Raw genomic sequence first — 72,089 nt, forward strand, 5'->3', positions numbered from 1 at the left:
GCAAAATATTATATGTATATATAATATATATATATATACATTGTTTAAAAGTTATACATTTACATAAAACACACACATATATATATACATAGAACAATTCTTAATGGGTATTACCCATGAATGGTTACTAAACAAATTTAACTATAAATATTAATTTTAAAAATATCAAACCATAAAATTTTGATTTAATAACGAATAATTAAATTACAAATGAATATTTATGCTTAATTTAACTACTTAATTAAAAAAAGTATCAAAAAATATCTCTTTTTACACTATATCAAAAATATGTTCATGCAAAAATATTTAACTCAAACTCAACTTTTTCTTTTCATATTCTTCTTGCTAAAAAACGATTTTTAAAAGTTTTTTTTACCGATGGAACTGCAATCTCAGCCTATATGATATAAAAATGAGATATTTTTTAATTAGATAGAAAAATTAAGTATAAAAATTTAAATTTTCTAATTTTACCCATTCATTAGTAATACCCATTAAGAGTGCACACATACATATAATATATACACATAAATAAAATTATATATTTATACAGTACCAATCACATATATTTACACATACATACATATATATATATATAACATACCAATTACTAAACATTCAAAGATGGAAAAATAAATCTAATAATAAAAAAAAAACCTGTTAATTTCTGGCCAAGCTTTTTACTCTTCCCTCGTTTTCACTTTCCATTAGTGTTCCGAGCAGAGTATCTCCCCCAATACTTCAAGCATGGACAAAAAATAACCATACAAAAAAAAAAAAAAACAAAAATGAAAGGGAGAAATGAAAAAAAAAAAATAGTGAAAAAAACATTACCTGTCAAAGAAAATGGCGGTGGAATGGCGGTTGACGGTGGAGAAATGGGCAGAGGAGGAGGAGGGTCGGGGTGAATTTTGTGGGGGAAAAATGAAAAATGTATTCTGAGTTAGGGGTTGGTATTATAGTGTTTTATTACCGGTGAGACCCGCCGGTGTTAATAGGGGTTCCACCGAAAAGAATTTTTGACTAATACCGGTGAAACCCACCTCTAATAATCCGCTAGTATTAGCTATTTCAAATTTTGGGCGGTCAAAATCCCGCCCAAAGTATTAGAGGCGGATTTAATTTACGCCAGTAATACTCTATATCCACTGGTATTAATATTATTAATTAAATATTTATTTTCTTAATTATTAAAAAAATATTACCGGCGAAATACCTTTTTTGCCGGTAATAACTCCATTTATACCCGCGGTCTGACTCCGCCGGTATTGAACCAAATTCTTGTAGTGTTAAGACTTCTAGCTATTTTTCCAATTTTTTTTAATCTTGATTGAATGATGACTTTACTTTTTTTTTTGGGCTGAAGAATCATGACATGTAATCGAAATATTTGATATTTACGCAAGTAAATACATTAATTTATCTTGCAAGTGTAAATTGTAATGAATGGAGTAAAGCTGTATATATAATTGCCTAATTGGCTCTTCAAATGGGAAAACCAAACAATATCAAATAAACAAATCAATATTAAAAGTACAGTAGTTAATTAGTTAAGAGAATCAATCTCTTGCTTGAACCTGGGCATGGCTAGCCTCGGAAGAGAGACCAATATCCCAACTCCACCTTTTAAGGAAGGATCAGATTTTGGAGCAGGCAAAAAGGTGCACAAATCTACTGACCCAAAACAGTCCCACGGCAACGATGTCACGTTTTCAACATTCCATCCTGATCCGAACTCATCCGAAACTAACCCCAAATTCCTCCAATCAGTCAATGCCATGAGTGCTCCCGTAGCCTTAATTTTTGGATTATCACGGTTGGCTAGTTTGGTCTCACAAATATCAATAGATTTTCTGATGTAGTTGTTGTCCAAAACATCCTTCTTCTTCTCCTTTATCATATTTACAATTTCAGATAAAGATTTATCTTCTAGTTCTCTGCCAGTGAGTTCCACTGCAGAGGTCAAAAATGCATTCCCGTAATACCCTTCAGGCAAAGGAGGGTCTATGAGCTTTCTCAAACCTGTAGCGAAATACAAACATGTTTTTCCATCATGATTGAGCTCTAAGGCTCTCAGTCTGGCTTTCCAAACAAAGGCTGCAAGTATTTCAAAGGTAGTAACATTACTGGGAGAACCACCACTAATTATCTCATCTTTGAGTCTCTTCATGGTATCACTCTTTAAGTAAAAGATCTCATCTACAATGTCAGAAGAGGGCATGTATGGTGACGTAGCAGGATGACACATGCTGAGCTTGAGAAACTCTTTGATGGGTGTTCCCACAAGTCTCTCTCTTTCCCATACCGGCTTCACTGAGAGCTCTTTGCCTTTGGAAAGCTCAGCCAAGGCCTTGAAGATCTGAGCAGCCCCAAAACCATCGGAGACCATGTGAGATATTCCAAACCCAATGGTAAAACCTCCACAAGAGAATCGAGTGACTTGTAGGACGAAAGGGCAATCGCTTGTAGGAGAAGGGAAGACCAAGTTCTTGGCCATCTCGAAATCAATATCGTCCAAGTAATTAAGCGAGGAAAGACGACAGTTGGCCGTGGCGACCAAATAGGGAACACCAGTAGCGTCGCAAGTGAGTTGAAGCCTTCCATCGTGGTCTAGCCGTTTGAGTCTCCCGGCTAGAGGGTAGTAATAGACGAGAGCATCAGAGACAGCTTGCTTGATCATCTCAGCTGGATCGACGCCATTAGTGTGATCATGTTGGGCCTTGTATACGTAGATGGCTTTGGAGAAGCATTCAAGGTTGGCCTCATTGTCAAGAGTGGACAAAGAGAGAACTTCCGAAGGTGTGGCTTTGGATGGCTTCACAAGCTCAACTTCCTCCTTTACAACCAAAAATTCAGTAGTGTTGAGTTGAGGAGACATGGCAATAATAATATTGAAATGTTTAGATGAAATTAGAAATAAGCTTAAGAAGTATAATATCCAATATGGGCTATATATTGTGGTAGTGAATTATGATCAATGGTAGAGAGTAGTGATTAAGTAGAAGTGATGATTTCGAATATGGGGAATTATCTCTCTTATTTATACTATATATATAATATATCATCAGCTGCTTTCCCTACTAGTGCAAATGTGCGTGTCTTCTAACTTTGCATGGTTGGTGGGTGGGTCTGCTTAGTTTGGCGTGCTATATATCTTCATTTTTGACTTGACCAATATACTCATATGTTTATATTATTTATCCAATTGGAGTGTAAAGTTTTTAAAAATTATATTTTGCTGGTCAAGAATGGTTGGACCATGGAACATTATAACATATATGGTTAATTATACATAGGGCTATATTGGCCTATTAGATGCTGTAATTTCTGGGAAAGTGCATGGCTTCTAACTTGAATCTTGAATAAAAAAAAAATTGAATCCACGTCATTATTATAATTCCACACTAACCATCTCCGTACTTAACGTTCTGACAAAACAAGGTAACGACATACAAATATCTAACAGCTCTTTGCCGGCGCTATGTTCACAGAGTTGTTATTAAATCCTTCCAATCCATTACACTATTTTAAGTTCTAACGGTCTTTACGCTTGCAAAAATGCTTAAAGGTAGCTGTGGTCTAAGTATGGGATTTTATATAATTTAACATAATAATGTTAAGAGATTATTGTTAGCCCATCGCAAAGCAACATAAAACATGAGATCATGTAGGGTACATGATCCCACCCAACTTTTAAATTTTTTTTTCTTTTTTATGTATCATAGATATATATATATATTTTTTACCCCCATAATTAATTTTTCATTTTAGTTTTGTTATTACATAATATAATTTTGCCCATATAAATTTATATACATATATATTTTTTTTTATTTTTATCTATATATATTTTCATATTTATTCTCATATATTTACTCTTGTCTTTATAAAATTTATATTTTTTTATAATAAAAATAATATTTTTTATAAGTGTAATTTTTATCAAAAAAAAAAAATTATCCCCCTTAATATTTGTGGCTCACACTGTCTAAAGGGTTAGGTACCATTGGTAGAAATACTTTGTGTTTTATTTTATTTTTTTGTTGGCTGTTCGGTAACTATTAATTAATAATTAATTACTTTTCTGTTAATTTAACCAAAAATTAAAAAAAATTCATCGATTGAATCAGAAAAACTAAAAATTAAAATTTTTATCGATATATATACACACGTAAAATACATTCTAATATCATAAAATACATCGGTGGGGTTCGCTTGCACTTTTACACGCTGACACATTAATATCGGCGGACCACATTTAGTATTTTGCCGGTATTTTTTATATAAAAAAATTATAACTTTTAATATTTATATAATAAAAATAATTATAATTATATATAATAATTATTTTATAAATATATTATTAATTAGAATTTAAATTTAAGAAATCAAACATTAACATTAATTTGTCCATAACAATATAAACTGTTATCTTAAATAAAATTAGGAAATTGTCTTCAAATAAACTTTAAAACATAAAATTTACAAAATTAAAAAACTTAATTATCATTGTTCAAATCAGTAAATTCCATAAATTCATCTGCATTCGAGATAAGTGTTGAACCATCGGGATTATCACGAGATTGAGGAGTCGGCGGCGTAGGGTAATAAGGTTGTCTAGTCTGCGGTGTAGGTAAGATCTCCACAAATTGTCGAGTCTGCGGGCGAACCAAAGTAGGTTGTTGTTGTTGTTGTTGTTGCTTCTGTTGTTGCTGACTCTACGCACTTAAAATCTGACCATACATAGGCTGTTGTGGAGATCCTCCCATTTGACCATACACAGGTTGTTGGTGCAACAATGACCCAAATTGACCGTACATAGGTTATTGTTGGGATGATCCAAATTGACCATACATAGGGCATTGTTGTTGGGATGAGCCTCCAAAATGGCCAACCATAGGTTGTTGTGTCTGAGATCCCCTTGCGCCATCCGAAAAAAATATAGGAGGAGACTGTGAAGGATGCCCGAACATGTAATGTAAATGAGCCGATTGTGAGGAGCCAACAGACATGTTGGGTGAATTTTGTTGTTGTTGTTGAAAGAACTGAGGCATCTGAGGCGATCGTGGTTGTTGTTGTTGTTGTTGTTGTTGTGGCACTGACATTGGAGGGGGGGCTTAACTGGACGCACTACCTTGCGGTTGTGATGGTAAAATTTTTTGTAAATTATTGTCAAACCGTGGGTCATGCAGAGAAGCATCACTGGAGGTGCCAGACTGATCAATCTTATCACGCATTTTTAACATAAACTCGGCGAAGGCTCCTATATCTTCCGGACTAATGGATGGAGTAAGGCCTTGTGATTGAGCTCGACTTTGAGTACTAGAACTTATTTCTGAGCTGTCTTTCAATTTATAACCCACTCTTCTTTGATAGTCTAATCGACTCCCAAGAACTTTATTCATAGCTTGAAATTGCTTGTATTTACTAGAAGATCCATCGCTTGAATCATTTTCTGTTCCAGTCATGCTAGAGACCTCTTCAAGCCTTTGATCCTGATCAAATAAAATATTAGAAACACAATAATACAACCATGCATTCATCTTAAAAATATTATATAAAAAATTGAAACTTACATGTAGTTCTCTGCATGTCTCGCTAATCCAAGTGTCTTTCGTTCCTTTTCTAAGGTGGCCTTTTTTCCAAGTATGATTTGCATAGTCTTCAGGGATGTCCTGTTCAAAAATAGGGTTAGTTTGTGTTATTAGTAAAAGAAATTGCTAATAGAAAGTTAACAATTTTACTTACAAATTCATTACGAGACGCTGCCATCGACTTTGTGCCTTGCGTGGACAAATACTTCATTTCTCCTCTATTTTTCTTGTTTTGATTTAATCGCACAATAAACTTTGGGCTCAAAAATATGTCAATGATTTGCTTCCAGCTCTCTGTAATGCAGTGATCAGGTACAGCTTCAATGACACTTGCCAAATCATTTGGATCCCCAGGATAATGTTCCTGAAACAACGTGTGCCTAATATTCTTTCTCTCAGAATATCTTCTCTTTATCTCATGATAAAGAGTTTGCATCACTCTTTCAGGCTCAAGATGGCCATCAATACCGTACAAATACTACAAACAAATAGTATTTGTTAAAGAATTATGTATTAATTGAAATGAAATATTTACAACATTAAAGTTGTTAATATGTTTTACCTTCATTTTTTGTACAATTTGGTCTTTAAAGTGTTGAGGTATATCATTAAAATTCAAGTAGTGTCCTGGCAACATAACTGTAACCTCAAGACTCATTTGACGTACAAAAGCTTGGTTCTCTGTACCAATCACTTTGCCTGTCACGACATCAAGTTTTAATGGTAATGTTTTTCCTCCATCCTGCCTTCTTTGTTCAACATTAAGGTTGGTAGCAAGGCTACGTCCCTTTCTTCTTGGCGGTGGAGCCGACTCAGATGTCGACGGTACCCTACTAGGGTCTGGTGGATCGGTACCACCCCCGTCTCCACCATGATAAGTTGATACATCAGCTGACATTACTTTTTTTTAAAAAAAAAATATTCTATATATTAGTAATAGTAACAATAATTTAAAATTAATAAAGTTAATTTGAAATAAAAAATATTAACTTGAAATTAATAATAGTATGTATTACAAAATAAAGTGTCTGAAAATTAATCATCCATATCACTATCATTATTAATTAAATTATCGTTCACATCATGTTCACAAAGGTCAACTTCGTCAGATTCTTCAGTAGCATCTTCTTTGTCCATGTTGCGGTCCTCTTCGTTGACATGCAAACTTGGTTCAGTGCCAATGTCCATCGGAGGTTGATTAGGTAGCGAAATTAACTCCCCAAGATTAACAGTTAACACAAAATTGGATGAGTTGGTGTCGTGTACCAAATAAAATTCGACATTAGCATCATCATCCACGATGTCCCAAATTTGTCGATGATTTACATTCTCAACTATTTTCCAATGTTTCCCTCTCAATAAATCATCGAGATAAAACACTTGCTTTGCTCTACTAGCAAGTATGTATGGGTCATCTTTATACCATTCACCACTAACATTAATACTAGTGATAAGGTTCTCGACGATTGTTTTCTTCCGTCTTGGATCTATATTGTACCACTTCCACTTAAATAATGTGACAGAGTAAACACCAGTGGTTAACTTTAGTACTTCAGTAAGTGTGCCGTAATAATTAAAACATTTTGTTCCTGCCACAAACACTCCACTATTTTGCTTGCTCCTCTTCTCATCTTGTTTGGTAACCATAAATCGAACTCCATTCACAATACAACCTTCATATAGTAAGTACCTAAGTGATCAGACCCGAATGCTAAAGCTAGCAACTATTCGTCATTCTCTAATGATCTAAACTTGTGCAAGTCATATATCTATAAAAATAAATATCTCATTAGAGAATGACAAACACCACTTAAGATAATAAATATTTACTACACATCTATATTCACCTTCTTGTGAAACCACGGACGAAAATGTTTTTTTGTGTAAAACATTATGATCTCCATTCGAGTAATTTTGTCAAATCACTTCCAAGTGTTCACTGTAAAATCAAAAGATTTGAATTGATTGATTGAAATTTTAGGTGAAAAAAAAAAAGAAAAAATTATTAAAAAAAGAAATTCACTCTAAGTAAACTTGAATTTTAGGTGAATTGTTGAATATATACCACTCTACTTATTCACGAGATGGGCGATCAAGAGGCCGGAGATTGGCTTTTGTAATGGGTCGACATTGAGATTGAAACACAAAAAGCTTTCATGGGACAACCTTGCGATCAAGACGGTTAAACCTTGTTTCAACCCCCTTGAAATACATTGAACAAAATGTCAAAGCCTCATCAACAACGTAACTTTCTGTTATCGACCTTTCAGGACGTGCTTTTTTTCTTACGTAGTTCTTCAATTTTTTCATGTACATTTCAAATGGATACATCCACCTCATAAAAATAGGTCCACCCAAAATTGCTTCTTCAGGCAAATGAAGTACCAAATGAATCATTTATGTCAAAATATACTGGAAGAAATATGGACTCCATTTTACACAAGATTAAAATAAGGTCTTGTTGAGCAACCTCCGTGTCTTTAACATTTATAGTCCTTGAACAAATTTGCATGAAAAAGTTGAACAGTTCAGAAATGGTGGTCAATATAGCGTTCGGGAGAAACTTGCGAACACCAATAGAAAGTAATCGTTGCATTATTACATGGCAGTCGTGTGACTTCAATCCGATGACATTTGTTAAATTTTTGTTTACTTTCTTTTTCAAATTCGAACAAAAGCCATCAGGAAATTTCACATCTTTAATAAATTTACAAAATTGGAGCCTATCATCAAGTTTAAGAACGTAAGGTGCATGAGGTTTCAACAGCTTCCCCCTCTCATCTTCATAAATCCATAACCATTCTCTGACTCCTAACTTTTTCAAATTGTGTATTGCATTGGTAGTGTCCTTGGATTTATCATTGTCCAAGATTGTTCCTAATAAACTATCACAAACATTCTTCTCAACTTGCATGACATCAATATTGTGTTTAAGAATGTTTGAACAACAATAGTCAAGCTTGTAGAAGATGCTTTTTTTTCCTCCAATTTTGATTTTCCGCAACTCGCCTACGCTTCACACCACCAAATAGCTCACGATTTCCCGGGAGATGGGGTGGGAGTTTATTTACTTGTTCTAATACTTCCTCACAAGTAAAACGCCTTGGAGGAGGTCTTCTCTCAATTTGTCCGTCGAATTGAGTATCCCTTCTCATTCGATGGTTATTTGGCAAAAATCTTCTATGACCTACGTAAGATGTCTTACCAATTACTCGAATGGAACGGTATCTTCATTACAAGTGGGACAAGCTTTGTATCCCTGACCACTCCAACCAGACAAATAACTACGAGCTGGAAAATCATTAAATGTCCACAGAAGAGCTGCACGTAGCTTGAACACAGTGTTGGTTCAACTATCTCTCATATCTACTCCGTTAACCCACAACTCCTTCAATTCATCCACCAAGGGTCTTAAAAATACATCTATGTCCATTCTCGGTGATTTTTCTCCAGGAATAAGAATGGTCAACATAAAATTATTATCTTTCATACATAACCAAGGTTGAAGATTATAGTTCGCCAAAACTACAAGCCACATACTGTAAGCTTGGCTCATGTTGCCAAATAGATTAAAGCCATCGGTAGCTAAACCTAGAAGAACATTTCAAGGTTCACTAGCAAAATCAAGATGTTTGGCATCAAAATCCTTCCACGCTGCACCAACCAAAGGGTGTCGCATCACAGCGTCATCTTTTGATTTACCAGTGTGGTGCCATGTATTTTGCTGTATGCCTAGAAGTATACAGTCTCTTTAGTCGCAGAGTTAACGGAAAGTAATGCATCACCTTATGAGGCACCTTGTTTGCTCCTTAATTTTCTGAAGTTATCAATCTATTGGTGCCACAAACTTGGCATGAATCTTTATTTGCATGTTCATTGTAAAATAAACAGCAATTATGCTTGCACACATGAATTGACTCATACCCCAGCCCTAATTTCTTCAATCTTTTCTTGGCATCATAGTAGTTTGATAGAATTTTATTTTCCTTTCGAAAAGCTAATTTTAATAACTTCAATAATTCATCAAATATGTTGTTAGGAATCTTTCTCCTAACTTTCAAATGTAATAACTTTGCCAAAAAATTATAAATTATAATCCTATAAAATGCATTTATTACTACATACACTTAAAATCTAAATTTTTACAAATTTATACATTTAAAATTTTTAAGCAAAATATTATATGTATATATAATATATATATACATTGTTTAAAAATTATACATTTACATAAAACACATATATATATACATATATATACATATAAGGAACACTTCTTAATGGGTATTACGCGTGAATGGTTACTAAACAAATTTAACTATAAATATTAATTTTAAAAATATCAAACCATAGAATTTTGATTTAATAACGAATAATTAAATTACAAATGAATATTTATGCTTCATTTAACTACTTAATTAAAAAAAGTATCAAAAAATATCTCTTTTTACACTATATCAAAAATATGTTCATGCAAAAATATTTAACTCAAACTCAACTTTTTCTTTTCATATTCTTCTTGCTAAAAAACGATTTTTAAAAGTTTTTTTTTACCGATGGAACTGCAATCTCAACCTATATGATATAAAAATGAGATATTTTTTAATTAAATAGAAAAATTAAGTATAAAAATTCAAATTTTCTAATTTTACCCATTCATTAGTAATACCCATTAAGAGTACACACATACATATAATATATACACATAAATAAAATTATATATTTATACAGTACCAATCACATATATTTAAACATACATATATATATATATGCAACATACCAATTACTAAACATTCAAAGATGGAAAAATAAATCTAATAAAAAAAAAAACTTGTTAATTTCTGGCCAAGCTTTTTACTCTTCCCTCGTTTTCACTTTCCATTAGTGTTCCGAGCAGAGTATCTCCCCCAATACTTCAAGCATGGACAAAAAATAAATAACCATACAAAAAAAAAAACAAAAATGAAAGGGAGAAATGAAAAAAAAAAAATAGTGAAAAAGATATTACCTGTCAAAGAAAATGGCGGTGGAATGGCGGTTGACGGTGGAGAAATGGTCAGAGGAAGAGGAGGGTCGGGGTGAATTTTGTGGGAGAAAAATGAAAAATGTATTATGAGTTAGGGGTTGGTATTATATAGTGTTTTATTACCGGTGAGACCCGCCGGTGTTAATAGGGGTTCCACCGAAAAGAATTTTTGACTAATACCGGTGAAACCCACCTCTAATAATCCGCTGGTATTAGTTATTTCAAATTTTGGGCGGTCAAAATCCCGCCCAAAGTATTAGAGGCGGATTTAATTTACGTCATTAATACTCTATATCCATTGGTATTAATATTATTAATTAAATATTTATTTTCTTAATTATTAAAAAATATTTCCAGCGAAATACTGTTTTTGCCGGTAATAACTCCATTTATGGCTCTGCCGGTATTGAACCAAATTCTTGTAGTGTTAAGACTTCTAGCTATTTTTCCAATTTTTTTTAATCTTGATTGAATGATGACTTCACTTTTTTTTTTTTGGGCTGAAGAATCATGACATGTAATCGAAATATTTGATATTGACCAAAGTAGTTACATTAATTTATCTTGCAAATGTAAATTGTAATGAAGGAGTAAAGCTGTATATAATTGCCTAATTGGCTCTTCAAATGGGAAAACCAAACAATATCAAATAAATAAATCAATATTAAAAGTAGAGTAGTTAATTAGTTGAGAGAATCAATCTCTTGCTTGAACTTGGGCATGGCTAGCCTCGGAAGAGAGACCAATATCCCAACTCCACCTTTTAATGAAGGATCAGATTTTGGAGCAGGCAAAAAGGTGCACAAATCTACTGACCCAAAACAGTCCCACGGCAACGATGTCACGTTTTCAACATTCCATCCTGATCCGAACTCATCTGAAACTAACCCCAAATTCCTCCAATCAGTCAATGCCATGAGTGCTCCCGTAGCCTTAATTTTTGGATTATCACGGTTGGCTAGTTTGGTCTCACAAATATCAATAGATTTTCTGATGTAGTTGTTGTCCAAAACATCCTTCTTCTTCTCCTTTATCATATTTACAATTTCAGATAAAGATTTATCTTCTAGTTCTCTGCCAGTGAGTTCCACTGCAGAGGTCAAAAATGCATTCCCGTAATACCCTTCAGGCAAAGGAGGGTCTATGAGCTTTCTCAAACCTGTAGCGAAATACAAACATGTTTTTCCATCATGATTGAGCTCTAAGGCTCTCAGTCTGGCTTTCCAAACAAAGGCTGCAAGTATTTCAAAGGTAGTAACATTACTGGGAGAACCACCACTAATTATCTCATCTTTGAGTCTCTTCATGGTATCACTCTTTAAGTAAAAGATCTCATCTACAATGTCAGAAGAGGGCATGTATGGTGACGTAGCAGGATGACTCATGCTGAGCTTGAGAGACTCTTTGATGGGTGTTCCCACAAGTCTCTCTCTTTCCCATACCGGCTTCACTGAGAGCTCTTTGCCTTTGGAAAGCTCAGCCAAGGCCTTGAAGATCTGAGCAGCCCCAAAACCATCGGAGACCATGTGAGATATTCCAAACCCAATGGTAAAACCTCCACAAGAGAATCGAGTGACTTGTAGGACGAAAGGGCAATCGCTTGTAGGAGAAGGGAAGACCAAGTTCTTGGCCATCTCGAAATCAATATCGTCCAAGTAATTAAGCGAGGAAAGACGACAGTTGGCGGTGGCCACCAAATAGGGAACACCAGTAGCGTCGCAAGTGAGTTGAAGCCTTCCATCGTGGTCTAGCCGTTTGAGTCTCCCGGCTAGAGGGTAGTAATAGACGAGAGCATCAGAGACAGCTTGCTTGATCATCTCAGCTGGATCGACGCCATTAGTGTGATCATGTTGGGCCTTGTATACGTAGATGGCTTTGGAGAAGCATTCGAGGTTGGCCTCATTGTCAAGAGTGGACAAAGAGAGAACTTCCGAAGGTGTGGCTTTGGATGGCTTCACAAGCTCAACTTCCTCCTTTACAACCAAAAATTCAGTAGTGTTGAGTTGAGGAGACATGGCAATAATAATATTGAAATGTTTAGATGAAATTAGAAATAAGCTTAAGAAGTATAATATCCAATATGGGCTATATATTGTGGTAGTGAATTATGATCAATGGTAGAGAGTAGTGATTAAGTAGAAGTGATGATTTCGAATATGGGGAATTATCTCTCTTATTTATACTATATATATAATATATCATCAGCTGCTTTCCCTACTAGTGCAAATGTGCGTGTCTTCTAACTTTGCATGGTTGGTGGGTGGGTCTGCTTAGTTTGGCGTGCTATATATCTTCATTTTTGACTTGACCAATATACTCATATGTGTATATTATTTATCCAATTGGAGTGTAAAGTTTTTAAAAATTATATTTTGGTCAAGAATGGTTGGACCATGGAACATTATAACATATGGTTAATTATACATAGGGCTATATTGGCCTATTAGATGCTGTAATTTCTGGGAAAGTGCATGGCTTCTAACTTGATTCTTAATTGAATCCAAGTCATTATTAATTAATTATTAATTCTACACTAACCATCTTCGTACGTAGCATTTTCACAAAACAAGGTAACGACATACAAATATCAACAGCTCTTTGCCGGCGCTATATTCACAGAGTTGTTATCAATTCCTTCCATTACAATATTCTATATGCTCTAACGAGAACTTTATGCTTGCACAAATGTTGAAAGGTACCAGTGGTGTAATTAGTATCGGATTTTATATAGTTTAACATAATAATGTTTAGAGATTATTGCTAGTCAATGCAAAAGGACAGAAGACATGGGATCATGTGGGGACGCATTACCCTACTCAACTTTTTCAAATTTATTTTTTGTATGTATTATATATATATTTTTTCCCCCATAATATTAATTTTTCATTTTAGTTTTGCTATCACATATTATAATTTTGTCTATATAAATTTACATTTTTTTATTTTTATTTTTACATATTTTCATATTTATTCTCATATATCTACTTTTTTCTCTATAAAATTTATATTTTTTTTATAATAAAAACAATATTTTTTATAAGTAATTTTTATCAAAAAAAATAAAAAAATTACCCCCTTATTATTTGTGGCTGGCTCCACTGTCTAAAGGGTTAAGCACCATTGGTAGCAATACTCTTTTGATTGTGTTTTATCTTTTATTTTTTTTTGGCTGTTCGGTAACTATGAATTAATAATTAACTACTTTTCTATTTATTTAACCAAAAATTAAAAAAAAAAATTCATTGGTTGAATCAGAAAAACAAAAAATTAAAATTTTTATCGATATATATACATACGTAAAATACATTCTAGTAACATAAAATACATCGGTTGGAGCTTTTTTTTAGAGCTCACTCTCTTTTTTAACTAAAAAATGTTTAGAAAGCATGGTTGGAGATACTGGAATTGCTCTTATAGCCTAAGCTATAAAGTGCCTAATAGAGATAGTTTTTACACTACAAGAATTTCCCATAGTATCGGCGGAGACATCCGCCGGTAATAAATATCCAAACCGTCGGTATTAATTATTGCCGGCGGAATTCGCCGGTAATTATTCATCGGTATTAATTGGTCGTTATTAATGACTATTAGCAGCCAAAATGAACTTCTGCCGGTAATAATATTAATACCGGTGGATTAATAGCAGTAGGGTTTGCCGGTACTAGTGTCTGCACTTTTACACGCTGACACATTGATATCGGTTGACCACATGCCAATATTTTCTTATATAAAAAAATTTATTATTTTTAATATTTATATAATAAAATTAATTATAATTATATATAATGATTATTTTATAAATATATTATTAATTAGAATTTAAATTTAAGAAATCAAACATTAACATTAATTTGTCCATAACAATATAAACTATTATCTTAAATAAAATTAGGAAATGTCTTCAAATAAACTTTAAAAAATAAAAATTTACAAAATTAAAAAACTTAAAAAACTTAATTCTCATTGTTCAAATCAATAATTTCCATAAATTCATCTGCATTCGAGCTAAGTCTTGAACTGTCGGGATTATCACGAGATTGAGGAGTCAGCGAGGTAGGGTAATAAGGTTGTCCAATCTGCGGTGTAGGTAAGATCTCCACAAATTGTCGAGTGTGCGGGCGAACCAAAGTAGGTTGCTATTGTTGTTGTTGTTGATGTTGTTGCTGACTCTGCGCACTGAAAATCTAACCATACATAGGCCGTTGGGGAGATCCTCCCATTTGACCGTACACAGGTTGTTGCTGCAACAATGACCCAAATTGACCGTACACAGGTTATTGTTGGGATGATCCAAATTGACCATATATAGGGTATTGTTGTTGGGATGAGTCTCCAAAATGGCCAACTATAGGTTGTTGTGTCTGAGATCCTCTTGCGGCATACAGAAAAAAATATAGGAGGAGACTGTGAAGCATGCCTGAACACAGGGTCGGCCCTGAAAATATATGGGCCCAAGACGAAGTAAATTTTGGGGCCCTCAAAAATATATAAAAAAATAATCAAAAGAAGAGTGTTATGGGATTAAACCCATGACCTTAGACATTATGCCATCCACCTCAACCAACTAAGCTATGAATATTTGTTGCTTATAATACAGTTAAATTTTACTTAAATAAAAGCCTAAATAATTTTTTTTATTTTTTTTATTTTGGGCCCCCGGAAAGTGTGGGCCCTAGGCGCGGGCCTAGCCCGCCTATGCCTAGGGCCGGCCCTGCCTGAAATGTAATGTAAATGAGGCGATTGTGAGGAGCCAGCAGACATGTTGGGAGAATTTTGTTGTTGTTGTTGAAAGAACTGAGGCATCTGACGCGATCGTGGTTGTTGTTGTTGTTGTTGTTGTTGTGGCACTGACATTGGAGGGGGGGCTGAACTGGATGCACTACCTTGCAGTTGTGATGGTAAATTTTTTTGTAAATTATTGTCAAACCGTGGGTCATGCAGAGAAGCATCACTGGAGGTGCCAGACCGATCAATCTTATCACGCATTTTTAACATAAACTCAGCGAAGACTTCTATATCTTCCGGACTAATGGATGGAGTAAGGCCTTGTGATTGAGCTCGACTTTGAGGACTAGAACTTATTTCTGAGCTGTCTTTCAATTTATAATCCACTTCTCTTTGATAGTCCGATCGACTCCCAAGAACTTTATTCATAGTTTGAAATTGCTTGTATTTGCTAGAAGATCCATCGCTTGAATCATTTTCTGTTCACGTCATGTTAGCAACCTCTTCAAGCATTTGTTCCTGATCAAATAAAATATTAGAAACACAATAATACCACCATGCATTAATTTTAAAAATATTATTAAAAAAATTGAAACTTACATGTATTTCTCTGCATGTCTCGCTAATCCAAGTGTCTTCCATTCTTTTTCTAAGGTGGTCTTTTTTCCAAGTATGAATTGCATAGTCTTCAGGGACGTCCTATTCAAAAATAGGGTTAGTTTGTGTTATTAGTAAAAGAAATTGCTAATAGAAAGTTAACAATTTTACTTACAAATTCATTACGAGACGCTGCCATCAACTTTGTGCCTTGCGTTGACAAATACTTCATATCCCCTCTATTTTTCTTGTTTTTATTTAATCGCGCAATAAACTTTGGGCTCAAAAATAAGTCAATGATTTGCTTTCAGCTCTCTGTAGTGTAGTGATCAGGTACAGCTTCAATGACACTTGCCAAATCATTTGATCTTTCAGGCTCAAGATGGCCATGAATATCGTAAAAATACTACAAAACAAATAGTATTTGTTAAAGAATTATGTATTAATTGAAATTAAATATTTGCAACATTAAACTTGTTAATATGTTTTACCTTCATTTTTTGTACAATTTGGTCTTTAAAGTGTTGAGGTATATCATTAAAATTCAAGTAGTGTCCTGTCAACGTAATTGTGACCTCAACACCCATTTGACGTACAAAAGCTTGGTTCTCTGTACCAATCACTTTGCCTGTCACGGCATCAAGTTTTAATGGTAATGGTTTTCCTGCATCCTGCCTTTTTTGTTAAACGTTAAGGTTGGTAGCAAGGCTACGTCCCTTTCTTCTTGGTGGTGGAGTCGACTCACATGTCGACGGTACCCTCCTAGGGTCTAGTGGATTGGTACCACCCCCATCTCCACCATGATAAATTGATACATCAGCTGACATTACTTTTTTTAAAAAAAAAAAACAAAATATTCTATATATTAGTAATTGTAACAATAATTTAAAATTAATAAAGTCAACTTGAAATTAATAATTGTATGTATTACAAAATAAAGTGTCTGAAAATTAATCATCCATATCACTATCATTATTAATTAAATTATCGTTCACATCATCTTCAAAAAGGTCAACTAAAATTTCATCGTCAGATTCTTCAGTAGCATCTTCTTTGTCCATGTTGCATCATCTTCGTTGACATGCAAACTTGGTTCAGTGCCAATGTCCATCGGAGGTTGATTACGTAGCAAAATTTACTCCCCAAGATTAACAGTTAACACAAAATTGGATGAGTTGGTGCCGTGTACCAAATCAAATTCGACATTAGCATCATCATCCACGATGTACCGAATTTGTCGATGATTTACATTCTCAACTATTTTCCAATGTTTCCCTCTCAATAAATCATCGAGATAAAACACTTGCTTTGCTTGACTAGCAAGTATGTATGGGTCATCTTTATACCATTCACCACTAACATTAATACTAGTGATAAGGTTCTCGACGATTGTTTTCTTCCGTCTTGGATCTGTATTGTACCACTTGCACTTAAATAATGTGACAGAGTAAACACCAGTGAAGGTTAACTTTAGTACTTCAGTAAGGGTGTCGTAATAATTAAAACCTTTTGTTCCCACCACAAACACTCCACTATTTTGTGTGCTCCTCTTCTCATCTCGTTTGGTAGCCATAAATAGAACTTCATTCGCAATACAACCTTCATATAGTAAGTACCTAAGTGATCAGACCCAGATGCTAAAGCTAGCAACTCTTCGTCATTCTCTAATGATCCAAACTTGTGCAAGTCATATATCTATAAAAATAAATACCTCATTAGAGAATGACAAATATCACTTAAGATAATAAATATTTACTACACATCTATATTCACCTTCTTGTGAAACCACGGACGAAAATGTTTTTTTGTGTAAAACATTATGATCTCCATTCAGGTAGTTTTGTCAGATCACTTCCAAGTGTTCACTGTAAAATCAAATAGATTTAAATTGATTGATTGAAATTTCAGGCGAAAAAAAATTAATAAAAAAAGAAACTCACTCTAAGTAAGCTTGAATTTTAGGTGAATTGTTGAATATATACCACTCTACTTATTCACGAGATGCGCGATCAAGAGGCCAGAGATTGGCTTTTGTAATGGGTCGACATTGAGATTGAAACACAGAAAGCTTTCGTGGGACAACCTTGCGATCAAGACGGTTAAACCTTGTTTCAACCCCCTTGAAATACATTGAACAAAATGTCAAAGCCTCATCAACAACGTAACTTTCCGTTATCGACCCTTCAGAACGTGCTTTATTTCCTACGTAGTTCTTCAATTTTTTCATGTACCTTTCAAATGGATACATCCACCTAATAAAAACAGGTCCACCCAAAATTGCTTCTTCAGGCAAATGAAGGACCAAATGAATCATTATGTCAAAATATACTGGAGGAAATATGGACTCCATTTTACACAAGATTAAAATAAGGTCTTGTTGAGCAACCTTCATGTCTTTAACATTTATAGTCCTTGAACAAATTTGCATGAAAACGTTGAACAGTTCAGAAATGGTGGTCAATATAGCATTCGGGAGAAACTTGCGAACACCAATAGAAAGTAATCACTGCATTATTACATGGCAGTCGTGTGACTTCAATCCGATGACATTTGTTAAATTTTTTTTTACTTTCTTTTTCAAATTCGAACAAAAGCCATCAGAAAATTTCACATCTTTAATAAATTTAAAAATTGGAGCCTATCATCTGGTTTAAGAACGTAAGGTGCATGAGGTTTCAACAGCTCCCCCATCTCATCTTCATAAATCCACAACCATTCTCTGACTCCTAACTTCTTCAAATCGTGTCTTGCATTGGTAGTGTCCTTGGATTTATCATTATCCAAGATTGTTACCAATAAACTATCACAAATATTCTTCTTAACATGCATGACATCAATATTGTGTTTAAGAATGTTTGAACACCAATAGTCAAGCTCGTAGAAGATGCTTTTTTCCTCCCATTTTGATTTTTTGCAACTCGCTTATGCCTCACACCACCAAATAGCTCATGATTTCCCGGGAGATGGGGTGGGAGTTTATTTACTTGTTCTAATACTTCCTCACAAGTAAAACGCCTTGGAGGAGGTCTTCTCTCAATTTTTCTGTTGAATTGAGTATCCCTTCTCATTCGATGGTTATTTGGCAAAAATCTTTTATGACCTACGTAAGATGTCTTACCAATTACTCGAATGGAAGAGGTATCTTCATTACAAGTGGGACAAGCTTTGTATCCCTGACCACTCCAACCACACAAATAACTACGAGTTGAAAAATTATTAACTGTCCACAGAAGAGCTGCGCGCAGCTTGAACACAGTGTTGGTTCGACTATCTCTCGTATCTACTCCGTTAACCCACAACTCTTCAACTCATCCACCAAGGGTCTTAAAAATACATCTATGTCCATTCTCAGTAATTTTTCTCCAGGAATAAGAATGTTCAACATAAAATTATTATCTTTCATACATAACCAAGGTGGAAGATTATAGTTCGCCAAAACTACAGGCCACATACTGTAAGCTTGGCTCATGTTGCCAAATGGATTAAAGCCATAGGTAGCTAAACCTAGAAGAAAATTTCGAGGTTCACTAGCAAAATCATGATGTTTGGCATCAAAATCCTTCCATGCTGCACCATCCAAAGGGTGTCGCATCACAGCGTCATCTTTTGATTTACCAGTGTGGTGTCATACCATGTATTTTGCCGTATGCCTTGAAGTATACAGTCTCTTCAGTTGCGGAGTTAACAGAAAGTAATGCATCACCTTATGAGGCACCTTTTTTGCTCCTGAATTTTCTGAAGTTATCCATCTACTAGTGCCACAAACTGGACATGAATCTTTATTTGCATGCTCATTGTAAAATAAACAGCAATTATGCTTGCACACATGAATTGACTCCAGGGCCGGTCTTAAGGTATATTGGGCCTAAGGCGAAATTAAATTTTGGGGCCCCTATATATAGTTTAACTATTATAAAAATGATAGTTCTAGTGCTTAGTGTAATGGTAAAATTTTAAAAAACTCTTAACAGGTCAAAGGTTCAATCCCTCATAACTACACATTAAATATTTTTTTAAAAAAATTAAAAAGTAGAGGTTGGGAATTGATCCCATAACCTCTTACTTTAAAGTAAGACATTTTACCACTACACCAAACAAATTTTTGTTATATTTTTTTTTTCTTATTTAACAGTTTATCTATGTATTAATTTTTTTTTTTTTTACAATTTCGGGGCCCTGACCGTTCGGGGGCTCGAGGCGCACGCCTAGCCCGCCTACCCTCAGGGCCGGCCCTGATTGACTCATACCCCACGCCTGTTCTCATCCTCATCTCGTCGAAGGCGTCGCCCAACCCCGAGCATCTCAGTCGGCATCGCCCAACCCCGTTTTGTTCCCTCTCCGACCATGACGATGACCACAAAGAATCTCCGCCCATGAAGCATCTCCGGCTACGAAGAGGTTAGATCTGATCCAAACTTATCTAATAATAATTTTCATCAAAAAATCTAGAAAATGATATATATATATATATATATATATATATGTATAGAATTCATTTGATTTTTCTGGGTTTGAGATTTTCTTATATTTTTTTACAATAATTGTTGTAATTTTGACTCAATTTAGCAATAGTATAAAATAGGCCAGCTGAAGAAAAATAGTGAAATATTTTGTTTGTTACTGATTGTTTTGTAGTATTGCAAATCACAACAAATAGTGAAAAAACTTGAGCATATATGGCCTTTAGTGCTTCTGCAAAGAATGTGAGACAATTAATTTGTCATTTGTTAATTAATTAAAACATATAATTAATATGCCAGCAGGTATTTATAAAATCCTAAATTATATATATACAAAATATTTGCAATATATATACTTTTAAACCCAAACGATATTTCAGCTTCCACGAAAAATGGAGCCTTTCTGTATCTAGGAAGGAAGAGATTAGGAGTTTGGTCCTTTTGGCCTCCGAAGAGGTGGCTAGGCTGAGCTCGAGGTGAATACGGAATCAAGTTACAGCGTCGTTTCCATGGTTACTCTGAATCAATGTGTCGTTGTTTATTTCCCCACCACTACTCGCTGTGATCAATGTAAAGTGGTTTGTCACTGGTATTTATTTTGACTTGCCATTATTAGATTTTGATAATTAAAAAATTGTGTGTTATAATTAAATGATTTGCTCAGTTTAGTTTTTATTCAATTAGAATTAGATTTTTGCGAGGGACGTTTTATAGTGTCGAGTGGGGACTTTGATACAGTTAAGCTTAATCCTCATCATTCAAGCACTATAACAATACTCATTGACTAATCTCATAGTGTCATGTAGTTTCCAGAGGCTGCTTCCATCATAATACACATATACTAAGTATTTTCTTATTATTAACATAAATATATATGTGGAATTGGATTGTGTTCAGTGTTCTTCAAGGAAGCGTAAGTGAGTTTTGCTTCCACAATTGCAAACCAGCTCCAGTCATAATTGTTCCAGGCAAAGGTATACATTATAAGCTATATTCAATTTCTGATCTAAAACCCTCTCCTCATTGTATCTGAATCATCCTTCGTCTCTCGAGACCCAAAGCCAACTCTCTTCTCGCCCTCACTCTCACTCTATTTTTTTTTGCTTCGCAGGTGCCTAAGTGGGATTCAATAGTGGGTGTTTTGAAAGCATCTGCTAGTGTACATACCTTGTTTGGGAAAATGCCTGAAACAATGACATAATCAGATTTGTATGGTATGTTTCCTGTTAGTTTCTTATTAGTGTTAATACGAATGGAAATGTACGTCTTCTATGTTTTTTATGGTGATGTTTGAAGTGGTATTATTCTAAACCTTAATAATGTGATTGATTTTTTAATGAAATATATGTACATCCAAGATATAAATGCATTAAAGTTAATTTGTATTAAGTGTTATATAAATTAACAATTAACCCAAGATCTATTTGTATATAACATAGAACACAATAATAAGATATAATAATTAGGTATGTGTACCTGATTGATCCATAGCAATTATCTCTGTTTGATCCACAGCAGTTACTCCAATTCGATAGTGGAATACTATCAACTAAGTCTTCATCCCTAGATCTCTAAATCAGAAGCAGTTTGTTTTATCTGATTATCAAAAGGTATACAATTGTGATGAAACAATACTGTAATATCCAGATTTAAAATAGTATTTAATTTTTTTTTCTCTCCTTGGGATATTAATTGTGTGAGGATAATTATCTTATATATTTGTGTTGTTAGTGAGTTGAGATTGTTGCTTAGATTATTGTACCAATTTTCTAGAGAGAGTTAAAGTTATATTAACTACGAAAGTAAAATATTATGGTATTTTTATAAGGTAGGTAATCATTTAATTAAAGCCCAATATGAAAATTTATTAGGGTTTTATAAATTATTTAGTGGATTTTAATTAATGGTATAAGTGATATTAAATAACATTATTATAGAATTAATGTTAAAAATTCGTAGGTTTGGATAAATTCGCAGGATTAAAAACTGTTTTACTAAAACGATCATATCTGGAGTTCTAGAACTCCGATTGAGGTGATTCCAGTGGCGTTGGAAAGATAATTTAAAGATCTATAAATTTTGTAGAAATAACTATATCAGAATTCGTAATTTTTCTAGGTCAAAACTAAGCCCTAAAGTTACGAGATTGAGAGCTTACAATTTAAATTTAAAAGTTAGATATTTGTTTATTTAATAATTTATCATATTATTATTGTTATTATGTTAATATTATTATTATTCATAAAACTAAACCTAATAAGAGTCCGTATAGGTTTCATTAACCCTAAAATTATATCGTTCTATTCTTCCCACCCATCTGAGCAAGACTAACCCTAAAAATTTTCAAGTCATCTTTCCATTACATCCTTAGCCAAATCTATACCACTCTTCACTCTCATCTTTGATCACCATCATCTTATCATCTTATGTCTATCGATCCAAGTAGCTTGATGTATTTGAGGTAAGAAACTCTACATTTACTTATTTATTGATCACAATAGGAGAATTTTCGTAGGTCTCCTTTTCTTATTTTTCAGAATGAAACATGTCTCAGTAAAACTGTCATATCTCTTTAAATACTCATCTGATTCTCGCAATCTTGGTGTCTATAGAAAGCTTATTAAATTTCCTATAATTCTTATGAAGAAAGGTTTTACTGAATCGAAATTTATCTATGTCAAAAATTAGTATTTTTACGCTGTTTGTTGTAAATCGTTTTTCATATTTTCTATATAAGTTGTTTCAGTAAAATCCGAATATCTCTCTGAATAATGATCCGATTCTAGCGATCTTGGTACTGTTGAAGAGATAATTCAATTTTCTAAATGTTTTATGAAGAAACCATTCACTAATTATTGATTATTCTAAGTCAAAATTATTGTTTTATTGCTGTAGTTCGAAATCCATTTGTTTCAGGATTTCTAGAAAACTGTTTCGGTATAATATCTATATCTCTTACGTTATAACTCCGATTTGAAAGATTTTAGTGTCATTAGAAAGGGAATTTGATTTTCTAAAACTTTTATGAAGATAGTATTCTCTGATTTAGAATATTTCAGTATCAAAACTTTGTATTTCCGATGTCTCCTGTAATTCGTTACTCCATATTCCTTCTCAGAAATAGCTTCAGTAAAACTATCATAACTCCCTCAGTTTTAATCCATTTTTAATGATCTATATATCGTTGGAAAGATAATTGAATTTCCTATAATTTTTATGAAGGAAACGTTTACTGAATTCGTGTAGTTATTGGTCAAAAATAGTATTCTTTCTGCTGTACTGTAAGAGTGTGAATTTTAATGTTAGGGCCTTGACCCATGTGTTATTATAGGTAGTAGTGACGAGATAACAAGTTTAAGCAGCGGGATTTGAGGTAAGGAAATTAGATAGTTTTGTATGTGTTTATCTGCATAAATTTAAACTCTTTATGTATTGAAATATGATTTATGATTTGTTATTATGAATATGTATATGGTACTGAGAATGTGTGGTATGGACACAATATGAGTTTGTGAATTGATACATAGATTATGGTTGTATGACTTGTATATGTTGTATGTTGTATTTGTATGTTTCAGGTTGTATGTTGTATGATATTTGTATGTTGCATGTTGTATGTTGTATGTTGTATGCTAACGTCTCAGGTAAAGTGGGGGACCATGGTGGGGTATGATACGGGATAAGGTCGTTGAATGTAGAGATACCCTACCCTGCATTTTACTGAGTCGTGTATGAGATTGTTATGGTGGGTATGATACAGTGATGTTACTGTTGAATATAGAGATACCCTATCCTATAACAATGGTAGGGCTGCATAGGCCCATGTTATTATATGGGCAGATTAGGCCCAGGATATTGTAGGGTCAGGCTAGGCCCGGGTTATGTAAGTAATGGCTATGATATGCCAATATTGTGATAATGTTATTATTATTTATAGTATTGATATGATTATGTTATGAGTATGATATTGGAGTTATGATCTCTGTATATGTGTACGGTGTGAACAAATAATATAGACTTGTATGATAAAGGTTTCCATATGTACAGTTATTTGGTTATAGTTATAAAAGAGCATGTATGATATTGCTAAAATTTAATAAATACATTAATGGTATGTGTGATATTATATGGTATTGTTTGATAAGCATTTCCTTACTGAGCTTTTAGCTCACCCCCCTTACTTTCCCCCTACAGGTATTAGACAGGGAAGTATGTATAGTGAGCAGGGTCAGTTCTGGTACGTATATCTTGTGAGCAGCTACGGGCGGACAAACGATCTAGAACGCCGTGGTGCCTTAGTTTTATTTTAAGCGAGTTGATAAATCTAACACAGTGGAAATGCATTATTTAAAATTATTTACTTACTGTATCTTGTTTTACAAATGAAGGATCCTTCTCTGTTGCATTTTGATTTTTTTTAAAATCCACTGTTGTATTTAAATTATTTTTTTTATCTTTTCAAATTATGCATGAAAATAGTATTTTTGTAAAATAAGGCAAAATACTGGGGCGTTACAGTTGGTATCAGAGCCGATCGTCCGTTAGCCCGAAGGATACTCACGGTATACATACGTAAGACCGAAAAGATCCCTCTCACTATTATGTAAGTGTCAGTTTTAATTTTCTTGGTATTGCCATTAATAGTCTTATATGTGATACATATAATTAGAGCCTCATCTTAGGTGGTGCTTAGATACATCAATAGTACCCTCTATCTCTTATGATTGATTACACTTTTTAGGAAGAAGATGTATAGGTTTATATTTCTTTATTGTCTTGAATTGAACTAGGAAGGACCGTGTTCCTTTCTTGAAAATTTAGAATAAATTATATTAGGAGTTCATAAGACTTTATTTGATAAATAGAATATTACTAGTTAAGCTTGACAACATTAAGTTTAGATATGTACATAGAATCTTCTCTTCCAATAATTGAACTCTTTTGTTTCTTTTAAATCAACCTTTCTTGTAAGAGCTCACACATGAAACTAGAAGATCAGTTAGAATCAATGTGAAAGGAACGACCAATAGAGGTGGGGGCTAAGGATGTGTGTTCCGCTGACCCACAGATGGTTGATGTTCCAGAGAACCCAATAATAGTTAAGGCTAACGATCTAATAGAGGTATTGGAAGGACTACGAGCATGACTAAGACAATTTGTTGAAGAGTTTTCACAGGCTCAGCAAAATATCACCAACACTAGTAGTGGAACTTGAAGCACATAATGAAATGTACCAATAGCCAACTAAGTACCGACGCATATATTTTCACCTATCTATGAATGGTTGAAGAAGCGGTCTCTACACCTAGCCATGAATGGAAGCCCAACATATAGGAAGTAGGGATGACTTAGAATAGTAGACGTTATACCGGACTGGGACAATATAATTTACGAAACCTACTTATTAAGAAGGATGAAATAATAGACCTTTAAGGAGAAGGTACTATCTTGTTGGATATTCTATAAGTTACACACTCCTAAGTTAGATGGTAAGAAGTATGAGTACTGTATGCAAAGACATTGGAGATAAGTATGTAATAGAAATGAGTCAGGAGAGGACGATGCCATCATATAGAAAGGAGTGTAGTGTGCTGTATAGAATCCAAAATAAGAAGTTAGAAAGAGACATGATAAAATTACTAGAGGTAATAACTTATGAAGGTATCTTAAACACTAAGAGATAAGCAGAGCATCAACAAATATTAGATTACCAAGGAAAGTTGTAAAATTTAAACTCAAGGTCATCTACTTGGTGGAGGAGACAATAGAGAAAAATGTGTATGGTTTCGACAGAGACATTTTCAAAGGAGAAAGACAAAAAAAAAAAGTCCAGGCACGGCTAACAATTTGGGTACAACATGAATGAGAGACAACTAAGAGGGTGACTACTCGGAATTGATCACAACTACACAACTAAGAGATTGTGGATGCAGCTTTGTGGCAGGTGTACAACAAACAACTATAGAGAGTAGATCGCAAATTCAAAACTTGAGAAAGAGGAGGAATTAGCATTCAAGGGTGACATCCCTAGATTCCAAATACTCACTGATACAACAACAATGGTGTGGAGTATAGCTCAATGAGAAAATGTTAGGAAAGCCTCACTTAGAGACAGGAGAAAAGTGAGACACAATTAGGACCAAAGTAACATATATTGAAGAATGTCATGGCATGTCAAGGACTATACAAGTTTTTGATAAGTGTTGGGATTAGAAAATACACTCATGCAACATAAAGGAATTCAAGGCACAACGTAAGCAAAGGATACTACAATCCAATTACGACTTATATTATGGGCAATAGTATAAGTATGTTGGAGTGTCATCTAATGAGAAACTAAGAGGAAAACTCACAAAGTTCAGCCCTGCTGAAAAGAGATGGTGTTTCTAGGTCCTATAATGCCCGAGAAGAAAATGACTATGGATTTGTCAAAAGCTAAAATTGTTAAGAGCAAAAAAAAAAAAATATATTAGATATTTTTCTCAATCTAAAAAGCCAGTAATAGAGATCTTTGGAAGGACTCTCTCAAGCTGACAATAACTAACTTATTGCACACTACTAAGTCTTGTCCAATTGAAAGTGCAAAAGTTAGAAGAAGAAAAAAAAACAAGATAGGTATTGATAATTTGGTGGCGTTTGGATGTAAAATGAGACGCTTGAACGAATTATTGACTTGTGCTTAAAGGTAGTATGGGAAGTAAGAATAAAAAATTCCTGACTAAGGAATTATAAATAGTGAGTCTCCAGTAATAAATCAAATACAAGTAGGGGTATAGGAGGTATAATAGTGATGGACAGAGTATGGTCTGTTCGGCATAGTTTGCAAATTATATATATAGTATCCTTACCCTGATAACTTGGATGATCAATAAATTATGAGATTGGTATGGTTGACTTATTGTTAATAACAGATAATAAATAATTAGGCTACGATAAGCCATGGTAGGGTTGAACTTATTTTAAAGGGGTTATTAGTGTGCTTTCTATGTTTTAATACATATATGGTATAGTCTTAAGTAAATAATTAGTATTGGAATGTATGTTTAAGAGATTTAAAAGTTTTAGAAGTACAATTAAGAAGTTGAGATATTTTTTGGTGAATTAAAGACGGCTACAATATTGAGGGCATGAATATGGCTGGAATAATCAATGCTATGATAAGTATGAAGTTATGTGATACCTCAGATGGCTAGTATATTAGAAGAAGCAATCATTAAACATAACTATCAGAATCTATCGGCATTACAGATTCAAACTTCACTACTATAGCAAGATAATACCAAAGCAGATAAAAGTTAGTATAAAAAAACTAGCTAATCTCATAATCAAGTCAACTTGATTGAAGGGAGTAATGGAGGACCAAGCACCATAAGAGAGATTAGCAAAGAAAATACAATAGAGTGATACAAAAATCAGACAACAAAGGAACCAAAGACTATTATCTTGAAAAATGGGAAGTCATGACAAGTGCAACGAATGCATGGATAAAGGAAATTAAGAAGTGAACGTTAGACAAAAAGGTAGTCGGATAGATAGTTAAATATTTATACATGGAAGACCTTTTAAAGAGATTCCATGTTTATTTCCAAGTGCCATGGAAAAAGTGTCTATCGATGAGTAACAACTATGAAACTGCAAGAATGACACTGTAGCTTTACAGTGGAATAAAAGAGAGAGAGAGAGAGAGAGAGAGTAAGATTTTAGTCTATAATAACATTCAATGAGAGAATGGGAATAATTAAAGATAAGTTTGCATAAGATCTTTTACCCTACTCTCTGTGTTTGTTATTTTTGTATTATATAATGTGTTCTCAAGTGACATGTAAGGATGTTCATGAGAGAATGAATAGTTTTACTCTTGATGGCATGTAAGGATGTTCATTCGAGAATAAATAGTTTAACTCTTAATGACATGTAAGATGGTCATAAGAGAAGAATTTTTTTTATAATATCACGAGCATGCTATTGCAAAACTTATGTATTTAAAGTATGTATATGTAATTCATTATGATAGAGTACGTTTTGATATTTAAGTAATGTATAGAGAAATAATAATGCTTAATTAATAAGTTATTTGTATTATATATGTTATGGATTGATCGACAAGATATAGGTTAAATGCATATTTGTTGGCTCCATATAGTAGATAAGGAGGTTATGCGGTAAGTGGTGAAAGACATGAAGACTCAACACCCCGAGTGTTGGTAAGTTAAATTTCGAGGACGAAATTTCTTTTAAGGAGGGTAGAATATAATATCCAGATTTAAAATAGTATTTAATTTTTTTTTCTCTCCTTGGGATATTAATTGTGTGAGGATAATTATCTTATATATTTGTGTTGTTAGTGAGTTGAGATTGTTGCTTAGATTATTGTACCAATTTTCTAGAGAGAGTTAAAGTTATATTAACTACGAAAGTAAAATATTATGGTATTTTTACAAGGTAGGTAATCATTTAATTAAAGCCCAATATGAAAATTTATTAGGGTTTTATAAATTATTTAGTGGATTTTAATTAATGGTATAAGTGATATTAAATAACATTATTATAGAATTAATGTTAAAAATTCGTAGGTTTGGATAAATTCGCAGGATTAAAAACTGTTTTACTAAAACGATCATATCTGGAGTTCTAGAACTCCGATTGAGGTGATTCCAGTGGCGTTGGAAAGATAATTTAAAGATCTATAAATTTTGTAGAAATAACTATATCAGAATTCGTAATTTTTCTAGGTCAAAACTAAGCCCTAAAGTTACGAGATTGAGAGCTTACAATTTAAATTTAAAAGTTAGATATTTGTTTATTTAATAATTTATCATATTATTATTGTTATTATGTTAATATTATTATTATTCATAAAACTAAACCTAATAAGAGTCAGTATATGTTTCATTAACCCTAAAATTATATCGTTCTATTCTTCCCACCCATCTGAGCAAGACTAACCCTAAAAATTTTCAAGTCATCTTTCCATTACATCCTTAGCCAAATCTATACCACTCTTCACTCTCATCTTTGATCACCATCATCTTATCATCTTATGTCTATCGATCCAAGTAGCTTGATGTATTTGAGGTAAGAAACTCTACATTTACTTATTTATTGATCACAATAGGAGAATTTTCGTAGGTCTCCTTTTCTTATTTTTCAGAATGAAACATGTTTCAGTAAAACTGTCATATCTCTTTAAATACTCATCTGATTCTGACAATCTTGGTGTCTATAGAAAGCTTATTAAATTTCCTATAATTCTTATGAAGAAAGGTTTTACTGAATCGAAATTTATCTATGTCAAAAATTAGTATTTTTACGCTGTTTGTTGTAAATCGTTTTTCATATTTTCTATATAAGTTGTTTCAGTAAAATCCGAATATCTCTCTGAATAATGATCCGATTCTAGCGATCTTGGTACTGTTGAAGAGATAATTCAATTTTCTAAATGTTTTATGAAGAAACCATTCACTAATTATTGATTATTCTAAGTCAAAATTATTGTTTTATTGCTGTAGTTCGAAATCCATTTGTTTCAGGATTTCTAGAAAACTGTTTCGGTATAATATCTATATCTCTTACGTTATAACTCCGATTTGAAAGATTTTAGTGTCATTAGAAAGGGAATTTGATTTTCTAAAACTTTTATGAAGATAGTATTCTCTGATTTAGAATATTTCAGTATCAAAACTTTGTATTTCCGATGTCTCCTGTAATTCGTTACTCCATATTCCTTCTCAGAAATAGCTTCAGTAAAACTATCATAACTCCCTCAGTTTTAATCCATTTTTAATGATCTATATATCGTTGGAAAGATAATTGAATTTCCTATAATTTTTATGAAGGAAACGTTTACTGAATTCGTGTAGTTATTGGTCAAAAATAGTATTCTTTCTGCTGTACTGTAAGAGTGTGAATTTTAATGTTAGGGCCTTGACCCATGTGTTATTATAGGTAGTAGTGACGAGATAACAAGTTTAAGCAGCGGGATTTGAGGTAAGGAAATTAGATAGTTTTGTATGTGTTTATCTGCATAAATTTAAACTCTTTATGTATTGAAATATGATTTATGATTTGTTATTATGAATATGTATATGGTACTGAGAATGTGTGGTATGGACACAATATGAGTTTGTGAATTGATACATAGATTATGGTTGTATGACTTGTATATGTTGTATGTTGTATTTGTATGTTTCAGGTTGTATGTTGTATGATATTTGTATGTTGCATGTTGTATGTTGTATGTTGTATGCTAACGTCTCAGGTAAAGTGGGGGACCATGGTGGGGTATGATACGGGATAAGGTCGTTGAATGTAGAGATACCCTACCCTGCATTTTACTGAGTCGTGTATGAGATTGTTATGGTGGGTATGATACAGTGATGTTACTGTTGAATATAGAGATACCCTATCCTATAACAATGGTAGGGCTGCATAGGCCCATGTTATTATATGGGCAGATTAGGCCCAGGATATTGTAGGGTCAGGCTAGGTCCGGGTTATGTAAGTAATGGCTATGATATGCCAATATTGTGATAATGTTATTATTATTTATAGTATTGATATGATTATGTTATGAGTATGATATTGGAGTTATGATCTCTGTATATGTGTACGGTGTGAACAAATAATATAGACTTGTATGATAAAGGTTTCCATATGTACAGTTATTTGGTTATAGTTATAAAAGAGCATGTATGATATTGCTAAAACTTAATAAATACATTAATGGTATGTGTGATATTATATGGTATTGTTTGATAAGCATTTCCTTACTGAGCTTTTAGCTCACCCCCCTTACTTTCCCCCTACAGGTATTAGACAGGGAAGTATGTATAGTGAGCAGGGTCAGTTCTGGTACGTATACTGTGAGCGGCTACGGGCGGACAAACGATCTAGAACGCCGGTGGTGCCTTAGTTTTATTTTAAGCAGTTGATAAATCTAACACAGTGGAAATGCATTATTTAAAATTATTTACTTACTGTATCTTGTTTTACAAATGAAGGATCCTTCTCTGTTGCATTTTGATTTTTTTTAAAATCCACTGTTGTATTTAAATTATTTTTTTTATCTTTTCAAATTATGCATGAAAATAGTATTTTTGTAAAATAAGGCAAAATACTGGGGCGTTACAAATACGTATTTATAGAGTTAGGGAGGGGACTTAGCTACAAAACCCTAGTTGGGCTGGGCCTGCTCATCAAAGGCTTCAGTCAACTAGAAAAGCCCACACTTCTGCTTCACCTAGACTTTACTCACAGATGCTAAGCCCATTAACAATTGATCACCAACAACATGGGCTAACACAGCAAAGAACTATCCAATCAACCCAAGTTTTAATAAAACCAATAAAATATAATGTAAGCCCAAATAAAAGTCTAACATTCTCCCACTTGGGCTACATTGATTTTAATACATATATATTATATATCAAAATAATTTTATTTGAAAACGACTCATGGGTTGAACAACAAGAAAACATTTGTGGCCACTTTAAAAAATGATAGTTCTCTGATAGCATCTCAACATACCGGTCCAATTTAACCTTTGATAATGAACTATAACAGTCATATTGTTTTTAACTCAACAAAAGACATTCATAATCACAAATACCAAAGTATTAAATCGACATGGTCAATAAGTCTAGTAGTGTGGTAAGGAATTATGTTCAACATGTGATCAATTTAAAATAACATAATATCCTTATCAGTCCTCAATTTCACTGATACCGTGATGCTTAATAAATAAGCCAGTGAAATTAAACATACACCACTTAAAATAAGTAAGTGTCACTAAACATGCTTAAAGAATTAAGCCAACAAGATATCATTGTCAATAAGCAAATAAATTTAAAAGACAATGATCACAACAATATGAACCACATGCTTTCAATTCAATCATTCTCGAGAATATAACAAAACATAATTGAAAACATATCCATTCAATAATAAAATATTGAAACATAAAATGTAGTTCATAACTTTATTCAGAAAATTATAAATAATAATTTCTAAAAACAAACAGAAAACTAAACTCCCACTAACCCAAAAGATCAAAAGATTCTAAAATGCCCATATTAACAACATGTTTATTAAACAACACGGCACTTAACCCTTTGGTTAGAGGATCTGCTAACATCGACTCGGTCTTGCAATTTTCAATGACAATGTCTCCTTTCTTGACCAAGTCTCTGACAGTGAGATACTTTATTTCCATATGTTTAGAAGCACTACTAATCTTGTTATTCTTTGAAAAGAAAACAGCAGCATTATTATCACAATAGATTAGCATAGGTGTGGAAATAAAATCAACCACTCGTATCTCCGAAATAAAATTCTTTAGCCACAAAGCTTGCAAAGATGCCCCATAACATGCAACAAACTCAGCATACATAGTAGATGACGTGATCAAAGTCTGTTTGACACTCTTCCAAGAAATAGCAGCACCTGCCAAGGTGAAAATATAGCCAGAAGTTGACTTTAAATCATCTACACAACCACCAAAATCTGAATCTGAATAACCAACAAGTCGAAGATTGTCAACATGCTTATACACAAGCATAAAACTCTTCGTTCTTTGCAAATATCTCAAAACTTTCTTGGCTGCAACCCAATGATCATGGCCAGGATCAGATAAATATCTCCCAAGAACATTTACTACGAAAGCTATGTCAGGTCGAGTGCAAACCTGAGCATACATCGAACTCCCTACTACACTTGCATAAGAGATGTTCTTCATTGCTCCTCTTTCCAAGTCGTTCTTAGGACATTGCTGCTTAGTGAACTTGTCCCCTTTCAGAATAGGAACAGAACCAGCTTTACACAAATCCATGTTGAACCTTTTGAGCACACGATTAATGTAAGCTTCTTGAGATAAGCCAAGAACTTTTCGATTCCTGTCACGATGGATCTCAATCCCCAAAACATAGGATGCCTCTCCAAGATCTTTCATATCAAAATTGGAAGACAGAAAATTTTTTGGTCTCATTTAGTAGTGACAAATCATTGCTGGCAAGTAAAATGTCATCTACATAAAGAACAAGAAAAATATAACGACTCCCACTGATCTTCATATAAATACACTGATCAAACTTGTTCTCTACGAAACCAAACGATGTCACAACCTTGTCAAACTTCAAGTACCACTGGCGAGATGCCTGTTTGAGACCATAAATGGATCGTTTCAACTTGCAAACCAAGTGTTCTTTTCCATTCTCCTTGTAGCCTTCAGGTTGAGACATATAGACTTCCTCATTCAGTTCTCCATTCAGAAAAGCAGTTTTAACATCCATTTGATGCAACTCTAAATCAAAATGTGCAACTAAGGCCATAATAATTCTGAATGAATCTTTAGTGGAAACAGGACTGAAAGTTTCAGTGTAATCCATACCTTCTCTTTGAGTAAAGCCTTTAGCCACTAAACGTGCTTTAAACCTTTCAATCTGTCCCTTTTTATCCCTTTTAGCCTTTAAAATCCACTTACAACCTATTGGTTTAAAACCATCAGGTAATAAAACTAGCTCCCATACACCATTTTTCTTCATGGAGTCGATCTCATCATCCGTAGCTGCTAACCATTTTGAAGATTGTGGACTATTAAGGGCTTCACTAAAAGTGACAGGATCCACAAAATGATCAATATCATATTCTCCTTCTCCAAGATAAACAAAATTATCATGACACTTTGTTGACTTCTTTTGTCTCTGAGATCTTCTTAGAGGAGGTACTTCTGGAATAACTTCTCTTTGTTGATCATTATTTTGAATAACATCTTCCACAACTGGAATTTCTTCAATAACAGGATTCTCATTAACAATAGGAGCTTCATCATTAACAAGCCCTTCATCAATAATAGGACCTTCATCATCTTCGATATCGGGAGCAATGTATTCATCAACAATGGGAGCATTACCAACTGGAGTAGGATGGAGACTACTATTATCATCTCTTCAAAATGACATAGGAATACAAATTCCTTTAGATGACTCCCCCATTTCAAGAGATGTTGAAGGAATTTTTTCAGCAACATCAAATTCCGTAAATTTAGCGATGCGAGATTCAACAATTCGCGTACCACGAGTAGGACAGTAAAAGCGATAGCCTTTTGAGCGCATTGGATAACCAATGAAATAACAGGGATTTGTTCTCGGATCTAACTTTTTCAAATTAGGATCATAAATCTTTACTTCAGCTGGACAACCCCATACACGAAGATGATTCAGACTAGGCTTCCGCCCAGTCCATAACTCAAAAGGGGTTTTGGGAACAGATTTACTGGGAACACGATTTAAAATATAAGTTGCAGTCATAAGTGCTTCACCCCATAAAAACTCTAGAAGATTTGTTCTACTCATCATACTTCTAACCATATCCATGAGAGTGCGATTTCTCCTTTCAGCAACGCCATTTTGCTCAGGTGAACCAGGCATAGTGTATTGAGCAACTATACCATTTTCTTGTAAGTACTATGCAAAAAACCCCATGTGTTGTCCAGATTCTGTATAACAACCATAATATTCTCCTCCACGATCAGAATGAACAACTTTGATGACTTTTCCTAATTGTTTCTCAACCTCATTTCGAAAAATTTTGAGTTTATCAAGGGCGTCAGATTTTTCTTTAATTAAATAGGTGAATCCATAACGAGAAAAATCATCAATAAAAGTGATAAAATACTTATTTCTGCACAATGTGGTGGAATAAGGACCACTGATGTCTGTGTGTATAATTTCCAATAAAGATTGACTGCGGTTTACAGTCTTCTTTCTTGTTTTAGTCAATTTTCCACGAGTACAATCAACACAAGTATCCCAATCAGAAGCATCAAGAGGAGGAAGTATTTCAGATTTAATTAAACGATCAACCCTTTCTCTGGAAATATGACCCAATCTTTTGTGCCATAACAATAAGGATGTTTCCTTAATATGAGGTCTTTTACCCACAGTATTCACAACATTAAAAGAGGAATCTAAAGGAGCCAATGACAACTTGTAAAGACCATCAGAATAAAAGCAATTTCCAATAATTCGAGAGTCAAGCATAATGTCAACATTATCATTTGCAAAATGAAAAGAATATCCTTGTTTAACCAAAAGCGGAAGCGAAACTAAATTCCTTTTAAAAGTAGGAACATAAAAAGTATTGTTCAGAATAATCTTATCACGAGACTGTAATTCAAGAATAAATGTTCCAACATAGATAACGTCAACTCCAACATCATTGCCCACTTTAAGCTTGGACTCCCTCTCACTTGGCTTCCTGAGATCCCTTAGCCCCTGTAAGGAAGCAGAAACATGAACAGTAGCACCACTGTCTAACCACCAAGAATCAATAGGAACATCAACTAGATTAGATTCAAAACAAACACATGCTAATGGATTACCTGATTGTGCTTGCTTCTTTTCTAACCAAGTCTTAAATTTGTGACAGTCTGTTCTCCGATGCCCCAATTTTTCACAAAAGTAACACTTCACATTAGAGTATTTGGACTTTCCATTGTTATTCTTCTGTTTATTCTTATGCTCCTTACCATTACCATTCTGTTTAGTAGCACCATCATTTTTATTCTTGAATTTTCCTTTTCCTTTGTTGGGCTTGAGGTGAGAAACATAGTTAGCAAATTCATTCTTCTCCCTTTTAAGCTTGCTTTCTTCAGCTACACACTGAGAAATTAGGTCGCTGATAGTCCATGTTTGATTGTAAGTGTTGTAGGCTGTCTTGATAAGGCTGAAAGAGGCAGGAAGAGCATGAAGAGCTCGATGAATAATGAAAGAGTCAGGAAGAGGAATATTATGATCTTTCAACTTGGACTGAACATTCACCAATTTCAGAATAAAATCTCGCACTCCTTTTAATTCATCATACTTAATGGTTCTCATTTCATCCATAAGATGTCCAGCTTCAGCGTTTTCACCAGTGTCGTATAATTTTTCTACAGCATTGAAAAACTCTTTGGCATTTGTAGTGTCTGGCAAACCACTCAATAGATGTTCAGGAATGGATCTTTTCATAGTAAGAAGACTAAGACGACTTGACTTTTCCCATTGTGCATGATGAGTTCTCTCAAGGCGGTATCTTTGAGTCGATAAGATCAACAGGTTTTTCTTCTCGTAGGCACAAGTCCAAATCCATTATGCCTAAAGTAAATTCCACATCTCGTTTCCATGTCTTGTAGTTGGAAGCATTCAAAATATGGATGGAAGCATTATTGTTGTTCACAGAAAAGGAGACTGAAAAATTCAAAAATTAAAACTTGAATAAGCAATATGAGCAATGTATTAGAAAATATTGTAGAATCAACTGGTCATTATAAACTCCCCTTTGGGGTGAGAATATAACACACACATGATCTACCTTCATGAAGTTAACAACAAAGAAAAAAAAATACATATCATTTAAGAATTTTATTACCTTTGGGCAAATAAATTTCTTAAAAATATGTATTAATTCAAGCAAAAAATAATAATAAATTTATATATTTAAATTATTACCTTTGGGCAAATAATTAAAATATATATATTTAATATTAACTCACTTCATGGAATGTGAACTAATACATGTAAATACTACCTTTGGGCAAGTAATTACACATACAGTCAACCAAAAGATATAATATTTTCTTCAACATGTGAAATTTGGTGATAAAACAATCTTTGAAGATTAATAATTTTCAACCAAATTTCTAAAAGAGATATATAATTGCTTTTATTATATTGATAATCAAAAAATAAAGTGTCCACCATAACACATTATTTTTGTATCAAACAACCAAGTTTTATAATTTTAGAACAACAAATAATCAAAAGATGTGAATATAAGAAAATTGGTGGAGACTACATAGTCAAAATAAATTAAATAAGAGAGTGACTATGTTTTATGGAACGAGAAGAAACCCAAAAAATTTTCTATGATCGACAGATTTCGAAAAATAATCAAAAAATATTTTTAATAATTTTTTAACTACATAATTATCATTAAAATAATAATAATTATTAAACGGAGTCAAAAAACTAATTAAAAATCATAGAAAAATCAGAAATTAAATTCTAATAACGCTGAAAAAAAAACGTCGAAAAACGACATCCCTGGCGGCCCCACGCGCCCCCACGCGCCGCCTGCGCGAGTGGGCTTCGCGGCTTGGAGTCACCTTCAACCTCCAACATCTGCATCCGGGTCTGAATGCGGGTCACGCGACCCGGTTTGGCCTAGTCGGGTCTGATGTGATGTTTTCCGGCCAAAATTCGACGAAAACACCAGATTTTTCATGGGTTTCGGTCGAGATGGAATTTCTAATCAATCTAAGTGTCTAATTTCGGCTATTAACTGCTAAAAAACAATAGATCTAAAGAAAAGCTATCCAAAAAATAAAGAACATAAAAAAATTGATTTGGAATATCAATCTTAATCAAAATACAAAATTAATCATTTAAGAACATTCATAAACAATTAATAATGAGATATCTATAATTAATTTTAGATCAAAAATAATAAAATCAAAAAACACAAATTACAATTTCATAATGTAATTATATAAACCCTAAAACTTTAAAGTTAAAATTCTCTTAATATACACAATGATTTCATGCATATAATATATTAATTGAAAGAGAATTTAATGATAAACAAAACCCTTAAAGTTTTAAGATTTAAAAACAAAAAATTCAACATAAAATAATAACGAAATTAATATGAAATTATGGATAAATTAACAATTAACCCAAGATCTATTTGTATATAACATAGAACACAATAATAAGATATAATAATTAGGTATGTGTACCTGATTGATCCATAGCAATTATCTCTGTTTGATCCACAGCAGTTACTCCAATTCGATAGTGCAATACTATCAACTAAATCTTCCTCCCTAGATCTCTAAATCAGAAGCAGTTTGTTTTATCTGATTATCAAAAGGTATACAATTGTGATGAAACAATATGTATTTATAGAGTTAGGGAGGGGACTTAGCTACAAAACCCTAGTTGGGCTGGGCCTGCTCATCAAAGGCTTCAGTCAACTAGAAAAGCCCACACTTCTGCTTCACCTAGACTTTACTCACAGATGCTAAGCCCATTAACAATTGATCACCAACAACATGGGCTAACACAGCAAAGAACTATCCAATCAACCCAAGTTTTAATAAACCAATAAAATATAATGTAAGCCCAAATAAAAGTCTAACATTAAGGACTTTGTAACTTTCTGCCAAACTTTCAAATTGGAGACCTTGGTGAATGATAGCTTTTATTTTCTTTGTACGCTTGGCAAAGGTAGATGGCTCATATCCTGATATGTTGGTCTATTATGCAGACTTTGGTGTGGTGATGCAGGTGGTATGAAGAGGTCAACTTCTGTAAATGATTCAACTTGCACACAATATCTACTTTTAATATTTAGTTCAAAAAAAATTATGCAGACTTTGGACCACATTGATGGTGAATTTAAGAATTACATTTCCCTATATATATACAATAGAATATGGAAATTTAAAGAAAAGTAAATATGCATACTTTGATGTTATGCTCTGTTTTGCTGTTTGATGTTTGATGTTTAAGTGCATTTTTAAATTTGTTTTGATTTTAAAATGTTATTGTTAGGGTACTTTCACAGGTGTTGTTTGATCCAGAACTTTGGTCAGTGCTTGGACTTGCTGGCTACTAACTATTTTAACTATAAAAAGGTGTACTACAAGAATGTATAGGGGCTTTTAGCTTCTGAGTTGGAGATAGGGGCTTCACATTCTTTTTTATGTTTGTTTGTTTGCCTAATTTAGTGTTAGTTTTTTTTTTTTGTTCATTTAGTTTGGTTTGTATTGGGGTAACTTTTTTTTGTTTTCCATGTTAGCAACTCTGATCCATGGAGTTTGTTGTTGTAGTTCATAGACAATACAATTCAAGCAAGGATTATGTAATTGAATTTTTTATGATTTCTATTGTAATTTTTATGTATTGAATAAATGTGTTCAATATTATTTAAATATAGCTTTTTGAATAATTTGTTTTTATTATATAATTTAAATGAATATATTTTAAATTAAAAAAAATTATAAATTAGTTTTTATGACTAAATATTAGTCACTGAATAATTAATTTATGTAATTCTTTATTTATTATTGTTAACTAAACTATTTAGTCACAAAATATTAGTTTTTTTATAACTAAATTTTAGTTGTTAAAGTTTACTTTTTTGGTTGTTGAAAGTGCATATTGGTATTTATGTGACCAATACATCAATCTTATTGTGACTAACTTTAATATATTTTGTAACTAAATTTTAGTCATAGAAAATAACATTATTTGTGACTAAATATATTAGTCACTAAATCTCTTCTACGACCGACATTCAGCGACTAAATGGTGACTAAAAATAATTAGTCACAAAAAATTTTGGGTGACTAAATAACGAGTTTTAATGACTAAAAAACTAGTCGGTGAAAATGGGTTTTTTTGTAGTGATGGCAGTCGTGTGACTTCAATCCGATGACATTTGTTAAATTTTTGTTTACTTTCTTTTTCAAATTCGAACAAAAGCCATCAGGAAATTTCACATCTTTAATAAATTTACAAAATTGGAGCCTATCATCAAGTTTAAGAACGTAAGGTGCATGAGGTTTCAACAGCTTCCCCCTCTCATCTTCATAAATCCATAACCATTCTCTGACTCCTAACTTCTTCAAATGGTGTATTGCATTGGTAGTGTCCTTGGATTTATCATTGTCCAAGATTGTTCCTAATAAACTATCACAAACATTCTTCTCAACTTGCATGACATCAATATTGTGTTTAAGAATGTTTGAAAACCAATAGTCAAGCTTGTAGAAGATGCTTTTTTTCCTCCAATTTTGATTTTCTGCAACTCGCCTACGCTTCACACCACCAAATAGCTCACGATTTCCCGGGAGATGGGGTGGGAGTTTATTTACTTGTTCTAATACTTCCTCACAAGTAAAACGCCTTGGAGGAGGTCTTCTCTCAATTTGTCCGTCGAATTGAGTATCCCTTCTCATTCGATGGTTATTTGGCAAAAATCTTCTATGACCTACGTAAGATGTCTTACCAATTACTCGAATGGAACGGTATCTTCATTACAAGTGGGACAAGCTTTGTATCCCTGACCACTCCAACCAGACAAATAACTACGAGCTGGAAAATCATTAACTGTCCACAGAAGAGCTGCACGTAGCTTGAACACAGTGTTGGTTCAACTATCTCTCATATCTACTCCGTTAACCCACAACTCCTTCAATTCATCCACCAAGGGTCTTAAAAATACATCTATGTCCATTCTCGGTGATTTTTCTCCAGGAATAAGAATGGTCAACATAAAATTATTATCTTTCATACATAACCAAGGTGGAAGATTATAGTTCGCCAAAACTACAGGCCACATACTGTAAGCTTGGCTCATGTTGCCAAATAGATTAAAGCCATCGGTAGCTAAACCTAGAAGAACATTTCAAGGTTCACTAGCAAAATCAAGATGTTTGGCATCAAAATTCTTCCACGCTGCACCAACCAAAGGGTGTCGCATCACAGCGTCATCTTTTCATTTACCAGTGTGGTGCCATGTATTTTGGTGTATGCCTAGAAGTATACAGTCTCTTTAGTCGCAGAGTTAACGGAAAGTAATGCATCACCTTATGAGGCACCTTTTTTGCTCCTTAATTTTCTGAAGTTATCAATCTATTGGTGCCACAAACTTGGCATGAATCATTTGCATGTTCATTGTAAAATAAACAGCAATTATGCTTGCACACATGAATTGACTCATACCTCAGCCCTAATTTCTTCAATCTTTTCTTGGCATCATAGTAGTTTGACAGAATTTTATTTTCCTTTCGAAAAGCTAATTTTAATAACTTCAATAATTCATCAAATATGTTGTTAGGAATCTGTCTCCTAAATTTCAAATGTAATAACTTTGCCAAAAAATTAAAAAAAAAATTATAATCATATAAAATGCATTTATTACTACATACACTTAAAATCTAAATTTTTACAAATTTATACATTTAAAATTTTTAAGCAAAATATTATATGTATATATATACATTGTTTAAAAATTATACATTTACATAAAACACACATATATATACATATATATACATATAAGGAACACTTCTTAATGGGTATTACCCGTGAATGGTTACTAAACAAATTTAACTATAAATATTAATTTTAAAAATATCAAACCATAGAATTTTGATTTAATAACGAATAATTAAATTACAAATGAATATTTATGCTTAATTTAACTACTTAATTAAAAAAAGTATAAAAAAATATCTCTTTTTACACTATATCAAAAATATGTTCATGCAAAAATATTTAACTCAAACTCAACTTTTTCTTTTCATATTCTTCTTGCTAAAAAACGATTTTTAAAAGTTTTTTTTTTACCGATGGAACTGCAATCTCAACCTATATGATATAAAAATGCGATATTTTTTAATTAAATAGAAAAATTAAGTATAAAAATTCAAATTTTCTAATTTTACCCATTCATTAGTAATACCCTTAAGAGTGCATACATACATATAATATATACACATAAATAAAATTATATATTTATACAGTACCAATCACATATATTTACACATACATATATATATACAACATACCAATTACTAAACATTCAAAGATGGAAAAATAAATCTAATAAAAAAAAAAACCTGTTAATTTCTCGCCAAGCTTTTTACTCTTCCCTCGTTTTCACTTTCCATTAGTGTTCCGAGCAGAGTATCTCCCCCAATACTTCAAGCATGGACAAAAAATAAATAACCATACAAAAAAAAAAACAAAAATGAAAGGGAGAAATGAAAAAAAAAATAGTGAAAAAAATATTACCTGTCAAAGAAAATGGCGGTGGAATGGCGGTTGACGGTGGAGAAATGGTCAGAGGAAGAGGAGGGTCGGGGTGAATTTTGTGGGAGAAAAATGAAAAATGTATTATGAGTTAGGGGTTGGTATTATATAGTGTTTTATTATCGGTGAGACCCGCCGGTGTTAATAGGGGTTCCACCGAAAAGAATTTTTGACTAATACCGGTGAAACCCACCTCTAATAATTCGCTGGTATTAGTTATTTCAAATTTTGGGCGGTCAAAATCCGGCCCAAAGTATTAGAGGCGGATTTAATTTCCGCCAGTAATACTCTATATCCGCCGGTATTAATATTATTAATTAAATATTTATTTTCTTAATTATTAAAAAATATTACCGGCGAAATACCTTTTTTGCCGGTAATAACTCCATTTATACCGGCGGTTTGACTCCGCCGGTATTGAACCAAATTCTTGGAGTGTTAAGACTTCTAGCTATTTTTCCAATTTTCTTTAGTCTTGATTGAATGATGACTTCACTTTTTTTTTGGGCTGAAGAATCATGACATGTAATCGAAATATCTGATATTCACGCAAGTAAATACATTAATTTATCTTGCAAGTGTAAATTGTAATGAAGGAGTAAAGCTGTATATATAATTGCCTAATTGGCTCTTCAAATGGGAAAACCAAACAATATCAAATAAATAAATCAATATTAAAAGTAGAGTAGTTAATTAGTTGAGAGAATCAATCTCTTGCTTGAACTTGGGCATGGCTAGCCTCGGAAGAGAGACCAATATCCCAACTCCACCTTTTAATGAAGGATCAGATTTTGGAGCAGGCAAAAAGGTGCACAAATCTACTGACCCAAAACAGTCCCATGGCAACGATGTCACGTTTTCAACATTCCATCCTGATCCGAACTCATCCGAAACTAATCCCAAATTCCTCCAATCAGTCAATGCCATGAGTGCTCCTGTAGCCTTAATTTTTGGATTATCACGGTTGGCTAGTTTGGTCTCACAAATATCAATAGATTTTCTGATGTAGTTGTTGTCCAAAACATCCTTCTTCTTCTCCTTTATCATATTTACAATTTCAGATAAAGATTTATCTTCTAGTTCTCTGCCAGTGAGTTCCACTGCAGAGGTCAAAAATGCATTCCCGTAATACCCTTCAGGCAAAGGAGGGTCTATGAGCTTTCTCAAACCTGTAGCGAAATACAAACATGTTTTTCCATCATGATTGAGCTCTAAGGCTCTCAGTCTGGCTTTCCAAACAAAGGCTGCAAGTATTTCAAAGGTAGTAACATTACTGGGAGAACCACCACTAATTATCTCATCTTTGAGTCTCTTCATGGTATCACTCTTTAAGTAAAAGATCTCATCTACAATGTCAGAAGAGGGCATGTATGGTGACGTAGCAGGATGACTCATGCTGAGCTTGAGAGACTCTTTGATGGGTGTTCCCACAAGTCTCTCTCTTTCCCATACCGGCTTCACTGAGAGCTCTTTGCCTTTGGAAAGCTCAGCCAAGGCCTTGAAGATCTGAGCAGCCCCAAAACCATCGGAGACCATGTGAGATATTCCAAACCCAATGGTAAAACCTCCACAAGAGAATCGAGTGACTTGTAGGACGAAAGGGCAATCGCTTGTAGGAGAAGGGAAGACCAAGTTCTTGGCCATCTCGAAATCAATATCGTCCAAGTAATTAAGCGAGGAAAGACGACAGTTGGCGGTGGCCACCAAATAGGGAACACCAGTAGCGTCGCAAGTGAGTTGAAGCCTTCCATCGTGGTCTAGCCGTTTGAGTCTCCCGGCTAGAGGGTAGTAATAGACGAGAGCATCAGAGACAGCTTGCTTGATCATCTCAGCTGGATCGACGCCATTAGTGTGATCATGTTGGGCCTTGTATACGTAGATGGCTTTGGAGAAGCATTCGAGGTTGGCCTCATTGTCAAGAGTGGACAAAGAGAGAACTTCCGAAGGTGTGGCTTTGGATGGCTTCACAAGCTCAACTTCCTCCTTTACAACCAAAAATTCAGTAGTGTTGAGTTGAGGAGACATGGCAATAATAATATTGAAATGTTTAGATGAAATTAGAAATAAGCTTAAGAAGTATAATATCCAATATGGGCTATATATTGTGGTAGTGAATTATGATCAATGGTAGAGAGTAGTGATTAAGTAGAAGTGATGATTTCGAATATGGGGAATTATCTCTCTTATTTATACTATATATATAATATATCATCAGCTGCTTTCCCTACTAGTGCAAATGTGCGTGTCTTCTAACTTTGCATGGTTGGTGGGTGGGTCTGCTTAGTTTGGCGTGCTATATATCTTCATTTTTGACTTGACCAATATACTCATATGTTTATATTATTTATCCAATTGGAGTGTAAAGTTTTTAAAAATTATATTTTGCTGGTCAAGAATGGTTGGACCATGGAACATTATAACATATATGGTTAATTTCTGGGAAAGTGCATGGCTTCTAACTTGATTCTTGAATAAAGATGAGAGGTCTAACCTTTATTAATTTTGAATTGGATTATAAAAAAAAAAGATTTGAATCCAAGTCATTATTAATTCTACACTAACCATCTCCGTACGTAGCGTTTTCACAAAACATTGATGGTTTTCACAGAATTGTTATTAAGTCCTTCTATTACACTATTCTAACGATCTTTTCGATTGTTTTTTATTTTATTTTTTTGGCCTGGTCGGTAACTATTAATTAATAATTAATTAGTTTTTATTTATTTAACTAAAAACTAAAAATAAATAAGTAAATAAAATGAATAATTTGTGGCATAAATACATAAATTTAAGAGGATTTACCACATATACTATTTTTTTAACTTTTTTTCAAATTTACGGTTTGTATTTCTATAGTGAATGCAACGCTAGTTGCAATAGGGATATCTATACGATTTTTTGTTGCAATTTAGGTTGCAGCGCTAGATGCAATAGGAGAATCTACGTAGAATTCCGTTAAAATGCAAAAAAAAAAAAAAAAAAAAAAACTGTTTTGAAGTGTAAAAATAAAAAAACTCTTAAATTTAACTCTCAGTCGTAAATAAATACCTAAATTTAATTTTGGCAGTAATAATACGTAAGTTATATTTCTAGAACTCTGTAGGTATCTGACAGTTAAATGTCAAGTCGTCATCCACGTGTCATTTTTTATTGGTATATTTAATTAATTTTTTTAAAAAAAATAAAAATTCATAACATGGACCAATCAGAGATATCCACGTGAAAATTTACTTAATATTAAATAATCAGGTACCTACAGAGTTTTAAAAGTATAACTTAGGTATTATTGTCGCGAGGAGTGCTAATTCCAACCTCCTATTACAACCCTCTCAGTCAACCTCCACGTCTGATATCACATGCCGAAATATTTTTTTCATAGCGTTATTCATTATAGATATGATATCATCCCTGTAAATTTTTGAAAAATTTCGAATAATTTACGATACCGAAAACAGAGTTCTTGATATTCCAATTTACCACGCGTGTTCAAAAAACTTCAAACGTATTTTCAGCACTGAAAACTATTCGAAATTTTTCAAAATTTTACAGGAATGATGTTGTAAGCATAACAAACACCGCAGTGAAAAAAAATAGAAAAAAATATTCCGACATGTGTTTTCGGCCATGGAGGTTGACTAAGAGGTTGCAACAGTAAGTTCCAAAAATTAAACTTAGGTATTTATTTGCAGTTAGGAGTTAAATTTAGGTATTTATGCCACAAATTACTCAAATAAAAACAAGGTTTCATCGGTTGAATCAGAAAAAAAAAATTATTGAAATATTTTTAAAATTGTTTTAGAAAATGCAAAAACCAACCAGTGTTGGTAGTTTCAAAAATTAAAAAGTGTTTGGTTGAAGTTTTAGATTTTTTTTTTCAGAAATGAAAACCTCAATGAAATTTATGTAGTAGGCCCCTAAATGTTCGTTCTGGTAGATTTTTTATCTGTTTCGGTAACCGAAAAAACATTTTAGTCTAATTTCTTATAATAATCGAGTATGTTGTAAATATTTAGGATTACTTGTAAATTTTTAAAAAATTCAGAATAGTTTACAGAGCTGAAAATTAAATTTAAACAATTACTTACTATGCATGTGTATAAGAAAATATAATCGTGCTTGCAACAAATATGTAAAACTTATTTAGGTACTATAAGTTACTCAAAAAATTTTGAAAATTTACAATATAATAAATAACTATAATACATGATCATGAAAAAAATTGACTATATATTTTTTCTGTATAGCGAAACTATTAGAATTGATTAGTTTTATGTTATTGAGCTTTTTCCTTTGGGCTAGTCTCTCTATAATTGGGTTGTACAACTCTTGTATAAATACTACCATTTATTTCCTTTTACAATTATATGAGAATTTCACCACTTTCTTGATATTTTTTCCTAATATGGTATCAGATGATATTCTTCTTTCATTCTAACAACTTTACCTCAAAACCCTAATCACCATGGTTCAAACACGAGGTATCCTTTGTCTCTCGCCTGCCGTCACTGCCAATGTTGTCGACCACCCTTTTCCTCCATTGAAGCTTCGAACTAGGTTCATGTTGAATCAATTGTGGCTCAGGCATCTTCTCTGGCACCTTTGCCGACCTCTGAAGGTCCTTCTTCAAAAGCTTCAATGATCTCTCCTACATCTACGATTGGTTCTCTTCCTGTTGAAATCTTGACCATCGATGTGTCATCTTCGCTATTCATTCCACTGCCCTCATTGAATCCTAATGGATCGTTCTCCTTACCTTCATTTTCCTCTATTTTTTTATGAGCTTCGCACTAGTGTCCTCTATTTTTTCTAGTTTTTCAGCTCCTCATCCTGTGGTTCTAACGACATCTTTCCACCTGGCTTTGGTATGTTTGATCCTCCTGGTGTGAATCTTGATCAACCTTCTATTGATGAACGCAATTCATATCATCTTGGAACTAGAGACAACCCAAACTTCCTCATTGTTCCCTTCCAATTGACTACCCCAAGATAATTTTCAGTCATGGAAGCATGCTGCCACAATCAATCTGGCTGCCAAGAATAAAACTCCCTTCATTAAAGTTTCTCTTTCTCGTCCCCCTATTAATCATCCGTATAGATCTGCTTGGGATCAATGTAATTGTATGGTTATGGCATGGATATTGCAATCAATTTCAAGAGAAATTGCAGCAAGCATTATGTTCAAAGACTCGACTCTTGCTATATGGAAATATCTTCACGATCGATTCAATCAGAGTAATGGCCCTCAGATCTTTCATCTCAAGACTTCTCTAACTCGCATCAAACAAGGTGCCAATTCTATCACCACTTATTTTACTCAGCTGCAGTCCCTTTGGGATGAACTCAATGAGTTTCAACCATTCACGCCGTGTTCTTATGGCTGTACTTGTGGTGCTATGCAACAGATCCAGGATCACTATGCTCGTGATCAGATCTTGCAATTTCTTATTGGCCTTAATGAACTCTATGTTGGTACTCGTGATCAAATCTTAATGTTTGACCCCCTTCCACCACTCTCCAAGGTTTTCTCCATGGCGGTGCAGCAAGAGCATCAACGTTCTCTTGTTCTTGCAAATGCTATGGCTATACTGCTGCCTCATCGAACCGTCCTCCGTCCACCACTAATAGAAACCTCATCCTACTTGCTCTCACTGCCTCAAACTAAGTCATTTGGTTGAGAAATATTACTTTCTCCACGATTTCCCTCTTGGATATGGTGACAAGCGCAAACAACCCGATTTAGCCAAGTGTAATCAAGCTTCGACCACTCTTATTACTGGATAGGACACAACCTCACAACTGCAACTCAGTCAACAACTCATTCTACTTCTGAGCCAGCAGCTCCAGCAACCATCAACTTCCAGAGATGTTCTTTCGAGTGCCTCTAATGTGTTTGGTAACTCTAATTTTTTCTCAACTTTTTAGATTGTTGATAGTGGTGCTATACACCATATATGCAATAATATTAGATGTTTTACTGCTCTTGATTATAATATTGCTGCTACTTTAGTTACTTTGCTTAATGGTCAGCAAATTAAAGTCATTGTCTCTAGTATTGTTCATCTTAACAAAGATATTAGCCTGAAAAATGGCCTTTTCTTCCCTGAATTTAAATTCAATTTATTTTCAGTGACTGGTTTTTTGAAGAATAATCCTAACTTGCTGATTTTTTTTATTCTTGGTGTGTTATTTAGACACCCTCTCAGAATTTAATGATTGGGACGGCTAAGAAAGTTGGGAAGCTCTTCTTCTTTGAGCAAGAAATCCATTTTGTTTACTTCTGATGCATTAGTTTCTACAAATAATAATTGTACTACCGATAATCCTTGGCACTTTTGCCATGGACATCCTTCAATGTTCATTTCTAATTCAATAAATAAGACATTACAATTTTCTACAAAGTCTTATAGTAAACATTGTTCTATTTGTTACTTTGCTAAACAAAAATGTCTTCTTTTTAATTCTCAACATAATATGGCTGCTGCCACTTTCAATTTAATCAATATTGATACTTGGGGCTCTTTTCATATTGAAAGTATTGAGGGATATAAATATTTTTTTTACCATTATGGATGATTTTTTCGGTTTACTTGGGACTATATGCTTACTAACAAGTCTGATGTTTCCTTTCTTATTCCCCAATTTTTTAAGTTTATTGCCACTCAATTTTCTATGAATATAATTTTATAAATATTAAATTAAAATTTGTATTTAAATTTATCTAAATTAGTAATTTAATTAAATAAATTAATTAATTTTGAAATAAATAGATTAAAATAGATATCAAAATGAAAATACAATGCCTTTTTAAATAATGAGCTTTAGTTTAAGATATTCGATCTTTATTGTTGGTCTTACATGATTTTTTATTTTCAATGGGATCTCTAGACGCTAGACTTCGTCCCCCTAATAGATGGTGATCCATTGAACACTAACACCATAAGATCTCGAAAGATAAATATTTTCTATTCTTTTTTTTTTTCTAGTAGACTTATCCCTCCATGACTACTTAGAATTAAATTTACAAATATGAAACAATAGTGGAAGCTCATAAAATAAGAAGAACATTGACTCTTACCTACCGAGACAATGTTGGATTCTTATTTTGATCGAATAAAAAGTTGCTAAAATGATGTCCATTTTAGATAAGCTGACTACTCTATTCAACTAATGATATCTTCGACTCTCATCTACCGAAACACTGTATATTATTTAGTTGATAACTTTGGAAATATTTAAGATATGTTTGTTTTGTATTTTCTCATGTCTTCATTACTTGCTAAATGTTTACAAATTTCTGAATTGTGTATGAATTTATTTTGAACTTGTATTGTTTTCTGTTATTAATTCTGTAGTATCAATTTTGAACTTCACTGTTGGTCTAACTTGGTTTGATGTTTTTAATGGGACAATCCCAATAGATTTTCATCCGTTAGATAACATAATAGTGTTAGATCTCGTGAGACAAGTATTTTGTAAATACAAAATCTAGTTGACTCATCCCAACGATGACAACTTAGAGTAGTGTTTACAATGCTGAAATAATGAAGAGGTTTATGAAATAACCTTGACTCTCGCCTACTGAATCATTTTTGGATTCTTATTTTAATCGAAATTATCCTTTAGTTTTTCCTCTTAGCTTTTTCATTAAGAAATTGCTTAAGATAGTATATCATTGGACAAGAAGGTTTGTGACTCATCTGCTTATATGATGTCTGTTTTCATCTATAAAAATAAGTCGTGTAGATGACCATATTCTAGATATTCTATCTCGTAATGATATAAATCATCGATCTTAAAAAAATCTTCTACTTACATATGCTTACTAAAGGCAACTTAAACCTAGAGTTGAATTAGTATTTTAAATGGAGGTCCAAGCTAGAATAATTTCTCATTGAATATTTGGTATAGATTTATGTCATTGACTTTAAATTTTAGATTTTAAATAAAAATTCAATTTCAATTTTTAGAATACATTGAACACTACGATATAACTTTCACAAGTGATTAATATTTATTTTCTATCAATGGATCCAAACTGTATGTTAAATGTATGGATTATGAGTTTTATATTTTGTGATTAGAATCTACTTGAACTATTCTAAGAACTCTTTGTTGTAACTAAACCTAGGGATCATCAAAAGATCACACCCACAATTATGCATCTATGGCATTTGCATCTTGTTCATAGTAGTTTTGACAAGATCATTCGCTGCAAAGAGAAAACATGCCAATATCTACTTGGAAGTATGTTTATCTGTATTCGAACATATAGATGTACATTCAAGGGTGGATATGAGTTATTGCTAAGTTCTTAGATGATCTCTCTAGAATATACCTTATGCCAAAAAAAATTGAAATGTTTGAGAAATTTCATGAAACTCTAGAAATTGTGAAAGCCATTAGTGTAAGTGGTTAAATATCTTGCAACTAATAGGGGTGGAGAATAATTGTTTATGTAGTTCAAAAATTATTAAGTTAAACTTTGAATTGTATCCAAATTTACCTCCCTAGAACTTCAGAGTCACATAATGATGAAAATATAAGGTCTATGATTAGTTACTAGCTGTTGTGATATTTTGCACACGCAAGTGCACGTATCGTTTACAAGTAGTAGACTCACTAAGAGTGAGGTCGATCCCACGAGGATTGTAGTGAAGTACGTTAAAATTAAACTTTTACTTCTATTTGGTTAAATAAAAATTAAGAATAGGCTAAAACTAGAAAAATAATAAAAACAGTGATAGGAGAAACAATTTAAGGAAATTAACAGTTAATAAAAACTAGGGCTTCGATTTCAATTGTATCTATTGATTATGGCCTAATATGATTATCGCCTTATTTTTATGCAATAGCAGGTTTACTAAGGTAATTTATAGTCTTCTCAGATATATAAATCTCAATCACATGCAAACTTTCTACTCTTATAATAAATTTAACATGCAATAGGCATTAAACAGAAAAACCCTATAAGCTATCTAAACCATATAGGTGTTGGAAATATTTTACCAGGATCTAGATTTACTACCATGTATGTTTCATTAACATCCTAATATGAATTCTAAAACAATGAAATAAACACATATAAAGTTTAGGAAACCTTACATTGGGTGCAGCAGAATATAATGACTCCTTCCGTTCAGATCTCTAGCCCTTGATTCCTTTCTGTAGCAGAGCATCACCAAGATCTGAACCTAGATCTCTTTCTCTCCTTCCTTTGATGCTGATTCTCCTTCTTGATTGGATTCTACACAATCTTCCACACTATGATTGAGATACCACTTGATGTGTGTGGGCACTACTCTATCACTAGGGTATTTCGAAATTGAAGAGAAGAAAAACAAGAGAGGGTGGCGGCTATAAGGCTTAGGTTTTCTCTGAAAAAGAATAAGATGCAAGTCCATAGTTTCCTGAAGCCAACACTTTCTATTTATAGAATGCCATCTAGGTTTAGGTTAGAATGACATTAAAATAATGAAAAATATAAATAGTAAATCCTATACAAAGTGGCTGGCCATATTATTGGATAATGGGCCTCACTTTGCAATTTTGCTATTTTGTTATTTTTCAATCCCATTTTCTCAAAATTGCCAATTTTCCAATTCAACCATTTAAATGTCAATTCTAATTATTTAATAACTTAAAAAATAATTATTAAATAATATTGTCATTTAATATATTTACTAATTTAGACATATAAAGTCTCTTAATTAATAAATAAACCTAGAATCTCTTTTCTTTACAATTTCGCCCTTGCTTAGTGAAAATTCATAAACTAGACATAGTCTAACTTTAGAATTATAACTGATTAATTAAAATCAATTAACTGAGTCTTACAAGCAGTATGGTCTCAACTAGTATGGGCACAAAACTTAACAATAGGTAATCTCGTCCTATATCGAAATTCAGTTCTATTTCACTATAGCATAATTGACACTCACTTCTCAGATCTCGCATCAAAATCATAGACAATTAATTGGTGATCAGGCAATTAAAAGTAGTTAAGCATGAATGAAATAGAATACATAGAAACTGGGGGGAAAATAAATCATATTAATACCATAAAGCAATATCAAACAATATCCATCTAACCCTAATCAAGTGTTTAGCTACACATGGAAGCAAAATCACACATATTAACTTTAAGAGAGAGATAGAGAATAAAATAGTGCTGAAAACTATCTGCAGAATGCCTCCAGTATTGACTTCTGTCTCTGAAATTCGTACTCTTTTTTCCCTCTCAATTGCCTCTCCCAAAACTATTGAAGTCTACTTCTTTTATAGCCAAAAAATGATAAAATAAACGTTGAAGAAAAAACCTATTCTCCTTAGGATTAGAAAACCTATTCTGCTTAGGATTAGAATAGGAGGTGAGTTTTCTGCTGCGTTGACTGATAGTATTTTGGCCATAAATCTCTCGATATTGCTCAGAATCGGACGATTCAAGATGTTCCGGAAAGATAAAATAGAGATCTAGAACTTTTATGTTTTGACTTTTTCCAAAATATAATCAAAACATAGTCGAATTCAGGCTTAAAGTTTCACCTTTATTTTCTTGCACAATTTTCTCTATTTTAAATATCATCTTTTTGTGAGATATTTTTATCTTTTTTTCTATCTTTTTCCTCTGATATTTTTATAATCTTCTTTTATTTTAAATCTACAAAAATAAAAAATAACAAGCATAAAAATGCTCCAAACACAATTAAAACTCAATTAAAAATATACTAAACTTAATCTAAAATTAATACTAAAAATAACCTAACACTAGCAGCTATGCCCAAGTCCTTCTAGGGAAATGCCTTAAAGATGGCAAACGACATTCTATGTCATTTCATCTAAGTATGATCCTGAGAAAACCTCAAAGTGATGGAATGATCGTATACTTAGTGTACACCATTACTAGATTCAGAGATGCCCTGATCATGAACTTAAGAAAAGCTAAAACTGCTAATTATGGTTTTTGTATGTTTGATAGCTATTCTAAAGTGATTAGAGGTGGATCATCCTATGGTCATTAAGATAATAAAGTGTTTGATTCAACACATACTATTTTTTCTAAAAACGTGACTAAATCTAAAAACAAAGTAGCAGAGTAAAGGAGATATTTTTTGATTCAATTTTAAAGTGTTCTATCATCTTATTGTATATAAGGTGGTCACACTGCCTCTGTTGTAACTAATGAGGTCAATATCACTAATGTTCCTAGAGAGAAATGTTAGACATTTATTTGTATAGACTAAAACATACATGATTATGAATAAAGTGCGGAATTAATAAATCATATATGCACTATAATTTAAGGATCGAAATACCTCCAGCCATTGAATCTTTGAGCTTTAGTCCCACATAAGCATGATCTGCAAAAGAAACCGATTGATGTGGGTAATCGGGCTTCCTCGCTCTCTCAACTCTCTTTAGATGGAATTTTGCTGTTATGAACAGAATGAGTGAGGAGCTCGGGGACCGAGACCCTATATTTATAGGTGAGATACTCCATCAGTATCTGCGCCACATTAATTGTCAGAATATTTTGAAAATTAATTCAGGAAATCAAATCAGGTAATGAATATAGAAATCTGACCATATATAGAATATTACATAATTGATTTTGTCCAGATTCAATGAATATAAAATATTCATTTATCAGAAAATCAATTATTTATTTATTTCCTTAAATAGAAATTTATTTCTTTAAATAGAAATATATTTCCTTAAATAAAATATTCTTATATTCTCCCACTTGGTCAGCATTTAGACTAAAACATTCAAACCCAAACGTTCCCCATTATATAAAAAACATACGAATCATAGCGACATGTCCTCATTATAAGTCGAGTATTATCTTCCATGTATTACGATATATTTATTATATAACAATGTCCTTTATGTGGCAATGTACTTAAGCGAATAAATCCTAACCCTTATGTTTATTCAGGTCCTCTTACGATAATTTTCTCAGATGAAATTAAGGTGCACATAAATATGAGAAAATATCGAAATTAGAGTTTCATTGAATAATTTTTGGTTGTACAAATAAAAAACTGCATATGGGTTAACTGAATCCCACATTTACTTTATGATCCTTGAATTTGTGTTGCGGCATGCCTTTAGTCAAGGATATGCGATTAACCAATTCAGTTTGCGTGATTAATGACCACTTATCACGCCTTTTTATGGCTAAATACTTAATGTCGATATGCTAGCTTCGACCAGTACTTTATAGTTATTAGCCATAAATATTGTAGCTGAATTTATCGCAAAATTTTCTTAATGGCCTAATGAAACTGTAATTCTGAACTCTAGGCCTACTATGAAACTCTATAATACATCATACGAGATGTATCCTCAAAACAATAAATGAATCTGACTTCTATAGTGAAAATAACAATCAAGATTCTCTACAATATAACTTACTGGTAATCTTAAGGTTGTAATAAAATATTAATTTACGTGAATCAATACAACCAGTGAAGTACGTTAGAATCTGATTGGTTAACTATATTTCCAGATGGTCAATTCATCTTAACAAAATATGTATGAATATAATTTAAGTATCTTAAAGACACCTCATCACTTTGTATGAAGAATAAAGTGGTCTTAACTTTAGTTATTCTGATACTACTTAACGATCCTGAAACAAATGTAATACAAAGTCTTATTCAGACTCTTAGGCATACATTAGGCTTCTAAAATAGAAACAAATGAATGTTCTTAATTTATTCTCACTCCAGACCATTTTTCAGATGCTGGTTCGAGTTGAATTTATCACACTTAAAGATAAAAGTTATACATAATTTTATTTAATCAGAGATGCTGTGGCTACTCTCTAATTAATTAAAATTATATATGTTATTTATATTCTTTATCTCAAAATAATAATTTGAGATATGAATTATTTCAACTTATATAGAAAACTTTTATCATCATTTGCAAGTAACATATTGTCTACGTATAAAACAAATATTACTCCCACTAACCTTCTGGTATATAATTATTTTCATAATTCTCTTTTCAAACCTAAAGGAAAAGATGATATAATACCAATTTGTGAGATGTTTGTTTTAATCTATAGGTAGACACTTTAAGCTTGCATATTCTCACCACTTATTAGAGGAAAATCTTTTTGGCAGTCTGTATACCTTCTCTTCTAGTTCACTGTTTAGAATTGATTAATGAATTAAAACAAGCAACAAATGCCAAGGTCTATAATAGAATCTTTTATAAAAACAAGTGAGAATGCAGATCTCCTTTGTTATTGATAATTCTTATTTCAAAATGAACTTCTTAGCAATGAATATTCTTTTATATCTTTATGTTTCTCAATGTTGCCTAATGAAGATTATTGGTGAAAAAACCTATGCTTAATTAATGTTCTCCACCCCATTAGGCAACTTTACTAAAGATAAACTTTATTGCTCTTTAAGATATTCATTTCTTCATTCGTGACATATTGTACTACAACTTCAATTCTTTATCATTCTATAATTTAATTTGTGTCTCAAATTAATATTGTAGTTGAACTCTTATTGTACAAAATGTAATCACTAGAAAACATTGATCTTATTGTTCTAATAAGTCATCTTAAGGATGGACCAACAAACTCTTAAAAGAGCAAATGGTTCAATATGCATGTTATTTTAGCAATTACTAAATAACATAACTTATTAGAATTTTATCAATGGCTTGTAGATTATTAATGATTAGTTATGAATTCTCAATAACCATTAACCTTAAGGGTTGTTGTGAATCATAATTAATCTAACACATGAGGTGGAAGTTTGAGAAAATATGAATGATCTTTCTCTAAAACTAGGTTCCTAGATTGATCACTCCCACTGATCAAGTCAATTCTTAATTCCACAGTTCTAGTGTTGTGAGATGGATAATAAAATATGTAACCCTTAAACCTTATAGCTTTTCAAATGAAATATGCTCATTTATGGTTTTGGGCCCAGATCTTTTCTTCGACAATTGTACTCTAACTATATATGGGTATTTATAAAATGTGTACATGTCATCCAGTCGGTTTTCAACCTTATCACAACTCAAAATATATTTGAGAAACAACTTTGGTTAGAACACGATTCGATATGTACACCCCCATTGAAGAGTATCAATAGACAAAGATTTATGAAAGTTTGGAGTTGGCTATGTAGGCTCCACCCCATGTCCAAAAAATGCTTAGTTTCTTAAATCTGTCACACACTATAATTTGGGTGTACCAAGCATATGTATCGGGCAATAAACCCATGCTTTTAAAAAAAACTTTACAAATAGACTGGGAGTTTATCCATACTCACGAATTTTAATGTAGTATTCTCCATTTTATATTTGATCTCACTATCTTAATATGCAAAATGCACCATTTCTCTACTTAAGATTTAAATGTCTTTGAGACATATAAATCTATACTTTTGTAGAAAAATTATTTATGTGAGTAATCGTTAAAAAAGAGATGCAAAATTTGAGTCCATGTCTTCAAAATTAATTGACTTGTATGATTTCTAATATGATAGAATTCTAGTATGCACCGATTTTGACTTGTTGGAATGCATATTCTTAATGAAATTCACACAAGTTCTAAATAAAGTTAGTAAAATCAAGTGTAATGAATATCCCTACCATTTACTAACATTTATTCTATTTATAGAGATATGTTCCATAATTTTTTTTTTTTGGTGCTATAATGTAGAAGAATTCTTATTAATAACACATTTCATATTGTCAGATTGAACTTGCATATCTTTATGAGTGACATCATTTGTAGTAAAGACCTCTAAATGTGTCTAAATCAAGTTTCAATAGAATCTTGGAACATAAAGGTCTTTGCCAATTTTAAAACAAAGTCACCACTATATTGCTTGTTCCTTAAACTTCTAAATGTGAGAACTTATCTTGTCTGTGGATAAGATTTTCTCACAGTTACTGACTTTCTTAGGTTTATTTGTAAACCTTGCAAGAAATTATGAATGTGGAATAACAATCTAAAATAATCCACTATGTGTTAATAATCACATTAACTATATTAGAATGAATTCATACACAATAAATTAAAATTTATTGGTGATAATAAAGTGTGATTTTTTTTTTTTAAATTATACAGTAAAAACTGTAGATTTTGGATGAAGTTATCAGAATAAATTTTTGAAATTTCTACTGATATGGTAAAAATTTATGAATAGTGATGTAATAAAATTACATATATAGTTTTGAGGTTTAAATGAATCATGTTTTTACCAATGAATAAACATGCTTAAATATGAAATCTTATTAAACAAAAATTACATGTGGGCTAAATTTTTAATTTCATAAGATTAAATTTAGATGTAGATTATGATAGATTTACACAATTTATGAAAAAACTTAAAGTTTAATATTTCTATCTCAATGAAAGGTATGAAACACTTAATTATTTATAAATGTTTCAAAATTTTATGACTTTTTGATAAAATTATTAAATTAAATCTACATAATTTCCTGTGGGATAAATTAAGAGAATTTAATTTAACATATTAATTATGTAAATATAATAAAATCCCTGTAGGGTAAGATTATTATGTTCACATAATTCATATCCATTATGTGATCTTGATCCACTTAATGTATATAATTTTATATAATTAAGGATGTTGTGGCTACTCCCTAATTATTTAAAATTATGTGGTTCACTAGACACCAAAGTATAAACTGAAGATTAAAATTTTATTAAATCCAAAATTGCCTGTGGGCTAAATTTTAAATTTAATAAAATTATATGAACTTTATGATAGATTTAATTAAACAACACTACTACAATGTTAGCCTTTAGAGGCAGTTTTTTCAACCCCATTTATAAAAAGGGAAGCTAAAGGGTGTGAAAATACCCGCTATGTTCGAAATTGACATTTAGAGGCGGTTTTTTGATAAAAACCGTAGGTATAAAATTGCATTATACCATTTAGAGGCGGTTGGAAATTAATTTTTATTTTTTTTCTGAAATAACCTATGCCGTCGGTTCCCGCATAGGAACCGACGGCATAGGGTACACGAGATCATGACACGTGTACCCTATGCCGTCGGTTCCTATGAAGGAACCGACGGCATAGGGTCGATCAGAGTATATACTCTTCGACCTTTCTTCTTCCTTCCCACTTCACTCAGCAACCAGCAAATTAACCAGAGAGCTTCTCTAACCCAGAAAAACCCTCGCCGAACCCTCTTTTCTCCACCCTATCTCCCCCATTTCTCAACCATTTGAGCCCATTTTTTTTTTAAAATCCTCCATTTTCGATACTTAATAACATACACCTAAAAAGTTTTGATTTTTTACCTTCTTTGAGTGTCATCCGAACCCAAATAGTAAAGTTTGGGTGTGAAATCCGGCCACCCATTTTTCTTGAGAAATCTTTGAATCTCAACCTCGTTTAAGGTATAAATATTTCTTCTATTCTTATTGTATTATGTATATTGTTTTATTTTTTGTTTTTGTAAATTTTTATTTGAGTTTTTTTATTTTATTAGTAATATTTTTGTGTTTTATGTGTATAGTGCCGGGATTTTTTACGGTGGTCGTCGGATTGCGGTTATTAGGTAATAATTTATACCTCAATGTATAGTATATATATGTATTTGTATATTTTATTGAATATTTGTATATAATGTGTGTATATATTGTGTGTGTATATAGTGTGTGTGTATATTTTTTATGGAAATAAATTTTGTAATCGTATTTTATATATTTTTTGCAATATATATTTATTGTGAATAAAATGACATTGGAGGGATTTCATTAGTTTAGAAATAAAAATTTTAAAATTAAATTAGTGTGTGATATAATTTTATTTTTTTGAGATAATAGTGTGAGATATAATTGATTATATATATGTATGTATAATTTAGTAACTAAGTAACTTGTTACAATTTTTTATAACTAGTTATAAGTTATGAAATAATTAATTTTGTAATTTCGTTGAATTTCTTTATATTATAGGGGTTCGGCATAATTTTGTGTGTAGCGTATTTGGGCTTGCAATTATAGGTATATACTTTAACTAACTTTTTCTTAATATATAATTAATTATCAATGCATGTTAGTTGAGTTTGAATATCTTAAATATTCATCCGTAGTGAAGTAGGTTCTGCGAATACATGTACTGCGGTCGGATGGGTGGATTAATTTTGTATTGTTTATCTGTTTTGTTTGTTATTTTAGGCACTTGTAAAAATTTTGGGAACGTCCAATTACAGCCGTTATGCTGGCGAAATTTCGGTAGAATTAGGATAAATCTTACTAAAACCATTCATAAGATAGTTAATTATAACATAGTAATAAGAAGTTAGGTCACATAAAAAATAATAATATTCACATTTATGTTAACTTTTTAATTTTACCAACATTCTAATCAACTAAACAACCTAATAACATGAACTAATCTAAAACGAAAATTTGAGTAATTTATAAATTAATATGAATAAATTGTGTGAGAAACTTAGTTAGTTACATTGTGTAATTAGTAACTAGATATAATTAGTTACTAAATACATTAACAAAATAAACATATAAAATCCTTCTTCTTTTTTTTTTGGTTCAATGTGGATTTTTATTTTTCAAAGAAAATAAAGAGCAAAAGTTAATTAAAAGGGGAAAATATTAGTTAATACCTTTATTGCTTTACCAAAAAATTTTCCCCTCAATTTTATTTATTAAAAATATTTAACATTTTACCAACATTCTAATCAACAAAACAACCTAATAATATGAACTAATCTAAAACGAGAATTTGAGTAATTTATAAATTAATATGAATAAATTGTGAGAAACTTAGTTAGTTACATTGTGTAATTAGTAACTAGCTATAATTAGTTACTAAATACTGAATTTTTTTGGATAGGATTTTTGTTATGGATAAATCATGGATGCGTGAGGAGAGAGACACACTGCGATTTCAAGTAGGGTTCGATGCATTTTTAGAGTTTGCCTTAAAGAATTCTACAAATCACGATCGTATTCATTGTTCGTGTGTAGATTGTTGTAATGTATCTAAAGGGAATATTACAATGATTAAGGACCATGTGTATTTACGAGGTTTCAATAGAAGTTATACTAATTGGTATTACCATGGCGAACATTTACCTAATGATCCATATCCATTAGGAAAGCGGGGGGTAGATGATATCGAGGGTAATGATTTCGATGATTATCCATTGGACTTTCTTAACGAAGCACAGGAGGAATTTCTTAATGATCCTGAGAAATTCGATAATTTTCTTAGTGATGCTGATAAACCTCTGTTCGATGGTTGTAAAAAACTAAGATTACCAACAATGGTAAAGTTTTACAACATAAAAGCAGAAAATGGAGTGAGCGATAAATGTTTTACTCAATTTTTAGCTGCTTTTAAAGATATCTTACCATTTGCCAACTGCTTTCCGGAATCTACTTATGAAGTGAAAAAAACGTTAAATTCTATAGGATTGAAGTATGAAAAAATTCATGCATGTGCGAACGATTGCATTTATATCGTAAGGAATATGCAGACATGAATTATTGCTCGACTTGCGGTTTATCCCGCCATAAAGTAAACAAGAGTAGGGAGAATAGGAAACTTATCCCCCAAAAAGTGATGTGGTACATGCCTTTGATTCCGCGACTGAAACGATTATATCGTAGTGCAGAACATTCTGAAAATTTGATTTGGCATGAGACCAAGAGAGTGAAAGATGGAAAACTTAGACATCCTTCATTGTTATAACGTTATGTAGAAAAAGGACCTCGAAGTTGCAGATCCCCCCCGCCACCGTGTTTGGATTAAATCTCGCACCAAGAGTAGAAAACTTGTCACTGATTACGACAAGGAAATTGCAGAGAAGATAGTAAGTATATATTAATCCTTAATTGAGTTCTACTCATGAGTTAGTGTATATAATTCATATACTAATTGCTTGAATATATGCGTGCATTAGGCTCAATTAGAGGAGAATCTTAGTCAGGGACAAATTCAGGTCCAGGGCCAAAACGATATCCTCACGCAGGCGCTTGGGACACCAGAGCATCCTGGACGTGTCAGGGCTGCTGGGTATGCTATTACTTCAAATGTTATTTATTTAGTTACACAAATGAAATCGTTGCTAATTTGCATTTTATGATTTGTAGGTTCCTGACCAGGGCATCTCAACTGTTCGGCAGGAAGAAAAGGGAAGTGTCTGATGTTGTGGCTCGGCAAGCGAAGGAGATTGAAAAATTAAAAGCCGAAGTCCAATCCCTTAAGCAGCAGAGGAACGCTGCCGAACAAGAGGAAGAAGGAGAGGTGGCTGGTGAGGCGTATGTTCCACAACCATACGCTCCTCAGGATGAGGTACAACCACAAATTTATGCTGAGGAGTTTATTTCCCTCAACGACCAAGGTATCCTATACAATTTTGATGACCATGCGGCCCTTAATCAGCAAGTACATCTCTGCTCTGACAACATCGACAATATTGTGGCCCGAGGGTATTTGTACGAGCATGTGGGTATGATCAAAGTTCACTGCCAGGATTACGATGATTCACATGCCCGGATCATGGTTTCGGAAATCCTGCAAGAGGACGCTGAAATCCCAGTCCCAATTGAAGAGTGCAGATATGTTAGGGACGTATACCAGATGTTCCTTCCTTGGCCTAAACACTTAATTTTAACAACCGAGGTAACTTCTCAACTCAAATTAATTATTAATGATTAGTGGAGTTTGAATATCTTCAATATTCATCCGTAGTGAAGTAGGTTCTGCGAATATATGTGCTGCGGTGGGATGGATGAACAAACTACTGTTATATATGTGTTATTTGTCGTTATACAGCCATGTTCAAAATTTTTGGGGTCATTCAATTACAACCGTTATGCTGCCGAAATTTCGGTAGAATTTGGATAAAATTTGATATATATATATATATATTATGTTCTGTTTTGTTTAGGGTCCACTCGCTCAACCGCCCTCAAGACGTGATGCGTCAAAGGGGAAAGCTCCGATGCTTTCTCCACAAGGCCGTGGTGCACGGGAAGATGACTTGTTCACGGAAGAGAAGATGGCGTTGATCCCTAATTCGCTAAAATGGATGATTCATGAATTCCTAAGGCTCAAAGATAAACGTGATATAATCACAATTCCTGTCTCCCGAGGATTCATTGCACCGCGTACCCAGATCACGTTATCTGGAAAGGATTTGCAGCAGGTTGCTACGTGTGACTACATCGGCAACCAGGGAATGCTGTTTGGAATGATGTATACTCTTCTTTAATATAATTAACCTTATATCAAATTATAGTTAAATTATTATAAGGCACTAACACTTTTTTTGGCAGGCACATATGGGAGAGCATCAACGGTCTGAGAAAAATTTTCAAGTTTTACGACCCAGAGCTTCTCACAGTGCATGGGATCAACGATGAAGAACAGAGTCAGTCTTTTGATGATGCGGCAAGACGATTGGCTAATTGGTTATCATTAATGAACAACAACCACCAAATGTTCTTTATTCCTTGGAATATCGGGTAAACTTTATTAAATTCTTTAGTGTTAATTGTTCATTTCTATATTATGTCTTCAAATTATTTTTATACTATCTTACTTATATTCCAATATAATTTTCTAGGATGCATTGGACGCTAGTGGTGGTTGCGCCAAGGAAAATTATCCATTTAAACCCTGTAAAAGGCCGCCCAATTCCCGAAGAAATAGAACAAATGATCGGAAGGTAATAATTTAATGACTTCTTATGTAACGAATTTAAATTAACTAACGAATTGAAATGCTAATATAATTTTCCCAAACAGGGCATTCATGTATATAGGGGACGCACATCAGTATCTTGGCCCGTGGCAAGGAATTTCACAAGCAAACTGTCCAAGACAACCTAAAAGCCAAGAATGCGGTTTTTATGTTTTGAAATATATCACTGACATCGTCGCACGTGCCAACCCCACCCGTTACATACAAGATCAAAAAGCTGTAAGTTTTAATTATTGATTATAGTATATAAATTTTATAATAACAAATATATAATATACATATACATAAACTAATATAAATTTTTAATTTTTTAACAGTTTGGGGGTAAGAAGCAATATGATCCAAAAATAGAATTGTTACCACTACAGCGAAAGTGGATCGAACAATTGATGGCGGTGATTCACGGTGACGATTGAGGTTCAAAGGTCAAAGAATTTTTCTTCATTATGTAATTTTTATAGATTAACTTGTAGATAGATTTATTAACTTATTAATATTTTTAACTAATTTTATATGTTTGTGTAATATTTAATTACTTTTATGAAATCAAATTATGTTTTTACCCAAATTTAATTACTATTTAATTTAAAATGTAATTAATATATAATTAAATTAAATAAATATGTAATTTAAAATTTAAATAAATACGTAATTTAAATTAAATAAAATAATATATAAATTAATAAATATAAAATTAAAATAATATAATTAAATTAAAAAAATGAAAAAAACTGAAATCTGCTCACTTTTGGCGTCGGTTGCTACGCCACATATGGCGTCAGTTATTGGCTAGGAACCGACGCCATATATACCCCTATGGCGTCGGTTCCTAGCTAATAACCGACGCCATAGGGGTATATATGGCGTCGGTTCATATAAACCCTTTAGCGTCGCCCTGATCAGCGTCGGTAGCGAATTTCGCGAAAACCGACGCTGAAAGGGCTTAAAAACCGCCTCTAAAGGGTGTTTTTGTAGTAGTGCAACTAGTTTAGGAAAATGAAGTTTATTATCTATCTTTATTAAATTTGTGATAACACTATTAAATTAAATCCCCATAACTCCCTGTGGGGTAAATTAAGAAAATTTAATTTAACATATTATCCTAATTAATTATACAAATATAATAAAATTCCTGTGGGGTAAAATTATTATATCCAAATAATTAATTACAAGTTTTGTCCATTAAGGTGAATTTTAATTTATATATAATTTTATATAATTAAAGATGCTATGGCTACTCTCTAATTATTTAAAATTATATTTTCACTTAGACATTAGGTATTGGGCTCTACCTAAAAGTAATTTCGTTATTAACATAATAGACAATCACTGAGATTAGTGCTCCTAGTGTGGTCGTCCGAAGATCATTAAAAACCGTTCTAGATATGAGTATTTGTCCCAAGTTCATGTTTTCTTATGTCAAACCACAAAATTACTTACATTTTATTCATATTTTATTCATTTTATAAAGTTTTATGAATAATTTTATGAAGTTTTATGAAACTTAATTGCTAAATAAAATATTCAACCTATATTAATGTTTGAATATTTCTAAATATATCTAGCACTATAAAAGGAATTTATGTATAACATTTAAATCGTACAGATCTAAATTAATTGCATTAAACATAAATTTGTTAAATAAATACAAAATAATACAATTAATGTATGATAACTAATTAAATGCTAATTCCTTAATATGAAATTAATGGCAGATTTTTCAAAATTAATTTAGACAATAAATTGCATAAATTTGGTAATATATAATTAAATGCACAAATTAGCACAATTTTTACATGCCTAAATAAATCATGTAATAAATTTCCAAATTAAACAAATTTCCATTTTCAATTTATACTAGATATATGTATTAAACAAAAATGGAAAATTAACTAAATGCAATTTATTGACTAAATTAACCAAAAATAGGAAAATAATTAATATTCCAAATAAATAAATAAAAAAAAATTTACAAAAATTCGGATTTTTTTTTTTTTGAAAAATCACACTGCATAAACGACATGTCGTTTTTGTAAAAAAACAAAACGACACGTCGTTTCTGCCAATATGAAGGGGGCTGAAAATGCATAGAAAAAACGACACGTCGTTTCTCTCCTGTAGGGCTGCTTCACAAGACGGAAAAACGACATGTCGTTTTTCACATTGTGAAAAACGACATGTCGTTTACAACGAACGACAACTGCAACGTGCCAAACGACACGTCGTTTTAGCCAAACGACACGTCGTTTTAGCCAAACGACACGTCGTTTTATCCAAACGACACGTCGTTTCCCAGAAAACGACATGTCGTTTTGAGTCGTCTTCTTCAGCCAACCGGGTCGATTTTGACCCGTTTTTCTGCATGTGGGTTCGACGGACCCGACCCAAACCCGATCGGAAAAGACAATTCCGACGACCAAAAATGCCCAAATCAATTCCAAATGAATCTAAATGTAAAAATTAAGACATTCATATAGATTTTATGCATCGAAAATACATAAAATAAAGACTTTAAAAATCACCAAAATTTTCTGAAAAATAATTTTGAGATTTCTTTGTTTTTTCAAAGTGGATTTTCATGCTTAGAACAATCTATATTAATATATGAATGTATTAATACATATATAATATATATATAAACATATATACATATATATACAGAAAAATAAAAATATCGTATGTATATATATATAAACATGAAATGTATATATGTATATATTTGTATATAGCATTTAGGTATATAAATAATATATATATACAACATATATACGTAATGAAATGAAGAAAAATATATATATGTATATGAATATATATATATATGAACTGAATAAATGAACAAGTATATATGTATGAAAATATATATGTATATATATAATTGGGATTGAATGAATATGAATATATAAATATATATACGAACGAAAATAAATATATATATATCAACACTGAATTAAATATATATATAGACACTGTATATACGAGTATATATATATATATATATAAATGAAACTCAAACTAAAATCAAGGCAGAGATAAAAACCGCTCTGATACCAACTGTTAGACATTTATTTGTATAGACTAAAACATACATGATTATGAATAAAGTGCGGAATTAATAAATCATATATGCACTATAATTTAAGGATCGAAATACCTCTAGCCATTGAATCTTTGAGCTTTAGTCCCACATAAGCATGATCTGCAAAAGAAACCGATTGATGTGGGTAATCGGGCTTCCTCGCTCTCTCAACTCTCTTTAGATGGAATTTTGCTGTTATGAACAGAATGAGTGAGGAGCTCGGGGACCGAGACCCTATATTTGTAGGTGAGATACTCCATCAGTATCTGCGCCACATTAATTGTCAGAATATTTTGACAATTAATTCAGGAAATCAAATAAGGTAATGAATATAGAAATCTGACCATATATAGAATATTACATAATTTATTTTATCTAGATTCAATGAATTTAAAATATTCATTTATCAGAAAATCAATTATTTATTTATTTTCTTAAATAGAAATTTATTTCTTTAAATAGAAATATATATCCTTCAATAAAATATTCTTATAAGAAAATCACAGTACCTCGTCTTAGTGGGAGGGTTTCAAGGAACCCATCATGTTATGACTTGGAAGACACTTGTGATAAAAAATTATTGTTAGTTTAAACAAGCAATGGATAGTCAGAATAAAAAATTAAGAAGCAAAGCTAAGGGAACTATGGTTAAAACTATTCATATGGACTTTGTATTTTACGAAACTATTTTAGGTGTGTCCGAGATATAGGCTTAGGATAGGGAAGGTCCAAAGTGATAACCTTGGTAAAATTACTAATGCTTGTTTGTTGAAATTCCTACAAACAATCTAAAAAATTTGAAGTTAATAAATGGGATAGGCTTGTAAGTTTGTGATACAGAGGCTGCTAGTCTTCCAATCAAACTTTTTGGCGTAGTTTCTTTTAGAGAAATGTTAAAGGGCACCAGTGGTGCTTAGCACTCTCCTATGTGTATTGGTCTAACTAAGTATCAGGTCCCATATAGTTTAATATAATAGCTTTTAGGGAGTATCGCTAGTCAATCGCAACGCGATATGTCGAGAAGGTGCTAAGCACCACTGGTGCCTAATAACAATGCTCTTTTTTTAATTAACACTTTTAACTACAACTATATAAACTTTAGTCGTTAGATTTTATATCCTCATGGAGTTTTATATTTTTTTATTTTTGTGAGAAATCCTGGTGGAGTTTTTGTTTAGGAATCATGGTTTTAGTTTTTATAATCTAATAAGTTAGCACACCCTCCTTATTAGTTGAAAATTTTAAGTGTCATTTGGTTAGATGTAATGAAATGGAATGGAAAGAAAATAATTTTCATTCTATTTTTTCGGTTGCATTAGAATATTCTAATCTACCATTATGGTGGAATGACTATTCTATTTTGAAATGAAAGGAACAACATTTCATAAGAAAAAAATTAATAGTTTTTTTATAAATTTTTTTATACATTTTAAATTTTATTTTATTTCATTCCTATTTTTATTCTCATTCTTATTTCTATTCTTGTATTTTCATTTCTTTCAATCAAACATCATCTTAGTTTTTCGCCATTATATTAGGATTAGTCTATCAAAACTCAGTTAAGCAAGTTTTCCCCCACATATAGTATGGAAGTTGTCAGTCTAATTAAACCTTTTTTTAGGGTTTCTAATTTCCTTTCCATTAATTAAAATTAAGCTCTTCATCTGAATTTGTCCTTGTGCATTTTGGCCTTGTGCATTTTGGCCTTGTAATGGACTTTGTAGCATAGAATATTGTTTAAGTTACATATATATGGATAGGAATAAATATTAGTGACCATGTCACCATATGATTGAAATGATAACTTGCGGCTTGTATAAAATTTGGCCAAAAAGAAATCCACAAAGTAAGCAAATGTTTTATTATTATATCTTAATTATTATAGTACATTATTATTTTTAATGTATATGAAACTTTATACTATATTAATACATATATATGTGTCATCGAGCTATTATATAAGTACTTGTCTTTCAAACAATAAATTATTAATAACAAATCAAGCTTAACAATTAAGAATCATTAGTTAAGAGTATCAATCTCTTGCTTGAATTTGGGCATGGCTAGTCTTGGAAGAGAGACCAATATTCCAACTCCACCTTTCAATGAAGGATCAGATTTTGGAGCAGGCAAGAAGGTGCACAAATCTACTGATCCAAAACAGTCCCATGGCAACGACGTTACATTCTCAATGTTCCATCCTGATCCAAACTCATCCGAAACCAACCCCAAATTCCTCCAATCAGTCAATGCCATGAGTGCTCCCGTAGCTTTAATCTTTGGATTATCACCGTGAGCTAATTTTGTTTCACAAATATCAATAGATTTTTTGATGTAGTTGTTGTCCAAAACGTCCTTCTTCTTCTCTTTTATCATATTGACTATTTCAGATAAAGATTTTTCTTCGAGTTCTCTACCAGTGAGTTCCACTGCAGATGTCAAAAATGCATTTCCATAATACCCTTCAGGTAGAGGAGGGTCTATCAACTTCCTTAGCCCTGTGGCGAAGTATAGACATGTTTTTCCATCATGGTTGAGCTCTAAGGCTCTCAACCTTGCTTTCCAAACAAAGGCTGCAAGTATTTCAAACGTAGTAACATTACTTGGAGAACCACCATTAATGATCTCCTCTTTGAGTCTCTTCATGGTATCACTCTTCAAGTAAAAGATCTCATCTACAATGTCAGAAGAGGGCATGTAAGGTGATTTAGCAGGAGGACATGTGTTGAGCTTGAGAGGCTCCTTGATAGGTGTTCCCACAAGTCTTTCTCTTTCCCATACAGGCTTCACCGAGAGTTCTTTTCCTTTGGAGAGCTCAGCCAAGGCCTTGAAGATCTGAGCAGCCCCGAAACCATCGGAGACCATGTGAGATATTCCGAACCCAATGGTGAAACCTCCACAAGCAAATCGAGTGACTTGTAGAACAAAAGGGCAGTCGCTTGTGGGAGAAGGGAAAACAAAATTCTTGGCCATCTCAAAATCAATGTCATCTAAGTAATTGAGTGAGGAAAGACGACAGTTGGCCGTGGCAACCAAAAAGGGAACACCAGTAGTGTCACAAGTGAGTTGAAGCCTTCCGTCATGGGCTAGCCGTTTGAGTCTCCCGGCTAGAGGGTAGTAATAGACGAGAGCTTTGGAGAGAGCTTGCTTGATCATCTCAGCCGGGTCAACACTGTTAGCAGTGTGATCATGTTGGGCCTTGTATACGTAGATGGCTTTGGAGAAGCATTCGAGGTTGGCCTCGTTGTCAAGAGTGGACAAAGACAAAACATCTGAAGGTGTGGCTTCAGAGGGCTTCACAAGCTCAACTTCCTCCTTCACAACCGAAAATTCAGTGGTGTTAAGATGAGGAGCCATATTGTCGTATATATCAATATAACTATATTGAAATACTGAAAGAAAAAATGGCTAAGAATAGGGAGAGTTTAAGGGTACTGTAATATGAAACTTTTTGGTGATTTTACTTTGAATGAGCAAAGAGTAGTGATTTATTACTTGAGAAGCTAATACCTTATATATATAGTATCCGCTTTAGAAGCGTGTGTTTTTTAAATTAGCTTTGTGATTTCGGTGAGCTTAACCTAGATATATATATATATATATATACATACACATATATAGTTGAATATATAAGCCCCCACCAACCAAAACATCATTGTTTTGGACTACAACTTGCCATAGTCAATAATGGTTGGAAACATATATTGAAGTTAGTTTATACGTGTTAAGAATTAATACATTGGGGGGCTGCCTTTTAAACAAATGGTAATTAATAATTATATGTAATATTATATTGCTTTTTTAGTTAAAGTATTTTTCCTTTAGTAATTACAATATAAAAATTCGACTAGTACAATTATTTAACAAACAATAAACAAAAAACATGTGCTACTCTTTTTTATTGTGTGCTTGAAGCAACATTTGATGTGTGGTCGCATTCGCACAATATTATTAGTGGGAATATGAGAAGATTGCTATTATTTGGGTTGAATAGACTTGATATATTCATTCTTATCATCATTTTCTACGAAAGTCGGATTCACTTTCTCTTTTCTAGTCTAAAAACCACCATTTTGGTTTTTTTTTTTTTTTTTGAAAAAAAAAAAAAAATTGTCTGTAATAGTTTTATAATAAAAGCACTATAATTATAATTAACATGGTTTTTCGCTTCCTAAACAAATTGGTTTTTGCTTCCTATATTTTATTATTTATTTTAATGGTTCTTAATCCATATATTATTTGATCAACTAAGTGGGTAGTTTTTTTTTTAGTATAAATTAAGGTAATTACCAACTGGAATGGAGACTGGTTTTTATGGGCCCGCAGTTAGACATCTGGGAATGGAGACTGTTTTAAATTAGGTACATATACATAACATGGTTCTGTATATATAAATTCTAGTCCAAAATATATGAGGGGTAAGAAAATAACTGAAGAGTAAGTAATAACAAAATTAGAGTCTCACAAGTCAAGATTCAGGTACGTACCAATTACATAAGATAATGCTATCTATCTAACTTGTATAGACGAAAATGTACATGATCAATGGACATTTCACAAAGCTGTTGAGAGCTAATTCGAATCATATTATTAAAACAAATACAATAAAATTATAGCCCTTAATTTAGTCCAATAAGTGGTTAGCAATTACAAGTAAAAAAAATAAAGGGTTAGTTGGTGTGTTACATACTATATATTTTCTTGTTTAAGTTCCTTTGTCAAAATTAATTAAGTTGTTGCCCATGCATATAGCTAGGCTGACGTTAGCTTCTGATGTTTTGTTCTCTTAATTTTAACCTTCTATATATCCTATTGGGTATATTTGTGTAAGTGTAATTCTGACATTTTTTATGTGCGTGGAGTGGGTCTAACCTCTTGCCTCAGTTGTTGCAAATTCTCATAATTTACCAAATTTGTTACTGCGATCTACGAATATTTGTTTTTTTAGCTATACATATTATTTGTTAATTGTTACTGAAAATAATTTTGTTTTCTTCTCCCTTGAAAGGTTGTATATCGGAATTCTTTGCGTTTTCAATTTTTTAAGGAGGCCTATGAGTAATGATTCTCATGAATCCAACAATAGATAAACTCTCAAATTATGTGAAATATTTAAATGTTTTATTTTATTTTTTTTAAGAAAAATTATATAAGTTTGTCATTAGTTAAGGGGAAGGAAATTAATTTATATATATTTTTTAGATAAAATAGAAATTACTTTTAATAGTAAAATCGGATAAAGTTCATCACATAAAAATATAGTTCATAGATACCAAGCCTTTATCCTAAAAAAAAAAAAAAAAAAAAAAAAAAAAAAAAAAAAAAAAAAAACTTTAACAACAGTAAAGATTCAATGAATATATCAAGTCTATTCAACCCAAATAATAGCAATCTTCAACCCACATAAACATATGGCAAAATCAATCTATCAATGACTATTATTGATCTTCTAACAAAATTTGTGACACGATAACCTCATTATTCACGCACGAAATAAGGAAAATAATTCAACCAACTATGGCAAGGCGTCCAAAAGAACTTAACCCCATGAAACACAAGACCAAAAGATAGATTTGGCCAAGAAAGAGGAAAATTTCACTCCCACTAAAACAATTTGATCCAATCAATGAAACATTAATGCACCCAATAAAAAAACTAATGTAAAATATCATAAAACTAAACTAACTTAAACAATTAAAACTAAGCACAAGGGGCACACCAATAATGAACCAAGCACCAGACTATTGTCAAACATCACAAAACTCCTAAGCACCACACTACAGTCGAGGAGGGTCACCACTCGCGAGAGCCAAGAACATTAGGAAGCGCTTTGCTAGGAAAAATGCTTGTTTCCTCTCAATGCAAGACTTGAACCATCTTCTCCCGAAAGCTTGAAGAACCTTCTAAAGGCTTTATACTTTTTGTTCTTCTCCTGTTAACTTGATTGAATACTCAATACAATTACAAGACTTGAAAACAGAGATAAAGTCGGACACACTTACCTCTA

At 32.5% G+C, this 72,089-nt stretch overlaps 5 protein-coding genes and 1 long non-coding RNA gene across 14 annotated transcripts; 2 read left to right on the forward strand and 4 right to left on the reverse strand.

Moving 5' to 3' along the window:
• Window positions 1-1,437: 1,437 nt before the first annotated feature.
• Window positions 1,438-3,115, reverse strand: LOC115720415 (spermidine coumaroyl-CoA acyltransferase-like). Its single transcript, XM_030649564.2, has one exon. The coding sequence runs from the start codon at window positions 2,876-2,878 to the stop codon at window positions 1,547-1,549; it is 1,332 nt and encodes a 443-aa protein (XP_030505424.1). The 5' UTR covers window positions 2,879-3,115; the 3' UTR covers window positions 1,438-1,546.
• An 8,188-nt stretch (window positions 3,116-11,303) lies between these two features.
• LOC115720414 (spermidine coumaroyl-CoA acyltransferase-like) lies at window positions 11,304-12,635 on the reverse strand. The gene has a single exon (XM_030649563.1). The coding sequence runs from the start codon at window positions 12,633-12,635 to the stop codon at window positions 11,304-11,306; it is 1,332 nt and encodes a 443-aa protein (XP_030505423.1).
• Window positions 12,636-20,195: 7,560 nt separating this feature from the next.
• On the forward strand, window positions 20,196-39,376 carry LOC133034998 (uncharacterized). Of its 9 annotated transcripts, none has more exons than XR_009686292.1 (5): window positions 20,196-20,340; window positions 20,816-21,376; window positions 21,514-21,616; window positions 38,666-38,738; window positions 39,006-39,376. It is a non-coding gene; the product is annotated as an uncharacterized LOC133034998 (long non-coding RNA). The 9 variants fall into 9 exon arrangements; XR_009686293.1 differs by having other exon boundaries at window positions 38,670-38,738; XR_009686291.1 differs by having other exon boundaries at window positions 38,706-38,738.
• A 3,576-nt stretch (window positions 39,377-42,952) lies between these two features.
• On the reverse strand, window positions 42,953-44,284 carry LOC115720411 (spermidine coumaroyl-CoA acyltransferase-like). The gene has a single exon (XM_061109444.1). It carries the CDS (start codon window positions 44,282-44,284, stop codon window positions 42,953-42,955), a length of 1,332 nt encoding a protein of 443 aa, XP_060965427.1.
• A 16,713-nt stretch (window positions 44,285-60,997) lies between these two features.
• On the forward strand, window positions 60,998-63,456 carry LOC133034999 (uncharacterized). The gene is made up of 3 exons (XM_061110616.1): window positions 60,998-61,923; window positions 62,192-62,499; window positions 62,580-63,456. Exons 1-3 carry the CDS (start codon window positions 61,381-61,383, stop codon window positions 62,770-62,772), a joined length of 1,044 nt encoding a protein of 347 aa, XP_060966599.1. The 5' UTR covers window positions 60,998-61,380; the 3' UTR covers window positions 62,773-63,456.
• Window positions 63,457-68,104: 4,648 nt separating this feature from the next.
• On the reverse strand, window positions 68,105-69,439 carry LOC115721211 (spermidine coumaroyl-CoA acyltransferase). Its single transcript, XM_030650471.2, has one exon. The coding sequence runs from the start codon at window positions 69,437-69,439 to the stop codon at window positions 68,105-68,107; it is 1,335 nt and encodes a 444-aa protein (XP_030506331.1).
• Window positions 69,440-72,089: the final 2,650 nt, after the last annotated feature.

This window comes from Cannabis sativa, chromosome 2 (genome assembly GCF_029168945.1).
Source record: "Cannabis sativa cultivar Pink pepper isolate KNU-18-1 chromosome 2, ASM2916894v1, whole genome shotgun sequence".
NCBI lineage: Eukaryota > Viridiplantae > Streptophyta > Magnoliopsida > Rosales > Cannabaceae > Cannabis > Cannabis sativa.

Bases quoted from the DNA above. Each gene is read 5' to 3' on its own strand.
- LOC115720415 (XM_030649564.2), bottom strand. From the start codon at position 2,878: ATGTCTCCTCAACTCAACACTACTGAATTTTTGGTTGTAAAGGAGGAA.
- LOC115720414 (XM_030649563.1), bottom strand. From the start codon at position 12,635: ATGTCTCCTCAACTCAACACTACTGAATTTTTGGTTGTAAAGGAGGAA.
- LOC115720411 (XM_061109444.1), bottom strand. From the start codon at position 44,284: ATGTCTCCTCAACTCAACACTACTGAATTTTTGGTTGTAAAGGAGGAA.
- LOC133034999 (XM_061110616.1), top strand. From the start codon at position 61,381: ATGATTTGTAGGTTCCTGACCAGGGCATCTCAACTGTTCGGCAGGAAG. The intron at 61,924-62,191 runs GTAACTTCTCAA...TGTTTTGTTTAG, and splicing joins ACTTAATTTTAACAACCGAG to GGTCCACTCGCTCAACCGCC. The intron at 62,500-62,579 runs GTATACTCTTCT...TTTTTTTGGCAG, and splicing joins GGAATGCTGTTTGGAATGAT to GCACATATGGGAGAGCATCA.
- LOC115721211 (XM_030650471.2), bottom strand. From the start codon at position 69,439: ATGGCTCCTCATCTTAACACCACTGAATTTTCGGTTGTGAAGGAGGAA.